The sequence below is a fragment of the Zea mays genome, chromosome 9 (assembly GCF_902167145.1).
Source record: "Zea mays cultivar B73 chromosome 9, Zm-B73-REFERENCE-NAM-5.0, whole genome shotgun sequence".
In the NCBI taxonomy this organism is placed as follows: domain Eukaryota; kingdom Viridiplantae; phylum Streptophyta; class Magnoliopsida; order Poales; family Poaceae; genus Zea; species Zea mays.
This window is the reverse complement of record NC_050104.1, coordinates 52,516,568-52,588,656: the sequence shown is the minus strand read 5'-3', so window position 1 is coordinate 52,588,656 and position 72,089 is coordinate 52,516,568. Positions and strand designations below refer to the sequence as shown.

The 72,089-nt window shown below is 44.4% G+C and overlaps 1 protein-coding gene across 2 annotated transcripts; it reads right to left on the bottom strand.

Moving 5' to 3' along the window:
* Positions 1-44,551: 44,551 nt before the first annotated feature.
* On the bottom strand, positions 44,552-53,559 carry LOC103638385 (protein SAWADEE HOMEODOMAIN HOMOLOG 2). 2 transcript variants are annotated; one of them, XM_008661318.2, is made up of 8 exons: positions 53,435-53,559; positions 53,099-53,336; positions 52,826-53,000; positions 52,595-52,658; positions 51,868-51,919; positions 45,948-46,094; positions 44,954-45,076; positions 44,552-44,830 (listed from the first exon to the last, which is right to left on the bottom strand). In XM_008661318.2, exons 2-8 carry the CDS (start codon positions 53,294-53,296, stop codon positions 44,732-44,734), a joined length of 858 nt encoding a protein of 285 aa, XP_008659540.1. In that variant the 5' UTR covers positions 53,297-53,336; positions 53,435-53,559; the 3' UTR covers positions 44,552-44,731. The 2 variants fall into 2 exon arrangements, with proteins under 2 accessions (XP_008659540.1, XP_008659541.1); XM_008661319.3 differs by lacking the exons at positions 52,595-52,658; positions 53,435-53,559 and having other exon boundaries at positions 51,868-51,875; positions 53,099-53,408.
* Between the last annotated feature and the right edge of the window lie 18,530 nt (positions 53,560-72,089).

Genomic DNA, 72,089 nt, shown 5'->3' with positions numbered 1-72,089 from the left:
ATCCGGTGGTCGCCAGGGAGCTTGCCACGGTGAAAGCCACTAATCCCGAGCGCTAGTAACCTTCTTCCTATCCGGTCGCCACTCCATCCTCACGAAATTCGACGCCACCACTGTGGGAGCCTATAAATTGCCGACCCTGCCTGCTCCACTAAGTAGTTGTGCAATCAGTGAAGCAACCTGTGCCTCAGATCATCCACCAGAACTCCCCAATTTGGGATTTCCCCCAAATCAACCCAGAACACCGAGCGGTGTGACCTCGTCGTGGCCAAAGTGTTTCAGGTCCATTCATGCCTATTGTCCTCTTGTTTCAGCACCCTTACTTGCTCCTGATACTCACTGACCCATTCAATTTAGCTAGGCGGTCCTAGATCACCGGTAACGAGTTTGAATGTCCGACGTGTCCGCTGTCACCATGGACAGAGCGTTTTCGAGCTCCGACAATGAAATTAGTTGAGGGGAAACGCTTGTTAGGGCTTGAATTAGGTCTACGCCAAAGTAGAGCACCAGTCGTTGTGTGAATCGGCCGGTGTAGGCTCGCTGGAGCTTGGCCCAGCGTTGTTCGTCGTCGTGGACTTCGGGCTGTGAAGGATTAGAAGCGAGGGGGTGTTCTTGCAAATGTTAGTGAGACATGAGAATAGTGTCGTGACTTCTTTTTCAGTTATTCAAACCGTGAGGGGCATTTCTGCAAAACCAGCAGCGCAGGCACGCACAGACGCGCTTTCGCCTGTAGATGGGCCGACTTGGGCCAGTTCCGTTCCATAACTGTTCATTGTTTTTCCTTTTCTTTTTTTGCCAGGGTTAAAGAATTTCTAGAGAACTATAGAAAAATGCTAAAAATACCAGACCAATTTTGCTAGGCTTCTAATTTCTTATAGTATTTAATAAAAATAGTTTCCTGATGTTTAGTTCAAATAGGGAATTTTGGGACATTTAAAATAGCCAAAATCCATACTTCTGGAATTTTAGAGAGTAATTTATAATCCCAAAATTCACCAAACTTTTTAAACAAGCTTTAAGTAATATTTAGAAGCCTTGGGTAAAGTTTGGTATGATTAGGACCATGTTTGGTACTTAGAACCCTAAACCCTAGTCTCCTGCCCTATGAACTTCACTATAGACTCCGAAAACCCTAATTTCTCGGAGATCCGTGAAGGAAAGTTATATTCAAGACATTAGATAATAAACTTTTATTATCTTATCATTTTCATGAGCATTACATGAGCATTCATGATTATATATGGTTATATCTAGAAAACGAGGAGGAAATAGAAGTTGAAGAAGCGAGGACTTCACCACCACCACCTGAAGAACCTCAGGCAGGAAACTGTTTTTACTTTGATATCTGCGGAACAGAGCCTGATTCACCTATCACACAAGGCAAGCCCCGGTGCATTTGCCACCTCCTTGCTATTTTAAATTCTTTCTCACTTACTTGATGCATTAGGTGATAGGAGTTGTGTGCTAAACCAGTTGCTGCATTTCCATCCTTGGATTTGATTACTTCTCTTTAATCCCCTGGTTTACAAAAAGGTTTTTCTAATGCTTAGCTTTGCTCTAGAAAAACAAAATGTTTTGTTTTGACAAAAGATGATGCTTCAAAGTGGGTGGGATGTTTTCAAAAACAAAACTTGATGGTGGATCCATCATGGCCATGATGGGTTCAACATCAGAAAAGATGTACCTCTGCCAGGTACCAAACTTTGGGTTTGAAATGATAAAGCTGAGACCGGGCGGTGACTTGCACAAGAAGAGAGTCTCGGTGTAGTGTCTATGTCTGAGTCGATTAAGGACCTTGTTGATGTAGGCTTGCTGATCGAGGACCCTTTTAACTGGTCACATGCCTCATCATGGGTAAGCTTTGCCTCGAGCAGACTAATACCAGAATAAGATAACACGTAATGGGAGTGGAGAGATGGTGAGAGTAGCGTGTACCCTTTGTGGTAAGAGGCTGGACGGTGGTGTATCTGTGCTCTCAGTTGGTGTGAACCTGATCTGGTCTTAAGAACCCCGATGATGAGTTGACATATGCAAGGGTTAAGTGCTACATATGTCGTGTGATTGGAGATCCTCAGCTGAGTATAATCGATTTGGATCACCATGACTTCGCGGACATGAAGACTTGGTCACTGCCCTACACGTAGCATTCCAGTGAATAAGAAGGGTTGAAAGAAATTGGTTAGTATAGGTCAAGTGCTTGAACTAGGGTAGAAAGAACTCTAGAACATAGGTAATGACTTAACTTGCTAATAAAACTGGACTTTTAAGGATCCATTATTAGTAAGCATTTCTGCAAACAGAGTAATTGATTATTGAAAGGCCATACCTTGATCCCCAAAGGCCAGCATATCCTTGAGAGTCTTTTATTTTGATGGGTAAGACTTGCCAAAGTACACTTCGTACTCAGGGCTTTGTCCCATGTTGTTTTAGGTGAAGAAGCAGCAAACTTTTGTTGCTTCTATTCCAAGGTGGTACCGAAAGAAGAAAATCAAGACTGACGCTGCGGGAGGAAAGGTCCTCCGTTAAGAAAAACTTTTACTGTTTATCGGGAGGGGTTTTTGCCTCCCAGGTTATGTAATATTAATACTCAACACTCTTATATTTCGTTCTGGTCTATAATAATACAACTCTTTTTTTTACTTTAATATAAGGTAAGTTATTGTAATTGCTTCCGCACTTTCGTACCTCCGATGTATTGTAATACCTGCGTGAAGGGTGAAACACTCTTGGGCAAGGTAAGGAATTCAGATACCGAACTTGTCAAGTGATCAGGTGCACCTGCAGGGTTGTCTGAGGTCCGTTGGACAAGGACAACTGTAGGTGGGCCTAATGACTTGGGAGGTTCTGTCACACGGGCCTCTAGCATTAGGACACATCCGAGACCACTACCTCATGAGTCACAATACACATCAAAAGGTTTTTCAATATCTGGTTGAGCCAACACTGGAGCAGTGGTTAACAACACCTCCAACTGCTAAAAGGCTTCATTGCATTTTGAGGACCAATCAAACTTTGTATCATTTTTCAATGAACCGGTAATAGGTTTAACAATCTTGGAGAAATCTGGAATGAACCTACGGTAATATCCAGCCAGTCCAAGGAAACTTCAAACTTGATGTACTATATTAGGCGGTTTCCACTCTAGAATATCCTTGACTTTGCTGGGATCAACCACAATCCCTTTTGTAGATAATACATGTCCAAGAAACTGGATTTCCTCCAACCAGAACGCGCATTTGCTGAACTTGACATGCAACTGGTGCTCCCTTAAGCGTGTTAGCACGATCCGTAAGTCCTTAGCATGCTCCTCTTCATTTTTTGAATAGATCAGAATATCGTCAATGAAGACCACCACAAATTTATCCAACTCGGGCATAAATACTAAGTTCATTAAGTATGTGAAGTGGGCTGGAGCATTTGTCAATCCGAAAGACATGACCAAATATTCAAATAATCCATACCACGTAGTGAACACGTTCTTAGGTATATCTTCGGGTCGAATACGGATCTGATGATAGCCTGACCTGAGATCAATCTTGGAAAATACCTGGGCTCCAGTAAGTTGATCGAATAAGATATCGATCCGGGGAAGAGGATGCTTGTTCTTGATGGTAACCTCATTAAGGGGTCTGTAGTCCACGCACATTCGAAGCGTCTGATCCTTCTTCTTGATGAAAATTGTTGGACATCCTCAAGGTGATGAACTTGGTCTAATGAATCCTTTCTCAAGCAAGTCTTGTAGTTGAGTCTTGAGTTCTGCCAATTCATTAGGTGGAATTCGGTACGATCTTCTAGAAATAGGAGCTGTATCGGGCTTTAGTTCAATCACAAATTCCACATCCCTTTCTAGAGGCAACCCAGGCAAGCCTTCAGGAAAGACATCCGGGAATTCACATACCACCGGAATATCCTGGATTTCTTGTATGATAGCTTCATAAACTCGTCCAGATGGTTTAGTTGGGACAGCTACAAAGATGAACAATTGGATCTCTTCATGGCCATGGCTTAATTTTATGGTCCTTAAGTCTATATTAATTACATCTAAGTCTTGCCCCTTTATAACAATCATATTTGTAGGAAATTCTCGTCCGGCCAATGTTACTGGTATATGGAAGGCTACTTCCTTAGTAAATATCCGGCCCCCATGTGAGTGGATAACAAATCCCTCCCTCGATTCTGTGCAAGGAATGCAATGTTTTTCCACAAAATTCTTGCTTATGAAGGTATGTGATGCACCAGAATCGAAGAGGATAACTATTGGGTGATTGGCAACAAGGAACATACCCATCATTACTGGTTCGCCCTCTGGTGTTGTAGCCACCTGGGTATAATATACCCATCCAGTTTTCTTGAAATTCTTGCCCTTTGAAGAGTCAGTCATGTTTCCCTTTCCTTGACTTGAGTTCCCAGGAGTCTGCTGAAAATTGGATTTATTTTGCTTCGGGTATGGGTAGTCCTTGATGAAATGTCCGGACTTCCCACAGTTGAAGCAACCACTGGAGGAACTGGGAAGAGCGGGGAAATGAGTATCGGGGGCAATCGACTGATTGGTAGGAGCGGGGGTAGTAGTGGGACGAATAAAGACGGGCTGCTTGAATGGATATGAAAGTGGGAGAGGCAAAGAATGATTTTGATTCAAAGGTCGAATCACCAACCTGGTTCTCATCCCAGGTCCTTGATTTGACCTTTCACCTCCAAACCCCTTTGATTTTCCATGTCCTGCATTTTTGGCTTCCACTGCTAGTGTTGTACTGACAGCCTTACTGTAGGTGAGGTCCAAGCATGTTGCCATTTTCCGCTGAAGCCTGTCACTGAGCCCCCTCATAAAACAATTCTTCTTCAAATCGATATCCATCTGGTCAATGGCATACTGAGAGAGATGGTTGGATTTGTTGAGGTACTGCATCACCGTATCTCCTCCTTGCCTCAATCGGATAAACTCTTCTAGCTTCATCTGGAGTACTCCCTATGGAACATAATGCTCTTGAAATGACAACTTGAACTCATCCCAGGTAATCTGATGTCCAATAGGCTGGATTGCGGAGAAATTTGCCAACCAGGTAGTAGCAGGCCCTCTTAGTTGTTGTGCGGCAAACAGAGGCTTTTGCGTCTCTGTGCATTGAATTAACCCAAACTTCTGTTCCATCACTCTGACCCATTCGTCGGCTTCTAATGGTTCCTCTGCTTTAATGAAGAGCGGTGGTCGAGTCTCAAAAAATTCCAAATAAGTAGTATCACGCGGTCAAAGTCGGTAGTACAGGTGGCGGGTTGGGAATATCCTCCTCACCGCGGGATGTCCCCGCACCATCATGTGCGCGAATCCGTGATGGCATCTGAGGCAAAGAAACATTTGAAAAAAATATAACATGCCAACATACACCATCATATTACATTGCTGAAATGTAATAATTATACTGATTCCTTTATACAACTTGACTTAACTACTTTTTTTACATAAGTATGATACTTAGACTATACTATTCTAATCTTCTTCATCCTTTGTTGCTCCATTTCCTGCTGCAAGATACCGTTCGTCAGCAAGGTTCATGGAAGGAGGGGGTCTAAAAGGGTCCAACTCCCCTTCATGTAAAATGTTATAGTACGCTTGAGGGTTCTCAAGGGATGCACTAAGCTCTGCCACTTGATCAAGAGCTTTTGCTTCACAGTCCCAAGCAAAAGAGCGCGAGTTGACAACCCAATCAATGGTCGTATCACGTTCCGAAATTTCGTATTGCAAGCGACTAACCTTGGCTGACAGCTCCGCTATGTGGTGGCTATCCCGCTCACGTGCCCTATTCCTGTGGCGTAGTTCTGACCGGAGTTGCTCCACCGTAGCTTCCAGGTCTCCATTTGGGTCATTACTGCCACTACTACTTCCTTCGTGCCTGGAGGCTAGCTGATGTCATGGCACACCAAGAGGTCCAGTCGATTTGGGCTGGGTAGTCTTAGTGCACACCATATCTCCATAAGAGGGGGAAGATTTATTAGTATAGTTTTAAACATGATGCATGCATAATCTAATAATTATGGAATCAACCTTCGTTGATTCCCCCACTACCTATATATATTGCACTCTATTACCCGACTTTACAAGATAAGGGGCTACCAAAAAGTGATAAGGTAAGAATGAAAGAAAATTTCAAGATAAGTGTTTGAAAATTCTTTTGAAGTACTACGTAATATCTGAGAAGATGGGCTTTGCTCCGATACCAGCTGTCACGGAACCTCCCAAGGTATTAGGCCCACCTACAGTTGTCCTTGTCCTAAGGATCTCGGACACTTCTGTAGATGCGCATAATCACTCGACAAGTTCGGTCCTCTGTATTTTCCTTACATCGCCCAAGAGCGTTTCACCCATCACGTAGATATTACATCACATCGGAGGAAAGAATAAGCGGAAGCAGATTACAATACTTAATTTACATTCATAAAATATATAGAGAGAGTATTATTACAATACTGGGTGTTAAGAGTGCATAAAGTATTATTACAAACCAGGGAGGCAAAACACCCTCCCGCACACGCGATCACGGATTCGGCTCTTCTTTTTGTACCACCTTTGAACAGAAACAGCAAAACTCCGTTGTTTCCTCACCTGCAACAACATGGGTTCAAAAACACTGAGTACGGAGTGTACTTTCGCAAGTCTTACCCGACAAAGGAAAGGACTCTCAAGGATATGCTGGCTTGTGGGATTCAAGGTAGAGCTTGATCAAGAATCAAAGACTCTGTTTGAAGAAATGCTTACTAACAGTGGATCCTTAAAAATCCAGTTTTATTATCAAGTTACGTCATTACCTGCATCTAGAGTTCTTTCTACCATAGTTCAAGCACTTGGCCTATACTAGCCGTCTTTTTATCAACCCTTCAGTTCACTGGATTGCTACGTGTAAGTCAGTGACCAAGTCTTCATGTCCGAGAAGTAACGGCGATCCGAATCGATTATTACTCAGCTGAGGATCTCCAACCGCACGACATATGTAGCACTTAACCCTTGCATATGTCAACTCGCCACCGGGTTTCTCAAGACTAGACCGGGTTCACGCCAACCGAGAGCACAGATACACCACCGTCTAGTCTCTTGCCACGGAGGGTACACGCTACTCTCGCCATCTCTCCACTCCCATTGTGTGTTGGCCTTTCTATTATTGGTCTGCCCGAGGCAAAGCTTATCCCATTGTGTGTTGGCCTTTCTGTTATTGGTCTACCCGAGGCAAAGCTTACCCATGACGAGGGATGTGACCAGTTAAAGGGTCCTCGGTCAGCAGGCCCACATCGACACGATCCTTAAGCGACTCAGACAGAGACACTACACCAAGACTTCCTTCTTGTGCAAGTCACCCATCCGGTCTCGTCTTTATCATTTACAATCCCAAAGTTTTGTACCTGGCAGAGGTACATCTTTTCCGATGTTGAACCCATCACTGCCATGATGGATTCACCATCAAGTTTTGTTTTTGAAAACATCCCATTCCATCTGAAGCATCATCTTTTGTTTAAAACAAAACATTTTATTTTCTAAAGCAAGACTAAGCATCAGAAAACTTTTTAAGTAAAACAGGTATCAAGGAATGGTATCAATTTCAAGGTAGGAAATGCAGCAATTGTGTAGCACTCAACTCCTATCACCTAATGCATCATTTCAAGTGATAAAGAATTTAAAACAACAAGGAAGGGGTAAATGCATCGGGGCTTGCCTTGTGTCGTAGGGGACTCAGGATCTGTTCCACAAATGTCAAAGTAAATTGTCCCCGACAGGTGGAATTTCAGTTGGTGGTGCAACTTCCTCTTCAACTACTACTTCTTCTTCGTTTTCTAAACATAACAATATACATACATAAATGCCCATGTGATGCTATGAACATGCAGTTATGATAGAACACATTAAGTTATATCTTGAATATAACTTTCCTTCACGGTACTCCTAAACAATGTCCAAAACATACCAAGCTTTACCCAAGGGTTAGACAATAGGGTTTTGGGGTTTTGGGATCAAACAATGTCCAAAACAAACCAAGCTTTACCCAAGGGCTTTGATTATTATATTAAGCTTACCCAAAACGTTTTATGATTTTTGGAGCTACCAATTTAATTCTAAAATTCTAAAAGACTAGATTTAGGCACTATTAATTGCTAAGTAATTCATGGTTGGGACTAAAAATCTTGGAACTATTTTTATTAAATACTAGAGGAATTTATGAGTCTAGTAAAATTGGTCTCATGATTTTATCATTTTTCTAGAATTTTCTATAAATTTCCTAAGTCTCGTAGAAAAAGAAAAAGGAAAGGAATGAATAGTAACGGGCTCAAACCAGCCCAAGCCGGCCCACGAATAGGGAAACACGCTCGCGCGCGCTGGCGGCTTTGCACAGGGGACCCCGGTTGTTCAAATAACTAGTAAAGAATGGGGAAACACGCTCGCGCTCGGCCCACTATTCATTGTCTCTCTGGCATTCTCACATAGGCCCCTGTATTTCTATTTCTTTACAGCGCCAAGTCCACGACGGTGAATGACAACGAGCATGCCTCTGGCGAACTTGTACCGGCCAAAATGCTCAACGACTAGGCTTCTTACTTGGTCGACGCCAAATTCTACCCCTGGCGACCCTAATCCCTCCATCAATTGCACAATTCTAGCTCAAAATCCCTCTGTCCATGACGACGGCGAACACCGAGGACAACCCGAGGTGTTCCCGATAATCTAGTGTGGTCTAGTTCAATTGGTTGGGCCGATAAGCATCTTTAGCATGCAAGGGTGCTGAAACGAGGGTAAGGAGGACGAGAGCGGACCTGGGGACGACGGCCCACAGCACGGTGGCTCACGGCGGCGCGGAGAACCGAATTGGGGGAAAACACAAATTGGGGCGCTACAGTGGCTAATCGGAGGCGAGGGCAGGTGCACTGGGCGTGTAACAACATAGTGGAACAGGCTGGGGCATCAATTTATAGAGGCTTTGAGCGGCAGCTCCGAATTTTGAAGGGAAGCGCTGGCGGGCGAGAAGAGGGTATGAGTCATCGTGGCGTTCTACTGTGGCATTCACTGGACAAAGGCGTACGGCTACCACTGGTTAACCCCCACAGCTCGAAGCGATGTGGTAAACCGCCTAAGGCGTGGCGCAACCGAGGGAACAGCGGTAGCCACGACGACGATCGTGCGGCCATGTCGTTGGGCAAGTGGGTACGGCGACAGGCCAGTACAGTGCCCCAAACTCATCCACGGTGAAGATATTTTCACTGTCGATCGTCATCCACACATCAGAGGGCATGAATCATGGCGGTCGGCGCGAATCCGAGCGTGGAGGCCACTGGTGGCGAGGTTCTATGCACCTGGGATCTTTCGGTTCACTGTACCATCAAGATCTTCTTCAGTCTGTCTGATAGAGCATCTTCAAGGGTGTTTTTCTTTAATTTCTATGTGAAAAGCTACCAACCAAATTACAGCAAAGTTATTCACCTATATACCAGCTCCAATTCGGCCATAGGAACCTTGGCCATTTGCTTACTCGATTAAGCTCAAATCAACTCCAAAGTTAATCAGTGTTCACTGTCAGCCCAATTTCATACTTCAGTGGTGACTGACAGCCATACTTCAAGTCCATTTATCTCCAATTTTTGTACAGCGTCAAGGCTCAGCTACTTAAGCAAACTTGTGATCCTATCATAGCTCTACAAATTTGATGTATTGACCTAGGGCAAAATCCTCAAGAATTAAGAAATACAAGGCTCCAAAATTGGCTCCATTTCACTGAAATTCAGACTTAGCCACTAAGGGGGCCTTGGGTCCTTTTGCAAATAAGTCCAAATTTCTCCATACTGCTTGGAAATCCTTCAATGTGAAAGTTACTTGGTTTTTGATGTTCTATTACTTTGATATTTGCACTTTGGTCCAAAAGTATATAGAATTTGAGCTTACCCCCCTAGGGTTCCAATTAGGGTTTTCTAGGGTTTCTTCTAGGGTTTTGGGCATACTAGGGTTTTTGTGCCACCAAAGTTCACCAAAATTGATATCTTGTGAACATTTCTAATGACTTTTGATATTTTACTCAATTTGGCTTACTACTACCCACATGCCCTAATCCTAGGGTAAGTACCCTACCCTAGGGTTAAGCACACTTCAAGTCACCACATCACAACTTGTTTTGAAATTTCACCTAGTGAATGCATTCTAGGTGTGACAAACAAAATGAAATGTTAATGCATATGATGTCATGCTCAATTTTTAGTGCCAGTAACACCAGGGGTGTTACACTTATGGTCTATCCCACAGATGTCAAAATAGAAATTGTTCTCGACATGTGGAATTTCAGCTTGCGGGGCAACTTCTTCTTCGACTACCAATTCTTCTTTTTCTATACATATCAATACATATACATGAATGCTTATGTGATGCTATGAATATGTTGTTGTAATAGAAACACACTAAGTTGTATCTTGATTACAACTTTCCTTCACGGTGCCCACTAGTCACTAGAGTTTTCTAGGTTAGTATTCTATTAGAATTAGGCACTTATATTCTAGGAGACTAGTATCTTGGGTTTGGGACCAAACAATGTCCACAGCATGCCAAACCTTACCCAAGGGTTTTAATCATCAAATTAAGCTTACCCAAAAAGTTTTATTATTTTTGGAGCTACCAAATTAATTCTACATTCTAAAAGTCTAGGTTTAGACATCTTTAAATACCAAATAAATCCATGTTTGGACTAAAAATCTTGGAACTATTTTTATTAAATACTAGATGAATTTACGGGTCTAGAAAAATTGGTCCCATAATTTTACCATTTTTCTAGAATTTCCTATAAATTTCCAAGTCTAGCAGAAAAAGGAAAAAAGAAAAGAATGAATAGTACTAGGATGATACTAGCCTGACCCGGCCCAAGACTAGGCGAAACGCATCCGCGCGCGCCCGCGCTGATGATTTTGCGTAGGGGCCCTCAGTGATTTGAATAACCGGAAAAGAATCACTGGCACTATTCCTTTGTCTCACTGACGTTTGCACTAAGGCCTCTAGACTACTATTTCTTCACAAGACCAAATCCCCGATGGTGGACGGCGGCATGCGCTCTCTGGCGAACTCGTACCGCCGGAATAAGCCACAATCTGTGCCCTAATATGGTCTACGCCTAATTCTAACCTTGGCGATCCACTGGGAGTCACTAATTCAACCTGAACACCGCCCTAGAGCTTAGTCCACGCGCAACCGCGGAGCTTGAGACAATCCAGACGTGTTCCTGATGACACAGTATAGCAACACACAAATTAGGAGCACGCTAAGCTTCTGTAACATACCAGGGCTCAAGAACGGCAGCTAGGAAGGTGGGTGGAGGGATAGGACAGTGGGTCGACGGAGGAGGTACTCACGGCGGCGCAAAGAGTGGATTTGGGGGGATTCCAAATTAGGGCGCTACGATGGACGATCGGGCGCGAGGAGTGGTTCACTTGGTTCGTAACAAGTAGACGGAACAGGCCGAGGCATCAATTTATAGAGGACGGTTGCGAGGAGGGCGAATTTGGGCGAGGAAGCGCTCGCTGTGAGAAGGGGGAAGAGTCACCGGAGGTCGCTAACGTGGCACTCACTGGCTAACTACCTACGACGGTCACTGCCGAGTCCTTACAGCTTATGACGATGTGGTGAATCGACTACGGCGTGGCGCAATCGCAATGAACGGCGATCTCCACAGCGATGATTATCCGGCCACGTCGCTGCGTAAGTGGGTACGACGACTAGGCGGTAACAGTGCCACGACTTCATCCCATGCGTGAGATCATTCACCCAACGTAGTTATCCGCACGCCACCGGACACGAATCGCAACGCCAGTGAGGATCATGGCGTGAGATCACCGGCGGCAATGCACGGAACCTGGCGATCTTCGTCAGGTCACTGTACCATGCGAATTCCTTTTAGTGCGCTTGACAGAGCAGATTAAGAAGCTCCATTCTCCATTTTTCATGTGAAGAGATACCAATCCATCTGCACCAAAGTTGTTGCTCTATAAACCAGCTTGGATTTTGTTATAAAGACCTTGATCAAATTCTCACTGAATTATACAGAATTCAGTCTCTAAAGTTCATCCGAACTCACTGTCAGTCAAACCCTAACACCTGATCCGACTGACAGCCTGACTTTTAGTCCATTTTTCTCCAATTTTTGTACAGCACCAATGCTTAGTATCTTAATCAAAATTGTACCCCTATCATGGCTTTACAAGTTTGATGTATTGACCTAGGGCAAAACCTTTATGGATTAAGAAATATAGGGCTCCAAACTTGGCCTAAGTACACTAATTTTTTAGAGTTAACCACATAGATGCCCTTGAGGCTTTTTGCAATTCAGTCCAATTTGCTTCACATCACATGAAAATCATCCAATGTAAAAGTTGTTTGCTTTTTGATGTTCTACCACTTTGATATATACACTTTGGTCCAAAAGTGTCTAGAATTTAAAATCACCATATAGGCACAAATTAGGGGTTTTAGGGTTATCTTTAGGGTTTGGGTACTCTAGGGTTTGTGTGCCACTCAAATTCATCAAACTTTGTCTTTTGTGAACATTTTCAATAGCTTTTGAGCTAATACTCAATTTGGTTTCACATTTACCCATATGCCCTAATCCCAGGGTTAAGTACCCTACCCTAGGGTTAAGAACACTTCCAGTCACCACATCATACTTGTTTTGAAGTCTTTCCTAGTCGATGCATTCTAGGTGTAACAAACATAATGACATGTCAATGCATATGATGCCATGCTCAAGTTTTAGTTCTTGTAACACCAGGGGTGTTACATCCTTCCCCCCATAAAAGAATCTCGTCCCGAGATTTAAGGTCCTATGGTAAGTAATGGAAAAAGAAACACGTCACAACTTTATTTCCTTATTTATGTTACAGAGCAGGGGGTGGTACAGGGCTTGGTCCAACTTTAAAATATGGTATACAAATCTTACAAATTACATGAAGCTAAAAACCTAGGAAATTTTTTCTTTAAGAAATCTTGAGTTTCCCAGGTAGCTTCGTCTTTAGTGTGTTGGTTCCATTGTACATTATAGAATTTGAGAGTCCTTTTTCAAGTGACTTTGTCCTTTTGATCTATAATTCGAATGGGATCTTCTGAATAAGTCAAGTCTGGTTCTAAAGTAACATCCACCACATCGAGGGTTCGATCAGGAATCCGAAGGCATTTCTTCAATTGGGATACATGGAACACATTATGCACCGCAGATAATGAGTCGGCCAGTTGAAGTCTGTACGCTACTGGTCCACATTGTTCAAGAATGGGAAATGGACCAATATATCGGGGTGCCAACTTTCCTTTTACCCCAAACCGGTTAACACCCTTCATCGGTGATATTTTCAGGTATACATAATCCTTGGCTTGAAAGACCAAAGGTCGGCGTCGTTTATCCGCATAGTTTTTCTGCCGAGCTTGGGCTTCTTTCAAGTTGTGTCTTATCCATTGAACTTTTTCCTCTGTTTCTTTAACCAAGTCAGGCCTAAAAAACCACCACTCTCTGGGTTCTGACCAATTTAATGGTGTTCGGCAGCATTGCCTGTATAGTGCTTCAAACGGTGCCATCTTAATGCTTTCTTGATAACTATTATTATAGGAAAATTCTGCCAATGATAGACAATCATCCCATTTTTGCGGGAACTACAGGACACATGTCCGTAGCATATCTTCAAGTATCTGATTTACTCTCTCAGTTTGCCCACTGGTTTGAGGATGATAAGCCGAACTGTGGAGTAATTTAGTACCCAAGTGTTGGGGGCCTCCCTCTTCCGAAGGTCCTCAAAAATGTGACTAACCATATGTTTTCAGTATGACATTGACTACTACAGGAAGCTTCGGCTTTGGGATGAAAACGTTTTACATGAGGATACAGCCCGAAGGCAACATGGATGAACGCTGAAGCTATGGCTAAAGGAGCTTCAGCTTGGCATGTTAGCGAAGATGAAAGACGAAACCGACCTAAGGGAGGACTACTTAGTCCTTGATAGTTTGCATTATGATTAAGAGTAGATGTCAGGGGCATGAATGTAATATTATCCGAGCTGCGTCTCGTGCCTATAAATAGATGAACAGTAACACCGTACTGTTCACGATGGATTGTAATCACCCTCGCGTCATTTTTCGCATCTTCACCTTCTGGCAAGTCGAAGGTATCAATGTAACTCAAATATTATTGATGTTTGATCATATTCATGAAATGAGAATATAAATAACTTACTGATTCTTAATCGATATTTATATTCTTTTGTATTTCATGTACCCTTATTTATATTTATTCACTGAGATGATGAAGGTATGCCCTTCATGACCTTCGTCTGAAGATCATTATATCCAAAAGGAGATAATGCTTCGAAGGACGAAGGTCTTTAATTGTTGACAATCGTGTTGTCTTGTCCTTGATGTATAGCATTTGAGAACAAGGAACAACACCAAGGATTTGTGCAATTCTTCCCAAAACTTGGATACAAATTGTGGTCCCCGTTCCGACACTATCGTCTTTGGAACTCCATGTAAACTGAGAATACGAGCAATATAAAGTACAACATATGCAACCACTGGATATCTTGCCTTGACGCGAAGAAAATGGGCAATCTTTGTAAGTCTATCAATTATAACCTAGATAGAATCAAATCCTTTTGTTGTCCTGGGTAATCCCACAATGAAATCCATACTAATATCTTCCCATTTCCAGGTTGGGGTGGACAAAGATTGTAATGGTCCAGCGGCCTTCATATGTATCGCTTTAACCCGTCTGCACGTGTCACACTTTGCCACATAGCGTGCAATTTCAATCTTCATTTTAGTCCACCAATAATGTTGATTTAAGTCTTGATACATCTTAGTGCTTCTAGGATGAATGGAATATCGACTAAGATGAGCTTCGTCCAGGATTTGTTGGCGGACCTCAATATCCTTTGGCACTACTATGCGATCCTTAAACCATATTACTCCTTGATTATCTTTCCTGAAACAATTTGCTTTGTCGGCCTCCATTTTCTCACGAATGTACTTCATACCCTTATCTGTTCTTTGGGCATCAATAATTCTTTGTAGAAGAACTGACTCCAGCTTCAAATTCGTCAAGGTTCCTTGTTGGATTATCCCCAGATTTAACCTTTCCATTTCTTGACATAAAGTGGTGTTAGGTGCTCTTACTGTAAGACAATGACAAAAAGTCTTGCGACTTAAAGCATCTGCCACCACATTGACTTTTCCTAGATGATAATGGATTTCCAAGTCATAATCTTTGATCATCTCAAGCCACCTTCTTTGTCTCATGTTTAGTTCTGACTGGGTGAAGATATATTTCAAACTTTTGTGATCCGTATACAAATAACATATATTCCCCAACAAATAATGATGCCAAATCTTAAGGGCATGAACCTCTGCAGCTAGTTCCAGATCATGAGTTAGATAGAGTTCTTCATGCCAGCGCAGCTGCCTTGAAGCATAGGCTATCACTCGCCCTTCTTGCATCAGGACACATCCGAGTCCACTGCTTGACGCGTCACAATACACATCAAAAGGCTTTTCAATATCCGGTTGGGCCAACACCGGTGTAGTGGTCAACAACACTTTCAGATGCTCAAAGGCTTCGTTGCATTTCAAAGACCAGTCAAACTTAGTATCATTCTTCAACAACCCCATAATGGGTTTAACAATCTTGGAGAAATCTGGAATGAATCTACAGTAATAACCAGCTAGTCCAAGGAAACTCCGAAATTGATGTACTGTAGTAGGTGAGTTCCATTCTAGAATATCCTTGACTTTGCTGGGATCGACCGCAATCCCTTTAGCAGACAATACATGTCCAAGAAACCGGATTTCCTCCAACCAGAACGCACATTTGCTAAATTTGGCATACAGCTGATGTTCCCTTAAATGTGTTAACACAATCCGCAGGTGCTTCGCATGCTCCTCTTCATTCTTGGAATAGATTAGAATGTCGTCAATGAAGACCACCACAAACTTGTCGAACTCGGGCATAAATACCGAATTCATTAAGTATGTGAAGTGGGCTGGAGCACTTGTTAATCCTAAAGACATGACCAGATATTCAAATAATCCATACCGCATGGTGAATGCGGTCTTGGGTATATACTCAGGTCGAATATGGATCTGATGATAGCCCGATCTGAGATCAATTTTAGATAATACCCGGGCTCGAGTAAGTTGATCGAATAAAATATCGATCCGAGGAAGAGGATACTTGTTCTTGATGGTAACCACATTGAGGGATCTATAGTCCACGCACATTCAAAGTGTCTGATCCTTCTTCTTGACGAAAATTGCTGGACATCCCCATGGTGATGAACTTGGTCTAATGAACCCTTTCTCCAACAAGTCTTGTAGTTGAGTCTTGAGTTCTGCCAGTTCGTTAGGTGGCATACGGTATGACCTTCTAGAAATAGGAGCCGTATCGGGCTTCAACTCTATCACAAATTTCACGTCCCTTTTCGGGGGCAATCCGGGCAAGTCTTTGGGAAATACATCCAGAAATTCACATACAACCGGAATATCCCGAATTTCTTGTACTATGGTCTCAAAAACTTGTCCAGATGCTTTGACTGGGACAACTATAGGGATGGACAATTGGACTTCTTCATGACCATAACTTAACTTAATGGTTCTTTGGTCTGTATTGAGGACGGCTTTATGCTGTGCTAACCAATTCATTCCCAGAATCACATCTATATCTTGCCCCTTTATAACAATCATGTTTGTAGGGAATTCCCGTCCGGCCAAGGTTACGGGTATGTGGAAGGCTACTTCCTTAGTAAATATTCGGCCCCCAGGTGAGTGGATAACAAATCCCTCCCTTGATTCAGTGCAATGTATGCAATATTTCTCCACAAAAGTCTTGCTTATGAAGGTATGTGATGCACCAGCGAAAAGGATAACTGCTGGGAGGTTGGCAACGAGGAACTTACCCATCATCACCGGTTCGCCTTCCGGTGTAGTAGCCACCTGGGTATAATACACTCGTCCAGTTTTCTTCAAATTTTTGCCCGTTGAAGAGTTGGTCATGTTCCCCTTTCCTTGATTTGAGTTCCCAGAAGTCTGCTGAAAGTTTGATTTGTTCTGCTTCGGGTATGGGCAGTCCTTGATGAAATGGTCGGACTTTCCACAATTGAAGCAACCATTGGAGGAACCGGGAAGGGCAGGGAAACGAGCACCAGGGGCACTCGGCTGATTGGTCTGAGCGGGGGCAGGGGTAGGGCGAATGAACACGGGTTGTCTGAAGGGATATGTGGGTGGGCAAGGAGAAGAACGGTTTGAATTGAAAGGTCGGATTACCTACCTTGTCCTCTTTTCAGGTCCCTGAGTTGATCTTTCATCCGCATATCCTTTTGGCTTTCCTTGTCCCGCATTTTGGCTTCAACTGACAGTGCTATACTGACAGCCCTGCTGTATGTGAGGTCCACACACATTGCCATCTTGCGCTGGAGTCTGTCATTTAGTCCCCTCATGAAGCAATTTGTGACACCCCAGTGTCACCTAGGGTTTCTTCCTTGAGCTAACTTAAACTATTATCACATGTGAACCAAATAGAGGCATGAACATCAAAAACTAATAATCAAGGTTAAAGTAAGTCTTTCATCTTAAGAAACTCTCCCTAATCATGTCATGAATCTTAACGTAGGAAAAACTCTCAAACCCTAATTGATCCTAAGTGAGCCATTAAGCACACAAAAAGGGAAATTGGGAAAAGGCTTGGGAAAAATACAAAATTTTGGTAAGAACTCAATGACAAAGTTTTAATACATTAAATGACCAACAAAACATAGTAGGAAGGTTTTGTCTTTTGGTTTTTCCAAAATCCTCAAAACAGCCCTTGAACCAAGGTCCTATGAGAAGTTCAGAATTCTGAATTCTGAATTCTGAATTTCAGAACCCTTTTTCAAGATCAGATGTGTTTCCTGTTTTCCAAAACTCGAAACTAAAAAGTCCAAATATCAAAGTAGTGCCAAATTTCCTTGAACATGCTCTGGAAAAATTTGAACTCAAACCAAATTCGTTTGGCACGTTTTTGGCACCGTTTGACCTCGGGACCCGGCTATCTGACACTAGCAACTTGGTGACGTTACAACTCCCTGTCCCTAGCCTAAAACCGCGCGACGTCCACACACAAACGACAAAGCACAGTCAGGGGAACAAATCCTTCACAGTGATCTTGCCCAAATTCGCGAAGATTTGCGCCCAATTGGCGTTAGAACGCGGGCAGAAGCAACGGTTCCACGTGTTCGACCGTGGCTGACACCCCCGGTTCACGCCCGTTCGCGCACCCGCGCTCCACAGTGCACGCCCGCACGCGCTTGCCGGTCCACAACCGCCCGTGCACCGCGACATGCCTATAAAGCAGCCCCCGGCTCCGGCCGTACCTCCCCGCGCGCTCTCAAGTCCCGCCCGAGCCAAAGTTCACCGGAATTCGCCCCGAGCACGCCACGCCACCGCCCGCCAAGCCATCCGAGCCTCTGCCACCATGGCCAGCTCCCTCCGGTCACTTCCAAGCCGCGCAAACCGCTCGGTTAGCTTCGCCAACAGCCCGTGAAGCTTCCCAAGCTCTCAGACCCGGCAGAACTTCACCGGAGGCCTCAGAACATCTTCGCCGGACTTCGGTCACCCGCCGCCGCGTGTGAACCGAGCTAACCAGTAAGCCATTTTCCAATTCCTTGCACCCACGTCTTCCCTAGCACTCAGTGAAGCTCTCTGACCCATTTGATTGAACTATCGCGCCGTGAGCAGGCTGGACTACTCGTCGCCGACGAGCTTCCCCGCCTGCGCACGTGGACCGGCCGACTCCGGCCATCCCCGACGGCGACCCGCAAATCGCTGTGACCCTCAGGACCTCCCCTACACCCTCGGCCACCTCACCGGAGCAGTCTCGCTGCCGGTAAGCCCCTCCGCCCCTTTCTTCCTCCGCGGCCACTGTTCCATTAGGGAAGGACCGCGGGTTCAATTTCCAGGAACCCTAGGGGGTTTTCTGAAGAGCCGTAGACTCATGTGAATAGTGCACCGGGGACCTGTCTGTAATTCACTTAAGGACTTTCGCCAGGGACCCCAGCGCAAAATGTAATTCCTTTATCCATTTCTAATTAATCTTTTTAATTTTAGCAGAGAACTTAGAAAATTTATATCTTGAGTTATATTTAACCAAACCAATTTTGCTGGATTCAAAATATTATGGACTATCAATTAAAAATACTAAACCTCATGCTTTCTGTTCTAAATTTTAGAGTTTGAAATTGATTAAGGAAAATGACCAAACCTTATTAAATTAAAGAAAAATAGTTATGCTTCTGTACTGAACTTAAGAAAATTTGTAGATGTTCAAACCCCATTTAGACACTGTTTAAAAATAGTGAGCACCCCAGTATTGAAAATTTAAGTAAGATTATCTATTAAAAGCCATTTTTGCCCAAAACTTAGGAAAATCAAAAAGGCATTAGAAAATAATGAACAGAGAATGCAATTATTTTTCCTAGTCTACTTGAATAACAGAGAACATAGGAAAAATAAAGGGACCCCTAGTCCAGAACAGATTCAAAGTGAAATGTTTTATTAAGCACTAACCAAAGTGATTTATTTCAGGGCTCCAAATCTTTGAAACCAGTAGGCAAAATACTATGACCCCCATAAAAGACCGGTAGCTTATAGGGAGGAGAAGAGGTTTTGTGCACTGACCAAGGCAAGAGCAGGCTCGGATGAATGACCACACGCGCCAGAACTTGGGCAGAATGAACGCGCACACGTGTTCGACCCTGGTCGGTACGCCGGCGTTCGCCCAACCCGCGCGCACTCGCCCCAGCGTTCGGTCAAGTCCACCGCGCGCCCTCGCCCTCGGTCGTGCCTGCTCGCGCCTATAAAGCCTTCCCAGGCGCGCCTCACCTCACCCCATGCTCACCTTCGCCGGCCAGACGCCCCTCCTTAGCTTCGGCGAGCTCTCTTCCGCCCGCCATTGCCACCCGAGCCTCGGCCACCGTGGCCAGTCCACTCCAGTCGCTTCCAAGCCGCGCCAGCCGCTCGGATAGCTTCGCCCAGAGCTTGTGAAGCTTCCCAAGCTCTCGGACCCGGCAGAACTTCACCGGAGAGCCAAGATCGTCCTCGTCGGTCTTCGGTCGCCCGCCTGCGCCCGTAGACCGAGCAATCCGGTGAGCCGTTCTTCAATTCCTCGCTCATACACCTTCCTTGATCCCTAGTGAAGCTCTCTGACCCATTGGATTGGTCAATTGTGCCCTGGATAGGCCGGACTCCTCGCCGCCGACGAGCTCCCTCGCTTGCGCTCGTGGACCGACCGACGCCGACCATCCCCGACGACGACCCGCACATCGCTGTGACCTTCAGGACCTCCCCTACACCCTCGGCCACCTCACCGGAGCATTCTCGCCGCCGGTAAGCCCCTCCGCCCTTTCCTCCGCCATGGGTACTGTTTGATTTGGGGTAAGGACCTCGGGTTAGGATTAGAAGAATCTAGGGGGTTTTCTGAACTGTCAGCGACTCACTTGAATAGTAGCCCAAGGACTAGTGTGTAAGGAAACTTGAAAACACCCGCCAGGGACCCCGTTGCAAAGTAGTTTTCTATTTAATCATTTCTGTTTAATCTTTTTAATAAATAGAGAACTTAGGAAATTCATAACTTGAGAAATACTTAACCAAAAATTATCAAACCAATTTTGATGGATTGTAAATATTATGGACTACCAACTAAAAATACTGAACCCCATGCTTTATATTCTAAATTTTAGAGTTTAGAATTAAATACAAAAAACTGACCAAACCTTGTTTAATTAAAGAAAATTAGTTACGCTTCTGTGCTGAACCTAAGAAAATTTGTAGATGTTTAAACCCCATTTAAGCACTGTTTAAAAATAGTGAGAACCCCAGTATTGAAAATTTAAGTAGGGATATCTATTAAAAGTCATTTCTGCCCAGAACTTAGGAAAATCAGAAAGGCATTAGGAATTAATGAACAGTAAGTGCAATTATTTTTCCTAGCCTACTTAAGTAACAAAGAACCTAAGAAAAATAAAAAGACCACTAGTCTAGAACAAGATTAAAGTGGAATGTTTTATTTATAATTATTCCAACTAGAAAACAATTATTGGAGTTATAAAACCAGACCCAAATTTGTTAATAAAATTCCAGTGGACTAGTAACCACCAAAACCCCACTGCAAAAATAATAAACACCCGAGCCCATCATTTTAAGTAAGGGTAAACAAATAAAACTTGATAATGAGTCATATTTCAAATAAATCATGAGTAACCCAAAATAATGCAATAATGGGCAAATAAAATTTTGAAAGATCAATAATGAGATAGGCCACCAGAAAAAATGCAAACCCTTTTGAAAAATAATGCAAAATAATACATATTGCCAATACTTCATGAGAAAGGCCATTTCATCCAAATAATTCCTACCACCCCTCCCTTGAGAAAAAGATGCCAAACTTCAGAATGATTGCTCTTGCACAAAGAAGAAGCTAGGAAAAATCAGAAATATGTTGTTTGATATCTTTCAAATATAGTGGTAGTAGAAAGCACCCCTTTGGCTAGAAACTTTAGAAAATCATAGTAAAATAACTAATAAGTATTAATGGCTAGAACTTTGTGCAACGTCATGTTATAACATCTAAATGCCAGCAAAAATAAGTTTTAGAAAAATTACCTACTGTTAAATGGTAGTTGTAGTTCAAACCACCCCTTCTGCCCTAGCATTTTATAATTTTGTCCAGAGAGAACTATTCATTTTTTAAGTCCCAAATTTTAGGATAGAGAATTATACACCAGTAATAAGCCACTGTAATTTTTGCAGAATTTTTGGAAATTTATTAAGACAACTTGTAGTTCAAACCCACCTTAAAAACGTGAAAGAAATAAAGGGAAAGGAAGGAAAGATAAACCTCGCCCAATAAGTTCAACTTGAAATCTTGGCAAATTCTCACTAAGGCTTTAAAAAGAATTCAGTGGAACACCAAAATGAACTTACCACTTTGTTTAACTGAGTGTGATCTAAAATACTAAGTATGCCACCAAAAATCTTTTGTAACAAGATTTAACTCTATCTAATTTAAGTGGATCTTTCGCCATCAAAGTTTAATTGCTAAAGCACATATCATATCATGCATGTATCTCACTCATTGCATTCATTAGATTGTAATCTCGCTGACGGAGAGTACGTGCTCATCCCCGGGCAAGGAACTGTCCAAGAGGAAGACCAGGAGCAAGCTTCCGAGGCTGCCATCGAGGATCTCCCCGCAGCCCCAGCTATTGAAGGCAAGCCCCGGTTTTATGCATAATCGTATTATTATATGCTACTTTACTACACTTAATGCGTGTAGGATTGTAATGTGCACTTAAGTGTAGGAGTTGCTTGAAACCTCTAGTTGCATGAACTTAGGATTCATTTTTGAGATGGATACTAGTATGCTAGGTCGAGTAGCTGCCTTGCTAATCAGGATCTCGGTAGAAGTCGAGTGATTTTTCTAGCACTCGCGCGAGGTCAGGAATTGATTGTATTCATCTTGATAACGGGATCTATGTTAGTCTATGGACTTGGATCCAGGGAGGATGCCTTGTCCATGAGACGAGAAAAAGGAATTAAGGATTAATGTGTTGATACCTGAGTCAAGCTTTTGAACGTACTAAGCACATGTCGGGAAATATGGTAACCGGTAAACCTAGTACTTGAGTGAAGCTGGGCGCGGACTTATCCCTCACGCGACCTGAGACTGGTTCTCCCATGCTAGCTATGGTGGGTACGAGTGCGGTCACTGCACGGCGGCAGCCGGGGTCAGTGAAGCATTGTATGCCAAGGCGGTGAGGCCTGGACGCGAACGGGGAATCAATGGGGACGGTTGACATGTGTGGGGTCGGAGTACCCTGACATGTCGTGTGTTTAGGTTTACCTTGCAAGGATAAAACTCGATTCGAATCGTCTGCTTCTCGCAGCTAATGAGACTGCTTGACCCCTTGTACTACATCGAGTAAGAAGTGAAATGAGGTTACATGAGACAATTTGTTGATTGTACTAAAATGCTTGCTACCATGTATGCTTAGAAGGAGCAAACTTAGTAAAGCTAATGATGCTAGAAATGGAAAAGCTAAAATTTGATTTTAGAAACAGCTAGTGCTTTTGGCAAACCAAACCCCTCAGCCAAACAGCTGCATGGTCTCGAGGTAGAGGAGTAGTTTCCACACACCGGGTAAGTCTAGCTGAGTATTAGTATACTCAGCCTTGCTTGTGGCATAATTTTTGCAGGTACGCTTCAGGATATGGTTGATGGTGTGACTTGGCCTACCACCCTGCCACCGGGTTGGACGGTCGAGTGGGATGCTGCTCCGGCACGAGAGGAGCACGAGGAGTAGTGGGCTAGGCCTTGCCCATTTCCTCGCTATCGACGACATCGATTATCCGCTGCATCTTATTTTATGAACTCTTATCAACAACTTGAAAAACTCTGATTTATGTAATAATTCAATACTTTAATTTGAGGTTTCCTGCTTTATTGTATTTCTCCTGTGACTCACCTTCGAGTGAGATTGTGGAATTTGATCCTGGTTAAGTGGCTTTATCAGACTAGATCTGAGGGACTGACGGGTTATTCCGATTTAAGTGTGTTGCAGCCCTTGAGGCGTGACTTAGGCACTTAAGCTAGAATAATTCGGGCGGTTCTGCCACATGCACTACCCGTGTCAACGAGGACATTGTGAACAAGGAACTCTTTGATAACACATGATATGACCATGGCGTCATTATGAGGGTAATCCTTGAGCTGAAGGTCTTCTTGAGAAAATGTGATTGGTACATGAGACTATTTGGACTTGATGGAGGGTCCTTGCACTCCAACATTTTGTACCCTACTTTGTGCTTCCTTCTTATGCTTCTTATTGGCTGGTTCGAAACTTGAACCGCCTGTGATTGGGAGCACTAGCTTCGTAGCCGAAGGTGACGCAGCTTGATCACCTTGCGAAGCCATTATCGTGGTCGTGGAAGTGAGTTAACCGGAGGTGGCCGCCATTGTTGTTCACTTGTTCTCAAATGTTGTGAATCAAGAACAAGGCAACACAATTATTAAGCATTAAGGACCTTCATCCTTCGAAGCATTATCTCCTTTCGGATATAACGATCTTCAGGCGAAGGTCATGAAGGACACGCCTTCATCATTCATGAAAATAAGAGTTTATAGATACAATATATGTTATTCATTCATATATTTACTTCATGATAAACATATAAACATTAACGGAATTTATATTATATTGATACCTTCAGCTTGTTTGAAGGTGTTGACAAGGGAGCAATTACAATCCAGCGTGAACAGTACGGGGTACTATTCACCTTTTTATAGGTAGAGGACGCAGCCCGAGTAAAAATACATTTATGACCTTAACATGTACATATAATCGTAACATAAATCATCAGAAATTAACTAGTCATTTCCTCTTCGACTCGGCATCACGTTTGACCTTCATCGCCACCTTAAGCCGAAGTTGTCATCCTTCGACTGTAGCTTCGGCATTCGACGTTCTCGCTTACAGACAATGTCTTCATCTTGAGGATCTTAGGCGGAGAAGAAGAACCCCAACATCGCTTACAAGCAATATCTTTGACTTCAGGACCTTCGGCGGAGAAGAAGACCCCCAACAACAGCCTACTTCAGGAGGATCACGTTCTTCCAAAGAGCATGTACGAGGCACAGAAACTCCTTCGTGCACTCAAGATGACGTATGAGCAGATACATGCTTGACCGAAGGGCTGTGTGCTATTTAGGAAAGAATATGCGGAGGCAAAGTACTATTCGAAGTGTAAATCGTCTAGGTTCGTGAAGGTTGACTCTGGTGATGGACAGAAGAGGCAGCTCGACATCCCCATGACAATCCTATGCCACCTTCCATTCATACCGAGGATCCAGCATCTATACATGCCCAAGGAATCCGCGAAACAGATGACATGGCACAAAAATGGCAAACGATACAATCCTGACAAGATGGTACACGCATCTAATGGTGAAGCATGGAAACACTTTGATGCCATTCACCGTGAGAAAGCTGAAGGGGCTCGTAATGTACGTGTTGCGCTGGCCACAGATGGGTTCAATCCCTATGGAATGAGGGCTACACCGTACACATGTTGGTCCGTGTTTGTTATCCAAATCAAGCTCCCCCTGATGTATGCTTTCAAAGGCAGAACATATTCGTGTCGTTGATAATTCCTGGACACCCAGGGAATAAAATGGGCGTGTACATGGAGCCTTTGATTGATGAATTGGTACGTGCTTGGGAGGAAGGGGTATGGATGTATGACCGAGCTATAAAGACAAACATCAAAATGCATGTTTGGTACCAGTACTCCATGCATGACTTACCAGAGTATGGGCTATTCTGCGCCTGGTGTGTTCATGGTAAGTTTCCATGCCTAGTTTGCAAGGCAGCTCTTGTGGCAAAACCGCCCGAATTATTCCAATTTAAGTGCCCAAGTCACTCCTTAGAGGCAGCAACACACTTAAATCGGAATAACCCGTCAGTCCCTCAGATCTAGTCTGATAAAGCCACTTACCAAGGATCGAGTACCACTAGCTCACTCGAAGGTGAGGCACAGAGAAAATACAATAATCATGAAACCACAAATTAAGGTATTGGAGTTATTAAATAAATCAGAGTTTTAATAAAAGAGATCAAGTTCATAATTAAAATGCAGCGGATAATCAAGTTCATAATTAAAATGCATGGCCTAGCCCACTACTCCTCCTGGTCCTCTCCTGTCGACGCAGCATCCATCTCAACCGTCCAACCCGGTGGCAGGGTGGAAGGCCAAGTCACACCGCCAACCATATCCTGTAGCGTATCTGAAAAAATATGCCACAAGCAAGGCTGAGTATACTAATACTCAACTAGACTTACCCGGTGTGAGGAGTCTACTCCTCTACCTCTAGACCATGCAGCTGTTTGGCTGAGGGGTTTGGTTTTCCAAAAGCACTAGCTAAGTCTAAAAATAATTTTAGCTTTTCTGGTTCTAGCATAATTAATTTAGCTAAGTTTGCTCCCTTCTAAGCATACATGGGAATAACCATTTAATACAATCAACATGTTATCTCAAGTACAACCTCATTTCACTTTTTACTCAATGTAGTACAAGGGGTCAAGCAGTCTCATTAGCTGCGAGAAGCAGACAATTCGAATCGAGTTTTAACCTTGCAAGGTAAACCTAAACACACGACATGTAGGGGCACTCTGTCCCCACACACGTCAACCGTCCCCATCAATTCCCTGGCAACAGAACAGGGCTCACGACCTTGGCATACAATGCTCCAATTGTCACTGGCTGCCGTCGTGCAACGGACGCACTTGTACCCACCATAGCTAGCATGGGAGAACCCATCTCAGGTCCAGTGAAGAGTAAAGTCTGCGGGCAGGTTCACTAAGGTACTAGGTTTACCGGTTACCATATTTCCCGACATGTGTTTAGTACTTTGAAACGCTTGACTCAGGTATCCACACATTAATCCTTAATTCCATTTCCGTCTCATAGACAAGGCATTCACCCTGGATCCAAGTCCATAGACCATCATAGACCTCGTTATCAAGATGAATACAATCAATGCCTGACCTGGCGCGATGCTAGAAAAATCACTCGACTTCTACCGAGATCCTGAATTAGCAAAGCAGCTACTCGACGTAGCATACTAGTATCCATCTCAAAAAGGAATCCTGAGTTCATGCAACTAAGGGTTTCAAGCAACTCCTACACTTAGGTGCACATTACAAACCTACAAACATTAAGTGTAGTAAAGTATCATATATAATGGTTATGCATAAAACTGGGGCTTGCCTTCAAAAGCTAGGGCTACGGGGAGATCCTCGGTGGCAGGCTCTTGAGCTGGCTCCTAGGCTTCCTCTTGAGCAGCTCCTTGCTCGGGGATGAGCACGTACTCTCCGTCAGCGAGGATGCAGTCTAAATGAATGCAATTAATAAGAGATATGTATGCCATGGTATGTAAATTAATAATTGAAATGTGAGGTGAAGTACTCAAGTTAGCAGGGCAGGTCTTAGTTCCATTATTTAAGGTTCCTGGGGTATACTTGGCAATTAGAAGCAGGTGTGGTCAATCTCGAAAGTTGGATTAAGGTTGTACTCAACAATCCTTCTATGTCTTAGTGATGATTAAATAAGGTTCTTGGCTAAAGCATTTATGGTTAAGATTTATCACTTCTATTAATCCTCTCTTTCTCCTTGCCTACTTATGCATTTTAGAGTAGGTTTGAACTACAACATAGTTTCAAAAATTTACAAAAAATCTGTAAAATTACAGTGGCTTCTCACTAGTTTGCATAACTCATTCTCAAAAGTTGTGTCTTAAAATGATAATGGTTTTCCCTGTGCAAAAATATTAAAACTTAGGGCAAAGGGGGTACTTTGAACTACAACTCCCTTCTAACAGTGGATTTTTCCCTAAGGTTTATTTTTGCTGGCATCTAGGGGTAATAATAAGACTTTGTACCAAATTTTAGCCAATGGAACTTACTGGTCATTTTATTGTGATTTTCTAAAGTTTTAGGGCCTAGTGGTGCTTTCTACTACTACTGTATTTGAAAAATGTCAAACAACAGATTTCCTAATTTTTCTATCTTCTTCTTTGTGCAAGAGCAATCATTATAGAAGTTAGCTAATTTTGCTCAAAGGGAAGGGGTGGTACAATTTCTTGGAATATATGGTCTTTTTCATGGGGTAGGGGGTGAGGTGTATTACATCATATTTTTATCTTAGTTTCGTATTTTTCTCTGGTAGTTTATATCATAAGTATTTAGGTAAAATTGGGTTGCTCACTGTTTCACCTTTTTAATCTTTCTTTTGATTTATTGGAAGTATGGGTCAAATTTAAGTTCTAATTGCTCAACTCACTTACTGTGATAGTTTGGGGTGTTTATCATTTTTGCAGTAGTATACTAGTAGTTAGAGGTCTACTGAATGTTTCTTGCCATTATTGCATGTGCCCAATTATTTTTAACAATGGCTTTGGTTGATTTCTTAATGTCTAAATAAAATTAAAATCTTAGATTACACTAGACTATGGTTCCATATATTTTTCCTTGGTTCTATATAACTTAGGCAAACTAGGAAAAATATGGTCATTCTCTGGTTTGTATTTTCTATCACCTTTTTCATTTTTCTAAGGTTTAGGCAGAAATAGCCTTTAATGGATATCTCTAGTTTATTCTTGTATACTAGGGTGTTCATTTTTTTTAAACAGTGTATATGCTTGGTAAGTACTTCTACAAATTTTCTCCAGTCTAGTATAGAAGTATTTATATTTTTCTCTGTATTAATAAGGTTTGTGTAGTTTCCTAATTTAATTTCAAACTCTAAAAATTAGTACAGAAAACATGGGGTTCACTATTTTTGTTTGACAGTTCTTATTTCATAAGATCTAGCAAAATTTGTTTGACCAAATTTGGGTGAATAGTTTTTAGGTTATACATTTATCAAGTTTCTAGCAATTTAATTAACTTAATATTCGAAAGGGAAAAAAGAAAATGCATCTTGCACTCGGGTCCTTGGCGTGTACTTCCTATTTTCCTTACAAACTAGTCCTCGGGTCACTATACAAATGAGTCACTTACAATGCGAAAAACCCCTTAGGGTAACCCTAAATCTAACCCACGGTCCTTCCCCTATTGGAACAGTACCTGCGGCGGAGAAAAGGTCAGTGGGGCTTACCGGCGACGAGATAGCTTTGGCGAATTGGTCGATGACGTAGGGGAGGTCACGGCGGTCACATCGGTGTGTGGGTCGACATAGGGGATGGCCGGAGTTGGTCGGTCTCCGCGCGCAGGCAGGGGAGCTCGTCGGTGGTGAGGGTTCCGGCCTAACCACGACAGGATAGCTCAATCCATTGAGTCGAGGAGCTTCACGGGAGGTTAGGTAAGTCGTAGGCACAAGGAATTGAAAAATGGTTCACCTGGTGGCCCGGTCCACGTGCGGTGGCGGGTGGCCGAAGTCCGGCGAGGTTGCGCTCGCTTCTCCGGTGAGGCAATGTCTCGGCTCAAGCTTGGGAAAGCTTCACATCCTCTCGGGGAAGCCGTCCAGGGGCTAGGGCGAGGCTGGGGGTCGACGGGAAAGGCTGGCCATGGCGACCGTGCTCGGGTAGTGATGGCAGGCAGTGGCGCTTGCTTTCCACGGTGAACTCCGGTGATCACTGGCTCGGGCGGGGCTTTTGGTGCACAAGTGCATACGACTAAAGCCTCTGGGGCACTTATAAGCGAGGGCGAGACGCAGGCTCGCGGAGCAAAGGCGACCACGCACGGGGCGGGCGCTGCCGCGGCCAATCCAGGCTCGGCCGGTCAGGCAAGCAATCAAACACGTGGCATTGCTCGGTCTTGTCGTTTTCAAATGCTAATTGGCTCACGATCTCCTCATAACTCTCCCAAATCCCTGCACATGATTTCTTTTTTGTCATTTACTCTTTGTTTCTCTTACAACACTTGAGTAGATTGGATCCCGGATTTGCGAGATACGAGGGGGCGAAGTTGGGTTTGTCGCTCGGCTGAAATCCGAGACCAAGGTCAAGTCAAATCGTATCAAACGGTTTTGTTTGATTTCAAGCTTTGCCAGAGTATGTTCAAGGTAATTTGACGCCACTTTAATATTTGGGTTTTGTGGATTTGAGTTTTGGAAAATAGAGAACACGACTGAACTTTATGAAGAGGTAAAAATCCAGTTTCTGAATTTTCTGAATTTCCCATTGAGATTTTTGCTTGAGGGGTCTTTTTAGGAATTTTTCTAAACTCCATTGATCAAGCTTTCTTACTACATCTTGTAGTTTATTTAGTGTACTTTAACTTTGTTATTTGGTTCTCATCATGATTTTATGTTTTTCATAATCTTTTTACAAATTTTCCCCTTTGCACTTAAATGGCTTACTTAGGGTTATTTTAGGTTTTGTGCATTTTTCTCACTTTGAGGTGCATGACATGTGTTAAGGTATGATCCTTGGGATAAAAAAGACTTAATTAAAACTTTGCTCCTAAATTTTGGTGTCTTTTGCTTAGTTGATTCACATGTGATAATGATCTTGATGTTAGTACTAAGAAGTAACCCTAGGTAACACCTGGGTGTTACATCTCTTAGGTTCATTTGGTTAAAGAAGGGTGGTAAATATTCATTGTCCGATAAACATTGACAATTTCTCCCTCCTGACCAACCATTCCGCCTAGACATCAAGAAACTTACGAAAGGTGTCGTAGTGACAGACCGCCCACCTGCAACGATGACTAGTGTCGAAATTTGTCAAGAGATAGATGGGCTCGTGGCCAATCTAGAAGATGGTTTGTGGGATATGGTGAGCAGCATATGTGGACAGATAAGTCGGGCTTGACTCGGCTCCTCTATCATGACGACCTACTCCTTCCACACAACATTGACGTGATGCACACTGAAAAGAATGTTGCCGAGGCACTTTGGGCAACAATTATGGACATTCCTGATAAGTCAAAGGATAATGTAAAGGCAAGAGTGGATCTGGCAGCATTATGTGATAGACCAAACCAAGAGATGAAGCTGCCTAGTGGTGGAAAGACATGGAGAAGGACTAAGTCCGATTTCGTCCTAAGCAGGGCCCAAATGAAGGAAGTACTTCAGTGGATCAAGATGTTGATGTTCCCTGATGGGTATGCAGCTAACCTGAGTAGGGGGTGAACTTATCTACTCTGTGAGTCTTAGGGATGAAGACTCATAACTTCCACATATAGATTGAACGGATTCTTCCTGTGATGGTTCGAGGCTATGTCCCTGAGCATGTCTGGCTAGCTTACATAGTTGAGCTATTTCTTACACCAGCTTTGTGCAGAAGAGTTATCTCGGACTATGATTGCAGACTTGGAAAGATTGACACCCGTGTTACTATGTAAGCTTGAGAAGATATTTCCACCCGGCTTCTTCAATCGAATGCGGCATTTGATTCTTCATCTCCCCTATGAGGCACGAATGGGGGGCCCATGCAGGGACGTTGGTGATATCCAATCGAGAGATGTCTAAATACTATTCGAAAGAAATGTAGAAATAAATGCAAAATCGAGGCTTTCGTTGCATAGGCATACATTCTAGAGGAGGTGTCAAACTTCACAACAACATACTATGGTGACAAGCTGCCGAACGTGCATTATCCACCCCCTCGTTACAACGATGGCGACAATGAATCGAACCTCAGCATATTTCAAGGCTAACTCAGAAGCGCAAGTGGTTCAACCACTAAGACCCTGACACATGAAGAGTGGCGCCATATCATGTTGTATGTATTGACCAACCTTGAAGAGGTGACGCCATATATGGAACAATTTCTTCATGAATTCTGGCATCGATCAAGGGACCTAACTCCGCAGGAATATGATACCCTTCTTAGAAAGGGTGCGGGAAATGGATTGCTCGATTTCATTTCCAAGTTCAAATTTCAGGTACATGCTTAGTTTGTCAAAGAGATCCGTCTATGAACTCAATTTAGCGTCTTTTAACTTGTGAATACTTGCAGGGCCAAAGAGATCCGTCTATGTGTGCCGAGTTGAGACAAGTAGCCAATGGATTTGCTTATAGGGTCAAAAATATTCTGGGTATGACGTCAATGGATACCATTTTTGCACAACAAGCTATGACCAAATTCGGCCCAATCGAAAAACAATGTGTTCTGGAGTCTTAACGCTTGGCCTTGATGAGGTCGATTATTTTGGACGAATCAAAAAAATATATGAACTCAATTTTCATGGTTCCAAACATGTTACTCTAATGATATTCAAATGTCATTGGTTTGACCCTCAAGTGACGAGACAGACATATTCTAATCTTGGGATAATCGAAATTCGACAAGATTCCACCTTACTAGGAGATGATGTCTATATCGTGGTCCAACAGGCCACGCAAGTGTATTATCTCACATATGCGTGCCAAACGAAAGGACATCCTAAGGGTTGGGATGTTGTGTATAAAGCATCGCCGCATGGTAAATTACCTATTCCAAATGATGAAGGTTATAACTTAGACCCGGACACATATGAAGGAGAGTTCTTCAAAGAAGATGGGCTAGAAGGGCGATTTGAGATAGACTTAACCGAAGCTATCGGAATGGAAGTAGATATTGAAATGGTTGTTGATGAGGAGGATGATGAGGTGCAAAATGAGAATGACTTAGTAATACTTGAAGGCAATGACATTAATAACGAACTTGCATCTTCAGATGGTGTTGATTATAATATGGTTGATAGTGATGATGAGAGTTATGATCCGGCTAACCCCGACACATATGAAGATTATTTTTAATCGACGTAATGTTATATTTTTTATTTCGCACCTGTTTCTAAATACATATTTTTTATATGTGCTTATTTGTTTACTCTTAATTGCAGGTTGTTGGACAAAGATGGTGGCCGGTGGGATGAGGATGAGGACGGGGAGGACGAGCACCCGCAGGACGGTGGAGGAGGTACAGCAGGACGATGGTGTCTAGCAGCAGGTGGAGCAGTAGGCCGTTGTCGATGCAGTGCAGCAGGATGACGATGATGCTTAGCAGGACGCCTTAGGTTCTGGCGCCTTAGGTTCGAGGAACGTCTACCTGCGAGGTCCCGCGAGTCTCCCTCAGCGTCCCATACTTTGAGACAAGCGACCGCTGATTCGACTGGATGGGGAGAGGCATGTAACTTTATGTTCTCCCTGCTTGTTCATATTATGTGTTCAAATTCATAATATAAACTAATAAATTTTATTTATCACTTGGACAGGTCTTGGAAGGTTGTGGAGAGTGCAGGGGGTCACAACCGCAACCCCAATGTCATCCTCAGTCTTTTGTGCAAGGAATACTTCCCTGGACTAGTTGAGTACGCCGGAGTGACGGGCCTAGCCTACACCTTCGACCACTACGCTGTCACCCCTGATGCAGTAGACCGGAACGACAGGGAATTCAACAACAAGGCGGAGCGGGTGAAGCAAGAACTGTGGGTAAGTCTTACTATAATGTAAAATATGTCGCATTCGTTGCACATTCTTAAAATAATGTATGGATACATCGTCTTTGTATGCTGGATTTCTTCAGATGCGAGGCCGGATACAAGGCTAGGGCGGATGTGGTGGCCACCATGAGATGTAACAAGCTCGTCATGGACATGCACTACAAGGCACAAATCCAGGCCACCGTAAGCTACCAAGGCTCCGTCCTTGGGGAGAAGGTGACCAGGCAGGAAGCTCAAACCATGTTGTTGACCAGGGACCAGTACTTGCAGGTAAATACAACACTTTAATATCTGTGATAAAATTTTTCCTTAATTTTATCTTCTAATATGCAATGTACATGTTTTACTTTGTAGATGATTCCTTATTGGTGCGCCACACATCCTCAGTGCTAGGAGCAGATGGTGGATAGGTGGTGCTCACCTGAGTAGAACGAGACGCACAACGCTAGCCGGGAATGACGTCTGATGATGCATGGTCCCTCCCACCACCTAGGCAAAGTTGCAGCCTCGACAAATATACAGAAGCATGGATACGCCCTCTTTTTATTTAGGTATATAATACTGGATAAGATATTATTTCTAACTATCTCGTTGGTTTTCTTGTAGTCGGCGTCACATGGTGGCCAGCCTTGCTCTATCTTCTCGGCTTATTTTTATCCTCAGAAGCCTTAATAGAAACAGGAGTCGGCACTTTTGAAGACTTTAGAACAACGTCTATAATGCTGGTCATTCTCCTTACTTTCCTAGGAGTTGTCGCTGCAGCAGTTGTTGACTTAGACAACCCCGTCATTGCTGGGGGACTTCTATAGCGATAGGTATACTTCAGGTAAACCAGGCCACCTTCACTGGAACCAGTAGCGGTCTCCTTTGGCTTCTCCCAATCATTAACAAGGGGCTATACCTTAAAAGCAATATGCTCCTGAACCAAATCTCTAGTGCCAATATAGATACATACTGTGTTGAAAGCCATCAAACATGCTTGGGCTTCGTTACCACCTGCGATCGAAGGTGGCCTGATGCCGAAACGTGATCATATAAGGCGCTAAATTATACCCTTCACATCCTCCCTTTTGTCACACCCGGATTTAAGGGATAAAGTTGGGTGCATCTCATATATGCGCCAAAGAAGACAACACATATAATAACAGAGTGTATAGAGATAAATGCCACAATATCATAAAAGTATTTATTACATAGCAGAAGTCTTACAAAATAAAAGATAAATATAAAGTGAACTAAAGTCCATCCTTGGCGCCATAAAGTCGACTGGGAAACGCCACCTAGATCAAGTCGAACTCCACGTTGTGCGGCTCCTCCTGGACAACTTGTTCTTCTCCTGTGGGGGGCTTATATATCGCAAGTGTGAGCTCACAAAAGATCATAGCTCAACAAGTCGTGGGGAATAATGTGCATGAACTCACCAAAGGTGGGAGTTCATGTGATGTGTAAGGCTGATCAATAATAGGGGTTAAAGTTGAGCATTGCTTTTAATAAGTTGGTCAAATTTTATTAGCAGTTACTAAATGTAAGTAAATACCAAATCTTAATAATAATAGAACAAAATTAATAAATAATCTCATACAATGCAAATGACAAATTGAATTTAGTTCCATAATTTAATCATGCGAGAGTCCTAGCTGCTAATGACCGCGAGCACGGCTAGTATACCAGTTTTACACTCTTCAGAGGTTGTACCTTGTACTCTCAAGTCATGTTACCCATCGTTCACGGGGTTGTACGGGCTCCATACACCTGTACCAAGGAAGCGAGGCAGGGTAACACTACGAGGCATTTACCTAGTTTCACTAGCTTCAGAAAACCCGCTACGGTTTCTAGGAAGAGCAATGCAGGAATCCCCCGTCTGACCGCCATCGCAGCAATCAACCCGGGAACCTCCCTACACGCCTACTCCCCTACTGCCCTTACCCCTATCGGGTAAGGTAGTCCTCCACTAGCTTTCCTAGTTACTCAGCCAAGCACCCATGTGGTAGCACGTGTTTCTCAAGTTAAGCTCCATGTTCCAATTAAAAATAATGATCTTGACATGAACATGAATAAAATAACAGAATAATTGGAACATGGACATAATGTAATATTAATCCCAAAACCATATAGTGCAATAGCAAAATTACCCAAATGATTCAGGGGTGAACAAGGTAAAAAGATAACCAGTATAGGGTGACCTATTGGGTCCCATCAAAATTAAACCTATGCATGAATAAATAATTATAAAGAACATTTTTGGGTAATAAAAGTGGTCAAGGGCACAACTTGCCTTCAATGAGCTCCTGCTCAGCAACTTCTACCTGTTGAACACCAGGATCCTCAGCCACTGGCTCCTCTACTCGCCACAATACAAACAAGCATAGTATAAAGAAGAAATTAACATCACACCAAACATGTAAACAAAATACATATTAATAATATACATATTAAAATAAGATCATAATAACAAGAATCAATAATTTTGGAGTTATGGATTTTAAGTTATGAATTTTCAAAGGTTCTATGTGCTAGGTACAAGAGTAATTAGGGGATTAATTTTAATATAGTTTTCATGTCAAAACAGAGACACTATGTGATAAACCATATTATTAAAAAATTATAGGAATTACAATGGATCAATTTGGACTTAATATGAATTTTCTAGGAATTTAACAAGTTTCTGCAATTAATTTTGTATTGAAAATCATTTTCTAAATGAATTTCTCGGTTTTATTAAGTGTCTGGTCTGCGCGCCAAATAAACAGAAACCCGGTGATTCTTGTCGCCGACGAGCAATTGCCGATGGCGCAGTCGATTCAACGCCGCGTTCGGTCATAGGCAAGCTTCTACAGCGTCTAACGATGTCCTTGAACCCCTTCCCGAAGCTCAGGTGACGTCAACGGCACAAGGTGCCGACGACGGATCTCTCACTTTCCGTGGGCTTGGCACTGGCGGCGACGGTTTGTTCTAGGGGATTAAGCTCGCAAGAGAGGGTAGTAGGGAAAGAACGCCCATTTATCTCTCGGGGTCCCAGTTCGGAGAGAGGAGAAAGGTCGCCCACGACCCGCGCGGCGACTTCTGCGCCCGTCGTTGCGAAGGAGACGGAAGTGCGCTGACGTGCGGGACCCAGCAGTGAGCACGGCACGAGCGTGGGGTTTAGTCACCGACAGGTGGGCTCCACCCAGCAGTGAGCCAGTGAAGGCATAACGTGGGTGCGAGTATGCGGCCGACCAGGCGGACCCACAGGGCAGTGCCTGCGTGCGGAGTGGGCTGCGCGGGAGGGATTCTCCTAGTTGGCCGAAAGGTGAGGTCTAGGCCCAGGTAAGCTTTCCTTTTTCTTTTGTATTTTCTTTTCTTTTCTCTTCTCTTCTCTTTCAAATTTAAATTTCAAATTTGAATTCATAATTGTTGTGAGATTCATACTTAGGTTAAATTACTAAATTCAAATACCAATATGAACCTAATTTAATTAATTTATATATTTATTTTATCTTATATGTGTAGTATTTTCTTCTCTTTTCTCAATTCTTGAATTTCCTTTAGGACTTAAATTCCAATTTGGGTATTAACATATTTATTTTTACATTATTATTATTATTATTTATATTTTCGCAAAATGCACATAAAATAAAAACTCAGCATGATGCACATATTGTTTTTGGGTGTCATTAATTAAGTAATGACTTTTGAAGTGTTGGCTCACATGTTATAATAAACATAGGCAAAAACATGTATGTAAATCAACTATGTTTTCATCTTACATTTTTTTGGGTATTACACCTTTCACTCATATCATTTTAACATAAAACCACTGTTTCATCCATGAGCCCGACCGTTTTTTTCGAAACGTTGGCACAGGACACCTCGCATCAGACCGATACACGAAGCTATTGTAACACCCCAGGTGTTCGACACGTGCTAAATAACAATTTCAAACCTAAGCAACTAATTTAGTGAGCATAATCGACTCTAAGGCACGTCCATTTCGTCTATCTCATTGATATCAAAGATTTCGCGTGATTCGAATTATTTCGTCACACTAAAAAATATATGTCCGAGTCCTGCTCGACTTCATCGCAAAATAAATTGGAAACTCAACCTCGCCTCACAACTGTTGTCCCAAACTGATTTAATAGAATCAGACGACATAAGTTATCCCGGTAACATAAACTGAGTAAATAATGTGAGTCGAGTCCGAACTAAACACCTCCTAGAGGTGAACAACTCAAGTATGCACTCCAGTTGTTGTTTCCAGCATCGAATAATGCGGCAGAGTATGAAGCACTGGTCCACGGGCTGAGCATTGTCGCGTCACTCGGCATCAAGAAATTGATGGTATATGGTGACTCGCTGGTGGTCATAAGCCAGATAAACAAGGACTGGGACTGCTCGACTGATTGAATGGGCAAGTACTGTGCAGCCGTGCGAAAGCTGGAAGACAAATTCAAGGGATTGGAGTTCCATCACGTGGAAAGAGACTGCAACGCAGCAGCAGATGTGTTGTCGAAGCTGGGATCCAGTCAGGCCCAGGCTCCACCTGGAATTTTCGTCCAAGAAATATCACAGCCGAGCATCCTCTCGGATCAGGTGGAATAGTGCAACGCCTTGAGCCAACCAGAGGCAGACCCCAACGACTGGAGAGAGCCTATCATCAGGTACATAAAAAATGAAGAAGAGCCGGATAACAAGGCTGCGACAAAACACATCGTGAGACGGTCGGCCCACTACACCATTATAGGGGGCTTACTGTACAGAAAAGGTGCAGGAGGAGTCCTCATGAAGTGCATTCACTCAGCTACTGGGAAATAATTGTTAGATGAAATCCATGCCGGACAGTGTGGGGTACATGCGGCATCAAGGACTCTGGTCGGGAAGGCTTTTAGATCCTGTTTTTACTGGCCAACTGCAAAGAGCGATGCTGCCGAGTTAGTCCAGAAGTGTGAAGCGTGCCAATTCCTATCAAAGCAACAATACTTGCCCACGCAGCAGCTGTAGACCATTCCTGTAACGTGGCCATTTGCATGCTGGGGACTGGACATGATCGGACCTTTCAAGAAAGCTCAATGAGGCTATACTCATATACTGGTTTCCATTGTTAAATTCACAAAATGGGTAGAGTACAAGCCAATTGCCTCTTTGACCCCAGCCAAAGCAGTGGAGTTTATTCAATACATAATATTCACGTTTAGGATACTGAATAACATCATCACTGACCTGGGATCCAACTTCACTAGCTCTAAATTCTTCTATTTCTGTGAGCAAAGGAGTATCCAGATTAAGTACACATTAGTGGCACACCCAAGAGCCAATGGCCAGGTGGAAAGAGCCAACGGAATGATACTGGAAGCACTCAGAAAGAAGGTATTCGATAAAAGTGAAAAGCTTGCAGGAAAATGGATCGGAGAACCGCCATACGTGGTCTGGAGCCTGCGAACTCAACCCAGTCGAGCTCTGCATGGAAATACCCCGTTTTGCATGGTTTATGGGTCAGAGGCAGTGTTGCCTACCGATCGGGGCGCCGAGGTTGATTTTCGAAAACATAGCCGAAGCAGAAGCAACCAGGCTAGAAGACATTGATGTGCTGGAGGAAAAACGATTGAACACAATAATTCGGTCGGCCAGGTATCAATAGACCTTGAGGCGCTACCATGACAAAGTTGTGTGGCACCGATCCTTTGCAGTGGGAGACTTGATCCTTCACCGAATTCTAACGGGGGAGGGAAGACACAAGCTGTCACCACCATGGGAAGGACCGTTCATCGTATCAGAGGTCACACGACCGAGATTATATCGGCTTACTCAAATGGACGGCACAAAAGTGGGGAACTCGTGGAACATAGAACACCTCAGAAAGTTCTACCCTTAGCAAGGCCTCAAAAAACTCTTGAAGGAATATTGTACTCTGTAATATGAAGACTTCATAAAGCTTTCGTTTTCCAAAGACATTCAGATTCTAGACTTACAGCTGACTTTGATTGGGCTTGACTTAAAATCGGCATGCTTACTTGACTTAGGGTGACCACTATACCCTGCTAACGGAGCAATCAGCTTAAGTCGGCGACAACTTAAGTTGGTGTGACATGCTCATGCTTACTTGACTTAGGATGACCGCTATACCCTGCTAACTGAGCAATTGGCTTAAGTCGGCGACGACTTAAGTCGGTGCAACATGCTCACGCTTACTTGACTTAGGGTGACCACTATACCCTGCTAACGGAGCAATCGGCTTAAGTCGGCGGTGACTTAAGTCGGTGCAACATGCTCACACTTACTTGACTTAGGGTGACCAGTATACCCTGCTAACGGAGCAATCGGCTTAAGTCAGCAACGGCTTAAGTCGGTGCGACATGCTCACGCTTACTTAACTTAGGGTGATCACTATGCCCTACCAACGGAGCGATCGACTTACGTTGGAAATGCCTTTAGTCAGCGCGGCATACTTGCATTCACATGATTTAGGGTGACCATTGTACCCTAGTAGCATAATGACCAGCTAAAATTAAGAACACCTCGAAAAAAGAAAACATCTCGCTTGCAAGTGCCAGGGGTGTTTCCCAGCACCCTGTTCACGGAATGATCAAGTTCTAACATAACTATCGCGTGCATACAGAATTCATATTACATCTTTTCTCTAAAGTGATGCTAACTCGATAAATAAAGTGTTTTACAGGAAATCACTACGTCGAAACATCTTTGCAGACAATATCTTTCGTAGGAGCAATAGAAGAGGAGGGACGGCTTGCAGCATCAGGCGCGGCCTTGACATCAGCAACAATATCATCGGGCACCACGACACCGGGTCTCCTCATCAGGATCTGTCTAGCGTGAATGGCTTTGTACATAGCCCTGTCGCGCTGAGCCTTCAAGACGACACAGTTGTTCTCTAGAGTCTTGACAACAAGTTGAGCAGCCTCCAGCTACTGCGTGACAAGTTTCTTGGAGGCACGCAGTTCCATGATGGCGGAGTCTTTGGCGAACAATAATTGTCCAAGTCGCAAAACTTCATCCTGAGATGCATGTAGCTCGTGGTGGTGATGGTCTAGGTCAGACATGGTGAAGCGGTGGCTCCTCTCCAGGATGGTCAAGGAGTTACTAGCGTCACGGTATAGCCTGTCCAGATTGTCGCGAGAAGCGACAAGTGCTCGTTTTTCTTCCTACAAGCAGAGAACAACATTCAGCATTAAAACAATAATAGCAAGGCAGGGTCAGCCAAGGAAGTTTACCTCATGTGCCATCCTCTCAGAATCAAGCTGAGCATTCAGAGAAGAATTCAGGGAACGTGCACTATCTAGAAAGGCAGAAGTCTGGGCTAATTCGGTCTGACTCTAAGTGTACTTCTCCTCAAAATCAGAGAACCGCCGAGCCATATCTGATAAAGCAGCTGAAAGAGAACGCGCGATTAAAGATAAGCGAAGCAATTAAAGCAACTAGAGAAACTGTGAGTTCACTAACCAGCATTCGACGCATTCAAATCATCTATCTGTTTCTGGAGCAGCAGAGGGTTCCACTGCATCAAAGATAAAGCTTGATCGGGAACAGCAGCGCCGCAAGATCTTAATTGGGCGGGTACACCATCAACAAAATCATGTGGTCATAGATAGATAAGCAAAAAAGATAACTCGCCAGTATGAACAATAAAGAGCAAAGGGTTGACTCACCTGAAGATTGGAAAGGAATAGTGGATGACCCAACGCAGGAAGGGCTGGTGCATGGCTTAACGAGGGAAGATCAGCACGAACAGTTTCAAGAGCACGACTCGGGGTAACTTCGGTTCCACCAGCAGGCAGCAGGCCCCTGGCGTCTGGCTCGCTGACCTCTAAAGCAACTTGACCAGTGAAAGCCGTAGAAACATGTGTCACTGCCACCTCCTCGGACCGGACTGAGGGCGATCCAATGTGGACGTCCATGGAAGCAGTAGAGAGAGAGCATGCTCCAACACCCTCGGGGGCTGGATTACCACCAACACCACCCTCGGGGCTGGGCTGCTGCCGGTGACACCCTCGGGCGTTGGGTCACCACCAGCGCCACCCTCGGGGGCTGGACCTTCTGCAGTAGCCACCTCTAAGGCTGAAGGCCCCTCAACCACCTCCATAGGAGTTGGATGACTCGGATCAGCGTTTTTGCATGGAAGACTGCCCTCCAAGGTCGACGATGCACGAGACACCACCTGGGTTACCTCTTGCCCAGCAGAGTCAGGCAGCGAAAGTCCACCATCTGGGACCTTAGAACAGATGGTTGGAATGTCAGCCTCAGGAGGCTCTGATAAAATGTCTTCAGGAACGATCTTTTCTAGTGCCTGATCAAAGTCTGATATCGAAAGTCCCTGAAGGCTGACGAGTGCCGACAGGGCTTGGGAGGGAATATCGCTACCCCCGTCGCTACCTCTATAGTGACAGCTGTTCTTGCGGATCAGCGGAATCTCCTCTTCTTCTTCCTCTTCATCCTCATCAAATGTGCCGCCAGCAGCCTGCGCATCATCACAACCTTCGGCATTAACCTCAGGAATAGCGTCCACCAGGACATCACCAAGGATCGGCACAGAAGGACCAGCATCCTGATCCAGGCACGACAGTCGCCGAAGTCGCCTCTTTTTCTTCTTCTCCTCGATAGGTGCAGCCGGGCGGTTCACATGGCGTGAACGCTTTGGTCGGGCACCTTCGGGTTTCCGGATCTCCACATCTTCGTCAAACTCTTGTCAAGTCGTGATGGATATTGGCTCGGTACGGGTAGAGTCGGATGATTCCCCGGCCAGCAGGCTAAGCACGACGTCCATCTCAGCATCATCGGTGCTAACTGGCATTTCAATGTGAGTTTGCCTCTCAGCCTCGAGAAGATTCCGAAGTGGGGCAATCGAGGTATCAATATCCTCGGGGGAGGGTCGCACTCTATGGCCCGGGCTACCATAACAAGCAGGAGGGTTGGAGACAAATGCAGAGAATAGCCTATCTAGAGGTAGGTTCCACACAGAGTAAGATAAAGGAGCACCAGCATTTGAGACCCTACCCCTCAGAATCATATCCAGTCGGCTCAGCAAATCCTCATTGGGAATCTGTCTGTTTGCGACCCAGGTGGAATCATTGATGCTGGTATATACATAAGCGGGATAGATTCTGTCCTTCAAGGGTTGAATGTTCTTGAAGACAAAGTCAGCAACCACGACCTCAGCAGTCAGACCCCTATCCTTCAACAAGCAGATTTCAGGAAGTAGCGTTTTGGCCTCGGTTATCTCTGAAAAGGTGGGAGACTCTACCTAATTGGGCGTACGAACGTCTGGTTGCCTCCCTGACCGAGGGGGAGGGATTTGCCGTGATTCTCCACGATGAACCACTGAAGACACCATCCCTTAATGTTGTCCTTGAGAGGGATATCGAGATATTCTACTTTCCTCCCCCGGCGAAGCTCTAAACTTGCGCCGCCGACAAGCTGATGCTGCCCTCTAGCCATCCCAGGCCGACAATGATAGAGATACCTCCAGAGTCCGAAATGGGGGAGAATTCCAAGAAAAGCCTCGCACAGATGTACGAAAATGGCAACTTGCATAATAGAGTTAGTGTTCAAGTGTGTCAGATTTAATTCGTAAAAATCAAGGAGGACTCGGGGCATGCTTGAGTTTGCCGTCAGCGCGGTGAGGCAAACCACGACCCCTCCTCCCTCTACCCATGGTTGGTTAGATAAGGAGAAAGCGAAGAAGAAGAAAGCAATAGATGATTGAAGGATGAGTGAAGAGAACAACGGTGCAAGTAGGCTATTTATAGAGGCCGGGGGTGACCATTCACTTCCTACCACGCTCGCCGAATAGTCGCAAGTATTCATTAAGCAATTCAAGCCACCTGAAAATGAGTTAGGCAACAGGCGCCGCTTCGCATAACACGACACCGTTTGGACCAAGGTCAACTGCTCAGGCAATATGATTATACCCCACGGTCACATCAAGTTACTGCTCCAGGACAGTGTGCTAAACGCTCTGCGTACCAAGACACCCCTTGGGCACACCCATTGGGTGTGTTGCCAAGAATTTTCAAAAGATTTTCTGAAGAAGTCATATCCACACAGTATACGCAATGAATGTACTACGACAAAAGGAAGAGATCGGCTAAGATGGGAGGAAGTCCAAATATAGCTACTGAACTGCAAGTCCAATCAGCAAAGGCATTGAAGCACAGAGCAGGGTGATGTCCAGCCGAGAGCCATCTGCCTCCACCAGCCAGACGTCCGTTCTGTCACCGATCAAATTAATTTTAGACCTAACAAGGCATGGACATATAACGTTGTTTGAATTCGCAAGAACATAAGAGAAAGACAAAATGCTGATTTCTAAAGCATACGATAATGATGGAATGTTGATTTCTAAAGCATAAGATGAAGACCTTTGAATGGATTATTTTCAAAAATCCACTCAAAGCTCGGGAGCTACACCCATTAAGTGCACCCTTGGTGCACCCAATAAATTTTTAGTCCCAGAATGACCAAATGCTGATTTCTAAAGTATAAGATGATGATAGAATGTTGATTTCTAAAGTATAAGATGAAGACCTTTGAATGGATTATTTTCAAAAATCCACTCAAAGCTCGGGGGCTACACCCCCAATAAGTTTTTAGTCCCAGGTTGGCGAAATGCTGATTTCTAAAGCATAAGATGAGGATCTTTTAATGGATTATTTTCAAAAATCCACTCAAAGCTCGGGGGCTACACCCATTGGGTGCACCTTTGGTGCACCCAATAAGTTTTTAGTCCTATGATGGCGAAATGCTAATTTCTAAAGAATAAGATGAGGACCTTTGAATGGATTATTTTCAAAATCCACTCAAAGCTCAGGGGCTACACCCAATGGGTGCACCAAAGGTCCTTATCGGCAGAATGGAAGCCGTGCCACATAATGAACCCATGAGCCGGACCTAGAATCTTTGGGCTGATTATTTCAAAATCAACTCAAAGATTGGGGGCTTGTGGGGGACAGATATCCCCCGGGTCCACTAGAAGGCAGGAAGGCCTTGCGCGGGGCCTTGGGCCAGTTACCTCGCAAGGCCATCCCTTCGTGGGCCGGGTCAGAACTATTGGCAGGGTGGGCCGACACGAGAAAGAAGCAGACTCAAGCCCAGGCAACCTGTTAGACTCGTGCGCTATCTGTAGCGCCCACCCGACTTTCCCGCGTACGGTGCCCTTGAATATCGGGGCGGATTAGGGATAAGTCGGCAAGATTGTAGGGAGATCAGTTCAGTCGATTCACTATTATTTAGGATGCACATAATCCTCACGCACGCATGTAGTGCCCCACGGTCGAGTATATGAAGGCCTAGGGGGTACCCATCATTTCCATCAACCATCTACCTATCTTATTAGTTTTTCTCCGTTCCGGAGATTTCACTTGTAACCCACCACATAAAGATCCACACCAGTAAGTAGAATATTACGTCTCTCCAAGCGGCCCGAACCTGCAGAAAATTGTCTATCATCTCTCGTGCGTCCAACATGAACCATTGATCTACAGTTGACAGCACCGTCCAACCCAAAAGCACTGTGAGGGGTAACCCCGGGTGTGCGGTCGGACTCTAAACACCGACAATAACCACCTTAAATTCAAAGACCAACTTATCATCTCCAAATTGTGTATTATCACAATTAATATTAGTTTGCATTATGTAGCAATGCTCATGACTCATGAGCCACCAACATATATATACTGTAACACAGAACATACAAAATCTTCTAGAAAGGTATTATATTGAACACTTCAATAAATTGATGGTGTACTTAAGCTATTTTCGTTCCTTTTGGCAGCTCATACGAAGTTTGAGGTTTGTAGTCATATTCTACGTATCGACGGCGCAACTTCTTCAAGGAAACGATGTCCTACAAAATTAAATGAAACTCTAGTATCAAGCAAAGAACAATATAAGGGCTTTAAGTCTGTAGTCCAACTTATATAAGTATTGCATTGGTTAGTGAATATGGATAACATTAGAAGTAGAGTACCTCAGAATTATCATGCACATAAAGAACAAGGATTTTGCAATCACATTCTTCTCCTGAATTATGTGTTTTCCTTTCAATAGCATGCACTTCAGCATCAAAATAGAGACCACTCTGTTCACTTACCTGAACAGTTTAGAACACAAGTATATATTCATCAGGGGCAACACTACCATGGTAGGAGATAGAATTACTGAACAATAAAATATGAAGACAAATGAATTATTTCTATGTTGTTGAACCTTTAACAATGTTACATAAACAAAACCAATAGTAAAAAGGATTGCCTTATTCAAATCAGTTATATATGATGGACAGTATTTTTCTAGAAGTTCCTTTTTAGTTGTGAATTATTTGTTTTATATGTTTGTTTTAAAAACTGTTTAGAGCTTGCTGACATTAAAATTAAACGAAGCCCAAGAATATAAATTCTTAGCCTCTACAGAATTCAATTCTAGTACAGGCACTGTATGAACAATGAAACCCAGCCCTCAATCAGAAGTATTAAAAAATGTTAACTCATATCAGTGTCGCACTAGCTTATCAATTTCCCACAGTATGTTCATCTCTTCACTCTTCTGTTCCTTCAATGACACCTCCACTCAATTATTACATCTTCCATAGTCAACCTTTAATGTATAGTTGTTTTCTAATAAATATATAGAAAAAATACGAACAACTATAACAATTATACTAGTTTTATTAAAAGCATCATAAGATATGCCTTAATAGTGCATATATTATCCAGTGTTGTATATTCTAATTGGTTTTCTATAACCTCAGATAAAAGTTAGTTACATAAGTTTGATTTAGCATAAAGTACAAAACTAAACCTATTAACTGTTTTAATGGAGGGAGTATAGTCTAAAATGTTATAGTGTATAAAAGAATCCACTAACTTTGAAAATCACTTTTGATATAGGCATATAAAGTGTATACTATTGAATGCACAGTGAGATAGTGCAAACTAACTACCGTCGATCTCAAAACTACCTACCTTGTAACAAAGAACAGGGTCCCAAATATGAACATCTGCACATTCTGTGGCCTTGTATGGCACTGAGCGTTGCCGCAAAGTACATGTACGAACATCGATCCATTCAGCTTCCTCAACTCCAAATCCAGGAAAGCGAACCAATACTTGCTGATTCACAACGCAAGCAAAAAATAGCACACATAGTAAGAAGAACATAAAATGACAGTAGAAACTACATAAACAGGGATAAGGATAATAATTCTGCGATCTCTAGGGAACTCTACAAGAATTTTTAAACTTATAAAAATTGCATATGATGTTACAATTTGAAAGCATGTAGGCCAATGAATATTTATGTTCAAGTTTATGAATACAAAGTAAGAGCGTCAGAGTTATCTTGAGACGGCTAATTTGAATTATTTTAGATCTTCATAACGCAAACATTATTTGATGCTACGTGTAGAAGCATTACATGGAAAGGTGGTAGTGCAGAATGGATTTCATGAGGATGAGAGCTGCATGCCCTATAACCAGCCTTAATCATAGCCACAAGATAAACAAAGTGCGCTAGCACATAGATTCAGTGATGTCAAGCGCCTTGAGTTTCTGCCTTGTATAACTTCTCTAGAATATATAGTTTTGCAGTGCCACTTAAGGTTGATCCTTTGTTTGCTTTTCTTTGCTTTTCTCTAGAATATCTTTTGAGGCCTTCACTACTATAGATTTAATTTGTTCATCACTGTCGATTCGTGGCTATAACCGATAATGATATTGGGTTCATATCACACATGCGTTTCTAGCCACGAACCCACCACTATATATACAATTCCCACTTTAATTTCTTGGCTCACTCTTTGGCGCCAAAATACTTTTTACATGGTAGGGGATGGTTATCTATAGAAGCAGATAATTGTTAGCAACCTAGTATTCTATAATAGGGAAGTAAAGTAATGCAACATGACGACCGACTTGTAGAAACTAGAGCATCAACTAGCAATGCAATGCAAATAAATTCATTTTTTGTCAAACATATACACATCCCTACATAAATCCATAATAATAAACCACATCTTCAAATCTTCTTTATATCCTCTGCCTTGCTGGCTGAGTGTTAGACATATATGTTAGCCATATCTTTAGGCCAATCACTTTGACCTTCTTGTAATGGCCTTCCTATAATCATGTAGATTGGCCCTCCTGTAATCACGGCAAGCCCATGCATGTGTCCGGCAATAGCATGGACATGTATATATGTATGAGTACTTGTTCAATTGAAATTATTGTATCATTACCTAAATTTCTCACACTATCATGGTATTAATTGGCCATCACTTCTAACATCCTAGCTTCCACTAAACCATATCCTACTTGTCACTACTGCCTCCCCTTCGCGACATTTGTAACATTCCTACATCGTCCTTCATCTTCCCTCTGTCAATGTCCCTATTTGACAATGAGCATTGCGTTGAGGAGGAAGCGTGCCGTGCCGACGTAGAGACACATCATCTTGTCGAGGAGGCAACACACCGCATCGCCATGAGAAGGTGGCTTGAGCCTCGCCCTTGCACAGACCATGACCATCCTTTATCAACAATCCATCGACATCTAGAACATCAAGGTCCTCATGCTAACCACTTTTGACTTTGGTTATACAAACTACACTCGTTGGCGGGGCCTCTTCCTCATCGTACTTTCCAAGTGCCCTTGACGACCATGTCCTCTCTGATATGGTCTATGCTGACGATGTCAAGTGGTATCACATGGACACCATAGTCAAGCACTGGGTATTCTCCATGCTCACCACCCAACACCCTGGGTTCCTAATATGGAGCAACTCTATATCTATCATGGCAAGCATGGTGTTGCTTGTCATGGATGACCAATTTGTCAGTAACAAGGAGACTCGCATCATGATCCTTGATGTTGAATTCGTCACCTTCTAGGGCTATCTCTCCATCTTTGACTATTTTCATCGTCTCAAGAAAATGGATGGAAATAACAATAAGCTCGAAGAGAAAATTCTCGATGACAAGCTAGTGCTCGCCACCCTATGTGGCCACATTGAGAAGTTTGCCTACATGATCGTTATCATCAAGTTCACCAAGACCTCCCTCAACTTCGCTACTATCTTCAACAACCTTTGCCTAGAGATCAAGATGCAATCTAAAGGTAACCCAATGTACACCACTCTTGTGGATGGCTCTACCCCCTTGTAGTGCCCTACTATTACACCCCCATGGCATGTTGTCTATTGCTAGGATGGTGACCAAGGCTCATCTAGTGCCCCCATAGTGGGATAGCTATGTCCCCTCTTCCCACCGACTTCATCGCCTAATGCTCTTTTTTCTCTTCTGGTTGGCTGTATTTCTAGCTCCACTTGGCATTGCGGCTATGAATATAATAATATCATCATTTCTCATGGGATTCCATGTAATAAAATTGATACTTCACCCATTTGTCATACATGTCAGTTAGGGTATCATGTAAGCCATCCTTTTCCTAGTTCCACATCACGACCTGTCAAAAACTTTGATTTACTATATTATGATATTTCAAAACCCTCCCATTGCTAGTGAGTCAGGGTACAAATATTATCTTGTTATTCTTAATGATTTCTCTCATTTTGATGGATGTTCTCTCTTCGTTTCAAGTCTAAAACATTTTCTACCATGCCACAATTTTTTGCTTATGTTGTCATGTGGTTTACATGCACTACCAAATCTATCCAATGTGACAATGGTTGTGAGTTCGATAATGCCACATCCCAATACTTCTTTGTCACTAATGGTGTAGTTCTTCATATGTCATACCGATACACTTATTCCTAAAATGGTAAGGTTGAGTATCTCATTTGGTCCACTAGTAATATTATGTGTTCATTGCTTTTTTAGGCCAGCCTTAACCATATTTTGGGGTCAAAGCTCTTTACACCGTGACCTATTCCAAAACGCTATCATCTAGCACACCCCACCATGCCCTTTATGGCACCCGACCAGACTACTCGCACTTATGTATCTTTTCATCATTATGTTGCATAAACTCGGCCCTTGCTCCACCTTATGTGTCTTTCTTGGATATCTGACCACAAAGGTTGCAAGTGCCTGGATCTCATGTCCATCCACATTATTATTCCTTGTCATCACATCTTCGATGAAACACGCTTCCCCTACTTGGTGGTTGCGACACCTCCTTCTAACTTTGATTTCCTTTTAGTGGAAGATTATGTTATTTCACCAATTGATTTGTAAGCTTTGCCTACATGTACTATAAACAATGTTATAGGTCCTATTATTGTTCTCTCTGCTAGTTCACCACCATGGATCATTGCCATCATGGGCATGGCCCCTTACCCACCCATAGTGCTAACCATCTGCGAGGATATGCTACCTAGATTGACTCTTCATCTATGGTCACTACCAGCAACCCCCGACCACATCTCTATCGATCACCTCTATGCCACTAGTTGTTGTTAGCAACTCACTCGTGGCATGATCTTCACTCGACCATCTTCCTTTGACACTATCCTAGTTGTTCTACCTATTTATTAATGACCACACCATGTTCTTCTATTTTATACTTCATGCTTAACCTCAATGCCACGATGCTCTCTCCAACTTCAAAGACATGTCCTAGTGCTCTCGCTGATCCGAATTGACGAAATGCTACAATTAAGAAGTTTACTACTCTACAACACAATTACACTTGGGATTTGGGTTCCTTGTCCTCCTGGCACTAATGTTGTCATGGGAAAGTGGGTTTATCATCACAAGTTCACTCCTAATATGGCTCTCTTGATTCGTACAAGGCCCTTTAGGGGTTTACTCAATGCCACGATATTGAGGATATGAGACGTTTAGCCTAGTGATTAAGCTAATTACTATCAAAATAGTTCTTAGTATTGATTATCTCATATGTGGTTTGTTCATCAATTACACGTGAAAAACTATGGAACTTTGTAGAATATATTTATTGTGAGCAACCATATAGATTTGTTAACTCTGCTCATCCTGGTTATGTTTGTTTCTAGAAAAGGTCTCTCTATGGCCTAAAGTTCGCTCCCCATGTGTCGTGTAGTTGGTTCGCCTCTTAGATTCTCTCCATGAGTACATGATCTGACACTTCACTCTGTCTATCACCATATATATCATTGACACAACATACCTACTACTCTATGTCATTGACATTATGCTCACCCCTTCATTTGATTCTTAACATTGTTGCATTATCCTTGCCCTAGCTTAGGAGTTATTGATGAAGGATCTCGACCCTTAGCATGATTTCCTAGGTGTTTTTGTTGACCGTCATGCTTATGAACTCTTCCTATCCTAGTGATAGTATATGCTTGACATCCTTGCTTGTGCTAGTAGGTCTGGCTGCAAACCTTGCACTAGATGTGCCAATACTCATGCTAAAGTTTTTGGTGATGGTGCCCTAGTTTATGATGTCACCAACTAACATGCTCTTGTTAGAACTCTAAAGTACCTAACTTTCACCAGGCCCAATATTGCATATGTTGTCCAGCAGACGTGCCTTCATATGCAAATCCACATGAGCCTCATCTTATCCTGATCAAGTGGATCCTTTGGTAACTTCATGGTACCCTCAATTTTGGACTTCAACACCACTTATCCTCAACATCTACCATTGTGTCCTATTGTGATGTTGATTGGGCTAATTGTTCTGATACTCACAACTCCACCTTAGGCTATGTAGTGTTCTTTGGTGCTATCTGGTCTCTTGGTCCTCTAAGCGTTAGTTCACAATCTTCCATTGTAGCATGTAACTTTAATATCATGTTGATGCTAATGTTTTCGTAGAGTTTCCTTGGTTGCGCAAGTTGCATGCTGAGCTTCATTATCCCATGAGAAGACACCAGATGTTTATTATGATATTATTTGTTCAGTTTACCTCTCGAGCAATCCAGTTTAGCATCAACAATAAAAAACATTGAGATTGACATTCACTATGTTTGCGACTGTTGTTAGTAATGTTCATGTTCTTCATGTCCCTACCACGCTGTAATAAGTTGATGTCTTCACCAAGGGTTTCTTAACATCTATATTGATTGAGTTTCACTCTGATTTGAACATGTGTGGTTGACAGACTTGCAACTATGGGAGGTATTAGACATATATGTTGGCTATATCTTTAGACCAATCACTTTGACCTTCTCGTAATAGCCTTCCTATAATCACATAGCCTTGCCTTCCTATAACCATGGTCAGCCCATGCATGTGAATGTGTTAGCTATATCTTTAGACCAGTCACTTTGACCTTCTTGTAATAGCCTTCCTGTAATCATGTAGCCTTGCCTTCCAATAACCAAGGTCAGCCCATGTATGTGAATGGTAAACTGGCCAATATTATATGTATGGCTAGGTCAGTATGTATGCTTGTTTGTTGAATGAAAATTATCATGTGATTACCCAAATTTCCCAAGCTATCACTAAGATTTGTTGGTGTGTCACATAATTTCATTATACTTCAATATCTACCACCTCAAGAAATTTCGAATATATAAAGTACACGTGGGCACTAACCAAGACCACCTAGCTAGAGGAGTCCATGACATGACCTAGAGTGTAATATTAGTGCCAAAGCAACCTATCGCAAACTAACTGCATTTAGCCTCTGCATAGTGTCCTCCCTGTACATACATGAGAAAAGAATCATATGTACTGTCCCCTCCATTTCAAACTATAAGTTTTTTTGGTTTTTCTAGATATATTATTTTTGCTTAATATGTGTAGATATAGTTTATAATTAAGTGGTATGCAAAAAAAATATGTATCTAAAAAACTATCTATCAAAGAAAACTAAAAATGTCTTATAATTTAGAATAAAGGGAGCAGATTGCTATGACTAACAAATGCTGAGTGCACAAATAACTAACGGCTACCTTTACTTTCTATTAACATCATGAAAATTTTGTTGTCCTTACCAAATCGCCTGATTCACAAAACTTTTCAGTCAAGAATTCTTCGACAAGGTACCTGCAATATATAATTAACAGTGTGAATATGAAGAATAAAACTTCAAAATGCATAGAAAAACTTTATATCCATACAAACGGCAGGTTTCAATTAACGACTAATAAGGGTAGAAAAGCAATTTAAATAAATGATCAAGTTTTTCAGGCAAGCACTTCATAGTGTTATCCGATCTCTTCTCTCTTACATTAATTTAACATCTTTTTCTTATGATATAGTTTCCTCCAAACCACTGGAAAAATCTGCTGGACCTAGACGCTGCCATTTGGATTTTATTTTGACTCATGTGTCAAAACAGCGACGCGATAAGCTAATATAGGGACAATCTCTCTAGCTTGGCACATGAATACAATATAAAAAAACACTATCTCGAGTAACAATTTGTTATTTATTTTTTTAACGGACTTTGTTAGTAAGTGCATATTTAAATTGTATTATCTCCGTTCTCGAATATTTATCGCCCGCTAGTTCATTCGCGACAAATAAAAAAAATGGACTGAGTAAGATATAAGGACTCAAAAAGTTTATGTAAGAATCTGTCCAGAATTTAGATGAGAGCAATAACGTGTGTATATAAAACCACGTCCCCTATCACTTTTCTGAAAATTGAAAAACTTGTATGTAATATGTTGCAATCAAAAAGCAAAATAAGAAGACCAGGCGCAAGAGTCTCCATACCAAGAGCCATCTCTAGCTGACTTAGCTTCAAACTTGGTGTGATATACATCGATATAATTATTCCCTGATTTTCAAATAACACTGATATATAAAAATGAGGAAAAAAACAGTAGCAATGTCCTAATAGAATAGAAGTGCTTGGCAGTAACGAGAGGAGGCATGTAAACATGGGCGACAAATTACAAATAAGCAATATCAGTGATCATAGCCACAGGTAACATCGTCTATCACCTGAGGAAGATCCTGCGTGCGTAGTCGCCTTCTTTGGCTTCAGCTTGCTGATGGATGAGCCTCCTCTAGCTCTAGCTTGCTGATGGTTGGCCCAAAACTCCCATGGAGCATGTGCTTCCCTGGCTGCTACCTTGGCAGAAGTCTTGTTACGGTTGTTATAAAACCAGTTGAGCACCTGGATGCATGCATGTCCAGATCGGAATGAAACCGCAGGTTCATGGGAGAGGGAATTTGAAATTGATATGTGGAACGGAACATCGTCGATGCACATACCTGCTTTGGCTTGACGGGAACCATGCCAGCACGGCGCCGGAAGCAGCTAAATTTCAGAGCGAGCTCATCCATGAGGATGTGATCCAGCCTGCGATTGGTGACCGGGAACAGGCGCTCCTCCATCTCTTTCACTTCGGCCGGCAAGAATCGGAACGGTCCCTCCATCATCCCGCTGCTGCTTGATTGCCGCCGATCCATCCTTCTCCAAATGACCTGCTATGACGGCTGCTGCTCCGTCCTTCAAGTGGTGGTATAGATTGAGGTTCAAGTAAACCATGGATGGATAGATCGGGGATGAGAAAGAAAGGGAAAGAGAGAAGGCTGGAGGGACGTTACCTGCAGTGCGAGCCCGCTGCGTGTTCTACGTGCTGCGTGCACTGTTGCCAGTTGCCGGCCGTCCGTCCTCTATATAAGCCAGTGGTTTCTCTCTCATATCTGACGTGTTAGCCAGGCCACGCCACAAGGACAGTGTCAGATGGGGTCCACTTCTGTTAAAGAAATGCTGGTTAATTTGCTGAAGGCTAGTACTAATGTATTGTCACATATTAAATGGGTATCACAAATGATTTTTTTATATTAATTACAGTTAATGATGGAAGAAAAACAACTCAAACTAAAATAAGCCATATTAATGACCCCACGTACGATTCATAGTTCCACTTAGGCACTTACCTTAAAATAAAAAAAAATCTTGGAATAACAATACTAATTATACAGTCAGAGAAAAGCCTATCATGCCTATCATCAAACGGCATTACATAGATTCTGAGTTCTTACATTTTAAGAGACGTTCCAGATAGGATAATGATGAGAGATATCACAAGAATAATTTCCGAGCATTCAAGTGTCAAAACTCGTGAACTTGACTATTACTTGAACAATCTAAAAATTGTTCACCGTTGAGATTAGCACCTAGCATGTGTAGGGTATGTTGAGATCCTTTTTATTCTCACTAGTATGCTAGGTGGCTATGTCTCATGCCTTGAGTCATTCACTATTTTGATTCATTAATTATGTGCTAAAATCTAAATCAAGATAAGTGATATTCAGAAAGATCGAGATGGATTTGCATTTGTCACCACATCACTGTATTGAGACTGCTTCCATTTGCACTTTTGGATGAACTTTGAGCAGTGTAGTGGAAGGTCGAAACCGTACCGTTGTCTTTAGCTTTTGATTGCATTTGTGTATAGACTACACCCGATTGAAAAGTTAGAAAATAACAATGCTTACAACCTCTCGCACTCACATGCTTTGCAATCAAAATTGTAATCCGCTACAAAATCCGATAATACTTGAAAAACTTCATTTGACATCAATTTCAAATATGTTTCTAGCAATGTTGAGAGTTTCCTCACCTGGTTTAGCTTTGACTAGCACTTGGTTGATTTTCTGCTTACTTATGTCCAGTTCTGTTTTTTAGTTGTAGAATTCTCTTTTGACTGCTTAAAACCGAATCAAATGCTTACACTTTACATATCTTATGCATATGATCAGTTTGAGCGTCTACTAGCTCGTGCATTTATTGTTGTACACATCGCACATAACCACTCAGAGCATTTTTACACTCTGACTAGTATACTCCTGAAGCTCATGCCTTCTCTGCATTTTCTGCATTTTTTGCAACTCTGCATTTTCTCAAGGTGAGATCTCTTGTCGAGGGAGAGTTTATATTTCTACCCTTTTGTGTGGTTTGATGAGTTCATTTGTCAACAAGGGGAAGAAATTCTGGATTGATGGGGGTCTTGATTGTTGAGGGAGATATTCTGGATTTTTAGATTCTTATGGTCCTATCAAGGGGGGTCCTATCAAAGTTTGGGGAAAATCGGCAAGGGGGAGAAATTCTGGATTGATGGGGGTCTTGATTGTTGAGGGAGAGATTCTGGATTTTTAGATTCTTATGGTCCTATGAAGGGGGGTCCTATCAAAGTTTGGGGAAAATCGGCAAGGGGGAGAAATTTTGAGCCTTTTGAGCTGTTGCTAGTTGTGTTGAGCCATTTGCCTCTTTCTGGAAGAACTAGCTTTGATTTCAGCACTCTTCCTGATTTTGTGCTCCTATTTGGTTGTTGATATTTGGCTAGTGGTGTTGAGCCCTTCTTTTGCCTCTTCTTGAGGACTAGCTTCTCTTGATTGGTCATGTTGAGTCCTTGCCCAATTCTTTGGGGACCAAGCTTTGCTCGCTCTAAATGATCTATTTTTTGCTTTTATCTGGCTTTTGGTCATATGAATGAGCTCTCCTTTCTCTTTCTACTGATTTTTAGAGTCCATATGATGGTGGTGTTGACAATGCACTCATCAAGGGAGAGATTGCGAACACAAGGTTGACTTGTCCCTTGTGGTTCAAGTTGATGATGAGTGATTGTCAACATGGGTAGTACTTTGGTGCAGTCGGTGAACTAAACAAAGTATGAGATTATGTGTTGTACAACCATGTCTGTCAGCTTGTGGTGTGCAGGTGTGGAGCACATGGACGATGGTCGACGACGAAGGTGAAGGTCATGCAGGTTCGTGCCAATGGATCGATAGTGGTAAATGATGAGCATTAGGACTTGATTGAGGGACTGGAGATGTCAGGTGATTAGCTGTGGTGGCTGACATATGTTACACGCACCAGCGCGAGGATGTGGTAGAGCGGATTGTGTCACCGGCGTGATCGAGAACTGGTGGGACACGTGTCCTGAACATGGGGCGCATATGGAGTACACTACTCATGACGGTTTCGTGGTTGAGCCTCAAAACCACCCAGTGTTAAGGATGTTAGGTTTCATCGAGTTTGGGACTTAAAACTCGATGGTGTGGTTCTAGCGAAAATTGGAGGCAGCTCGTGGCGTCATCGCGAATGGTGCGTCGAGGCGAAGCAACTTCATGTGGAGTGCGTGGTCGTTAGATGCATATTTCAGGAATTGGTCCATTCCACCCCTGGTTAAATGGATGAGCTCTATGTATCTAGAGGTAGTTTAGACTAATAAAATAACCCCTATAGATATGTGGGAGAGCTATTGTGTGCAATTATCTCTTTGGATATCTCATTTGGCTCTTGTTTAGAAAACCCTAGTTTACTTCTCTAGGTTACAGTAGTTTAGCTCGAGACCGGTAGATGTTTTGAACTCCATGTCTATGTTTTTGTAATCTTCATATCATCATTCGAAGGAAAGGGTGGCTACATCCATCCATAGAGTTTGTTCAAATCTTGTGCTCGGTTTTTATGTGATGCAGTTTTTTATTTGATTTTGCTTTGTCTTCTTCCCTCCTCTTCTCTTTGATTTGTGGAACAACCATCAAGTTCTTGTTGTGACTTGTGTTGTGGGTTGCCTTGGGGTGAAGATCACTCTCTAGACCACTAGGAACAAGTGGTTAGAGTAGTTCATGGTCGTGATCCAAGTTCATCCTGTTTCTAGTTCGTTTGAGAAAAACCCCATTAAAACCTCATTTTTCTTAGGATTTTGAATCTGCGCATGGATTTTTGAGTTGTTCACGATCATACTTTACAAATATTCTTGTTTTCCTCTGTGCTTGCTTTCTATGAGATTTGGGAGGATTATGTGCATATTTTGAGGTGCGACACTGCCACCCGTCTGTGTGGCACTGCCATGGCCCGGGCGCGCTCTCTTCTTGGTCACAGATCGATCTTATTGTTACCAACATTGAAGATTCAAAGTTGTTGAGGTTATATTATGTCTTGTTCTGGTTGTTTGTGGCTTTGCGCCCAACATTGTACAACTATCTTATTTTTTCTCTATCTTCAAATATAAGAGATTTAAGTTTATTCTAAATCAATGTAAAATTTGACCAAAATTAAAAAAAGGAGTATTAATATCTACCGATCAAAGATATAAATTTTAAGAATATATTTCATAATGTATATATGGTACTAATTAAATGGGCAGGTATAACGGGAGCCCTGGGCTTCGAATATTAAAAAGAGCCCGGGTCGGTAACAGGGTCTAGTCCGCTGAACCAAACGTGCGTGGGTATGATGGAGACGAGACAGAGAACATGCAGGACCGACGGCGCCGTGACTCGGTTCGTTAACGGCAAGGCGGTAAACATATGGTAGTGGGCGGAATTATAGGGATTAGATTCCACATGCAAACGTGCGTACTCTGAAACGTGAGCGCGGAATTTATGGATCTTGCATGGAGCATAATGGCGGTAGGTAAAGATAATATCGAATAAGATGTTAAAAGATATGGCATAAAACAGTTACGCTATAGATGTTGCGTATATAGTATATATCGTTTGGCATAAAACATTAAGTCATTGTGCGTAAATAGTGTGTTAGGGATATTTGTATTACATGTACATTGCTACATTATCGGTACGGGTTCAGAAATTATGGGAATACCCTGGAAACGTGGATGCGGTTACTTGTTTAGTATAGCATCCGTGATTTCCTTTCATTCGAAAAAAATACACCCAGACTGCAGAACTAGTTGGCGGTGGAGATGGCCGGCTCTGGACAATCGCCGGCGATGGTAGGAGATGGTGGTCGGATTCGTCCAGACACTGAGGGAGTAGTTGATGGTAACTTAATGGTTACACCACCTCCTGCTCTACTGAGGCCTGTAATCGACGAGATAAGCATAGGGGAGGAAGGAGAACAACGGATTCGACCTCCGATGTCCAATATTAGCTCCAGGGAGATCGATACGTCTCAAATACCGCATTCACATGTAAGTCCAATTGTTGTATTTGATTCTTGATTGATTAGATTGTTATGATCATAATCCATGGTACAAACAACATTGTCAATGAATTGCAGCAAAAAACATTGATCCGAATATAGTGCCAACAGTAGGGATGACTTTCAAGGATATTGATGATGCATATAAATTTTATAAAAGGTATGTGTCAGTACCCTAAATCAGGGGTACCCTCTTCTACAGTATGAAGACGCCGCACCCATGCGATGTCTCCAGGCCACGCGGAGGACGGTGCCTGGCCCCACCGCATGGGCAGGCCAAAGGGCACCACGTGGCAAGAAAAAGCAACACATCCCAGTATGTATCGTGGGGTCCAGACCTCCACAGAAGGACACCGGACCCCTATACGTATAAGTCCGGAGCCTCCGAGTAAGTTCCGAACCTCAGCAAGGTCCCGGAAGGAGGAGGATCCTGGCATGAGTAGGGGTCCCGTGCTGACACGTGTCCAGGCCTTGCCCTTCACTTCCCGCTCAGGCGGAGACCCGCTGCTTATGGCCCATCACATAAGCCATCGGGTCGAGCCTGACATAAAACCGTGCAGCCCCTGCATTTATTGAGGAGAGGACGCACCGCCTGCCACTGCGCTGACGGGAGACGTGCCCTCTCAGCATTTAATGCGTCCCGTCCCATCCGCTGGCAGGCGGCGTCAAGGTCATCCAGCAGGCGGCGCGCCTGTTGGGTCTGCTGGCGAACAGTGCGCCCGTGCCAAGCAGTGCACTGTGTTATTCCTTCTACAAGAAGCTTCCCCTGCACGCCGAAGATACACAGATCTCGGACGACAGGACACGAGGGGTTGCTCCAGCAGCAAATATTTATAGTCCCAAGTGTTATATTCTCTATGCCCCTAGGCCCACATGTCGGGGCTCAGTACCTTTGTGCATGCCCCCCTTTCAGCTATAAAAGGGGAGGCATGCGACGTTACAAGGGGAGACCCAAGCTCAGATCTAGGCTTAGACTCACAATACATTACACAGTGGAGTAGGGTGTTACGCCCCGGCGGCCCGAACCACTCTAAACCCTCGTGTGCTCTCGTGTGTTCATCCACCAACCTCGTAACAAGCAAGACGCTTAGGCCCCTCCTCATTTTAGGAATTAGAGCGTGCAATCCGTCACCCGGCTGGAGAGATTTACCCTCCGACATTTTGCGCGCCAGGTAGGGGCCTAGGCTTGAAGTTTTTGCTTGTTCCCTCGCTCAGCATGATGGTGCGAATCATCGAGCACCGCGCCGAAACTTCGGAAGATTTGACGATGGAGCAAGAAGTTGCGTCCTCTGTGCCGCGGGTACCCGACCGCCCTGAGTCTGGGGCTACTGCGGTACACGCCATGCAATAGCACACGCCTATGCAAGTGTCCCGGACTTCATCGAGGGCAACACCTACAGCATTATCTGCCGCCAGGGAGTTGCTACGCCACCCCCTAGCTCCACAGCTTCACCAGGGGCCATGAAGCAGTGGCGTGACGACGTTGATCGGCTACTCGGTATGGCACATTCTACCTCGACCAGATCTAGGCCCCGGTCATCCCGGCACCAACACGAAGCCACGGCATCTGTGCGCTCGCCTTCCGTAAGGGGTGCACATACTGATGACCTCCGGGCAGAGCTCAACCACAGGCGTATGGGAGAGGACGCCCGGATCTCCCTGGAAAGGGCGCGCGAGCGCCGCCAAAACATTGAGGGTCGCAACCTCGATCAAGACTTTGCTGCGGCAACGCCGCAGACACCAATGGGCACCCGGTCCCAAACGGGTGTCCCCTTGGCCGGCGTGGGCTGCGCCACCCTCGCGGACCATCTTCGTGTGGCATCATGGCCGCCCAAGTTCCGGCCGCACCTGCTAGAAAAATACGATGGGACATCAAACCTGTCGGAGTTCCTGCAGGTGTACGTCACCGCCATCACGGCAGCAGGTGGAAACACCGCTGTGATGGCAACGTATTTTCATGTCGCCTTGTCTGGACCTGCCTGGACTTGGCTCATGAACCTCGCCCTAGGATCCATCTACACCTGGGAAGAGCTCTGCGCACGGTTAGTCGCAAACTTCGCCAGCGCTTACCAACAACACGGTGTGGAGGCCCACCTCCATGCGGTGAGGCAGGAGCCCGGGGAGACTCTCCGGAAGTTCATCTCACGCTTCACCAAGGTGCGAGGTACTATACCTTGTATCTCTGATGCCTCCATCATCACGGCCTTCCGACAGGGGGTGCGTGACAATAAAATGCTGGAGAAGTTGGCCACACATGATGTGGAAACTATCCCCACGCTCTTTGCTCTAGCTGACAAGTGCACTAGAGCCGCCGAGGGTCATGCATGGCACTCGGCCCCACAAACCGGGGCTGCCCAGCCGGGCGGCTCGAGTGCCGCCGCCCGGGACAAGAAGAAGAAAAAGAAGAAGGATCGCGACTACCAGAAGTCGTGATCCACCGCTCTGGTCGTTGCAGCTACGACCGGGGGCCGGCGCGACCACAACAAACGCCCACGGCCGCAAAGGGGTAGTGGCGGCTCGTGCCCTGTACACCCCAACGGTCGCCACAGCGCCGCGGAGTGCCGCGAGATCATTGATCTCGCGAAACGCATCAGCGAGCGGCGTGAGCAGTTTTCCAAGGATGGCTCCCCACCTCATCGTCGCCCTGGCAAGGAAAAGGTCGACGACGGCGAGGTAGCCGCGGCTGAGCGGGACCTCGGATACCAGTCACCCGAGGGGGACCTAAAGGACGTCTTCGCTAGAGACTCCCACTCCGATGGCGACTAGACGAACCACCGGCGGGACCCCATGTCCCCCGGCCTACGGAGCTGAAGCCTGCCTTCCTCCGGAAACCATTCTGGGTCCCCCACGGGTCCAGACTTCTGACAGGTTTATCCAGGAGTGACCAAGGCCAAGGACGGGGGCTCCTTCATCAAACGTAGATGGAAACCCGGGGTCGGGACCTAGTCTTACGGAAGTACCAAACCAAATCAGGGCTCTGCAACACTCCCCAGCTGGGAAGGACCCTTCAAGGTAACGGGAATACTCCGACCCAAGGGCGACTGTCTAGCTACGACTGAAGGAGTACCTCCCCCGGTGCTGGAACATCTCTGTAAGTTCTATCTATAAAGCAGGTCTGAGGGGTCGAGTTGTTTCCCTTTTGTAACTAGGTAGCGCATACGTGTACGCCAACCCGGTGGGGTCTGTCCCCATAAACCCGGCATGTTGGTCCGCACACATGCATGATAAGTTATAAAGGAAAACTACCCTCTCAGATGCGCCTCTATGATAGTATTGTCCTACTGCTCCATGGTCTTACCTTGCAGTCTTCTAGATGTTATTTTACCTAACCCACCCAAGCAGTTCTCGTTCCATCAAACATAATGACATCCGAATTGGACAGCCAGGCTTGCAGGTTAGGACCTCTTCGCGAAAGCAGGAGGGCCCGACCGCCCGATAGCCTGGGGGCGGTTCTAAAGAATGGGAAACCGTTCCATGGGGTGGTCCGGAGCCTGTGTGGCCGCTTAGCCTGGTCCCGTACCTAAAAGCCTGCACACTCCACCGCTCTGTGATGGGTACCCTAGTACTTAGAACTATAGGTCATGTGGGTCCGACGACCTGGGGTCTGGAACTAGAGAAGAGACACTTATCTCCTGGAGTGGCCCGAAGCCGTGTAGCCGCTCAGCCTGGTCCCGTACCGTGGGCCTGCATGCTCCGCCACTCTGTGGCTGGTGTCCTATTACCTAGAACCAACATCCAGGGAGTCCGGACGCACAACTTGGCTCCCCAGACTAGACCCTGTAAGTCCCGAGCACGTATCAAAGGATGGCTAGTGTCAGATGATGGGTCCTACGGGTGTATTACTAATGCTCCTTGGCTAAAAGTTGTGTACAGATCCAGGTCTCGGAGAGGCTCCCTCCCGAGAATTGTTGACAACTCTTTCAGAACACGCTGGTATCCAACCTCGACACATCAAGCCTGCATCCCAGGCGGGGGGGCAGGTACCAGGGGGACTCAACACTGCAACATCTCTCACAGCAGGAACAGGTGATACACAGATAAGTGTTAAATATTGCTTAGTAGACAATATTTATTACTTTACAAAAACAGGGGAAGGCCTGGGGGCCGGTTCTAAAGAATGGATGCCCGTTCCATAGGGTGGTCCGGAGCCTGTGTGGCCGGTTAGCCTGGTTCTGTACCCAAAATCCTGCACACTCCACCACTCCGTGACGGGTGTCCTAGTATTTAAAACTATAGTCATGTGCATCCAACAACCTGGAGGTTTGGCTCTGAAGAATGGGCACTTGTCTCCTGGGGGGTCCGAAAACCGTGTAGCTGCTCAGCCTGGTCCCGTACCGTGAGCCTGCATACTCCACCGCCCTGCGGCAGGTGTCTTAGTACTTGAAGCCACCACCCAGGGGGTTCAAACACACAACTTGGCTTCCCAGCCTAAAATCCTGCGTACATATGTTATTACATTCTGCTCTCAAGCAAATGTCATTACATTCCCTTACAAGCGGGACCCTAGCTCCATTTCTGCAGGAATGGACTACGCTGCACCAACAGGAGTCACGTTGGAAGCTGGCTCCGGACAGCCCCACCAACAGCGGCGACCACCTCTGCATCGACGGATCACCGGCGACAACGACCTCCGCTCCAAGCGGCTCGCCAGCAGCAGCGATCACCTCAGGGTGAGCGCTACTGCGAATATGTCCTCGCCCCCGTCCTCCTACGGGGGGTGACAGTGAGGCCATTAAAGCCAAAGAGTCGGGGACTCAGCAGCAGGTGGCTGTGATGGTCCCGACAGCGGAGGCAACCACCTCTGCAAGGGACAGCCTCACCAGCGGCTGTGACCACCTCAGCACCGACGACAACGGCCACCTCCGCACCGGTGGACAGCTGCTGCCTCGGCGCGCGTGAAGAGGTCCTCGCTCCCGTCCTCCCACGGACTGAGGACAAGACCATCCAAGAACGTCGTCGCCACCCCTGTTGTGTACGGCGTCTTGTACGGCCCCCCAGTACGGCCAGTGGCGCGGGAGAAGTCGTGGATGTGGCGGACCCGCGCACGGCGCGACCGTCACCCGTGCGGTGGACGGACAACCACGCCCCGACCAAGCGGCAGGAGGCAGCGTCGGAGGCGGCCCCAGGGCCATCCGAGCCAAGGAGCCAGGCATGCGGCAGCTGACAGCGCTTGCAGCCGGCCAGCCCCGCGTAGCCGAAGTTCGCCTTCTCCTCAAGGTCGGTGAACGCCTTCTCCTCCGAATGCTAGAGGAAGAAGCGGGTCACCGGCCCATGCGGAAGGCAGGACCCTGACTCGGCTCGCCTCCCACCCCAGCAAGGATGATGAACATCCTTGAAGCTGAGGGCAGGAGGGAGGCCGCAGCCCGGCTTGCTTCTCCCCACCACAAGGCTGGTAGTCATCCTTCTGGATGACCACTGGCGGGGGACTGCAGCCGGGCTGCATGATGAAAATCCTTGAAGCCGAGCAATGGTGGAAGAACACCAACCTCCTCGAGCAGGTACCAGGGGGACTCAACACCGCAACATCTCACAGAGCAGGAACAGGCGATACACAGATAAGTGTTAAATACTGCTTAGTAGATAATATTTATTACTTTACAAAAACAGGCGAAGGCCTGGGAGCCAGTTCTAAAGAATGGATGCCCGTTCTAAAGAATGGATGCCCGTTCCATAGGGTGGTCGGGAGCCTGTGTGGCTAGTTAGCCTGGTTCCGTACCCAAAATCCTGCACACTCCACCACTCCGTGACGGGTGTCCTAGTATTTAAAACTATAGTCTTGTGCGTCCAACAACCTGGAGGTCCGGCTCTGAAGAACGGGCACTTGTCACCTTGGGGGTCCGGAAACCGTGTAGCCGCTCAGCCTGGTCCCGTACCGTGAGCCTGCATACTCCACCGCCCTGCGGCAGGTGTCTTAGTACTTGAAGCCACCACCCAGGGGGTCCGAACACACAACTTGGCTTCCTAGGCTAAAATCCTGCATACATATGTTATTACATTCTGCTCTCAAGCAAATGTCATTACATTCCCTTACAAGAGGGACCCTAGCTCCATTCTGCAGGAATGGACTACGCTGCACCAGCAGGAGTCGCGCTGGAAGCTGGCTCCGGACAGACCCACCAACGGCGGCGACCACCTCTGCATCGACGGATCGCCGGCGACAGCGACCACCTCTGCACCAGCAGCGACAACGACCTCTGCTCCGAGCGGCTCGCCAGCAGCAGCGATCACCTCAGGGTGAGCGCTACTGCGAATATGTCCTTGCCCCCGTCCTTCTACGGGGGGTGACAGCGAGGCCATTAAAGCCAAAGAGTCGGGGACTCAGCAGCAGGTGGCTGTGATGGTCCCGACAGCGGAGGCAACCACCTCTGCAAGGAGCAGCCTCACCAGCGGCTGTGACCACCTCAGCACCGACGACAGCGGCCACCTCCGCACCGGTGGACGGTGGCTGCCTCGGCGCGCGTGAAGAGGTCCTCGCTCCCGTCCTCCCAAGGAGTGAGGACAAGACCATCCAAGAACGCCGCCGCCACCCCCGTGGCGTACGGCGTCTTGTACGGCCCCCAGTACGGCCAGTGGCGCGGGAGAAGCCGTGGATGTGGCGGACCCGTGCACGGCGCGACCATCACCCGTGCGGTGGACGGACAGCCACGCCCCGACCAAGCGGCAGGAGGCAGCATCGGAGGCGGCCTCAGGGCCATCCGAGCCAGGGAGCCAGGCACGCGGTAGCTGACAGCACTTGTAGCCGGCCAGCCCTGCGTAGCCGAAGTTCGCCTTCTCCTCAAGGTCGGTGAACGCCTTCTCCCACGAATGCTGGAGGAAGAAGCGGGTCCCCGGCCCATGCAGAAGGTAGGACCCTGACTCGGCTCGCCTCCCACCCCAGCAAGGATGATGAACATCCTTGAAGCTAAGGGCAGGAGGGAGGCCGCAGCCCGGCTTGCTTCTCCCCACCACAAGGCTGGTAGTCATCCTTCTGGATGACCACTGGCGGGGGACTGCAGCCGGGCTGCATGATGAAAATCCTTGAAGCTGAGCAATGGTGGAAGAGCACCAACCTCCTCGAGGTTGCGCTCCTCTAAACAGCAACAAGAAGAAGTCAAGACTGTCGGCACCACCACGAGCGCGAGCTCTCCGGCGGTGAGGTCGCCGGAGGGGGCGGCCCTGACGCAGACCTCTCCAGAAAACACCGGCGCACCCCATCTGGAGGCCCGGAAGGCGGAAGGGCGCGATGAAGGCGAGAGGAGCAAAGCATGGTTACTGCCCGGGAGATCGATCCTTTTTTATAGGCAGATCTCCCCACTCGCACCCTGAAGCGTCACGTGCAAAATCTCCCCCGACGTACTCCAAGGTTCCTACCCTATGACACGGGGGCCAGGCCCCACGTGTCAGACTGACTGACCCGAAGCATGAGGAAGGCGAACCACCGCACAGGGAGCGTGCAACTGCCCCACAGTTATGCGCCCCTTCATTCTCGGTGCAACCAGTGGTCAGGAAGGTGAACCACCGCACAAAGGAGCATGCAACTGCCCCGTGTTTAAACGCTCCCTCATCTTCGCCGAAACCAGCGTCGAAAAGTCGAACCGCCACGCGGGAAGCGTACAATTGCACCGTGGTTATGCGCCCCTCAGCTTCGCTGCAACCGGCGGTCCAACATGGGGGCCCAGGCCCACATGTCATGCAACCGGCGCGCCGGTCACTAGGTGCGGAAAAGTCGCACCGCCACTCGCGCTAATGCCACGACTCCTCGGGGCCGTCGCGGAAAACTGAAAAGATAAGTTTTCAGAACCAGTGCGGCGACTCGAGGCACCCCGTGCATGGCCCAGTAGTGCGCGCTAAGTGCGAGAGTCACGGGCCGGTCAACCGTGAAAACAGGCATGGCCATCGGCGTAACCATAGGCGGGCCGGCAGCAACTGCATCAACAGGCGCACAAGAGCAGCAGGCCAACCGCCAATTAGACTCTGGCCCCACCAACAGGATTGTATCCTCTCCTGAGGTGGGCCCGGGGGCCACTGTCGGTACCCTAAATCAGGGGTACCCTCTTCTACAGCATGAAGACGCTGCACCCATGCGACGTCTCCAGGACACGCGGAGGACGGTGCCTGGCCCCACCGCATGGGCAGGCCAAAGGGCGCCACGTGGCAAGAAAAAGCAACACATCCCAGTATGTATCGTGGGGTCCGGACCTCCATAGAAGGACACCAGACCCCTATACGTATAAGTCCGGAGCCTCCGAGTAAGGTCCGAACCTCAGCAAGGTCCCGGAACGAGGAGGACCCTTGCGTGAGTAGGGGTCCGGTGCTGACATGTGTCCAGGCCTTGCCTTTCACTTCCCGCTCAGGCGGAGACCCGCTGCTTGTGGACCATGACATAAGTCATCGAGCCGAGCCTGACGTAAAGTCGTGCAGCCCCTGCATTTATTGAGTAGAGGATGCGCCGCCTGCCACTGCGCTGACGGGCGACGTGCCCTCTTAGCATTTAATGTGTCCCGTCCCATCCGCTGGCAGGCGGCGTCAAGGTAATCCAGCAGGCGGCGCGCCTGCTGGGTCTGCTGGCGAACAGTGCGCCTGTGCCAAGCAGCGCACTGTGTTATTCCTTCTACAAGAAGATTCCCCTGCACGCCGAAGATACACAGATCTCGGACGACAAGACACGAGGGGATTGCCCCGGCAGCAAATATTTATTGTCCCAAGTGTTATATTCTTTATGCCCCTGGGCCCACATGTCGGGGCTCAGTACCTTTGTGCATGCCCCCCTTTCAGCTATAAAAGGGGAGGCATGCGACGTTACAAGGGGAGACCCAAGCTCAGATCCAGGCTCAGACTCACAATACATTACACAGTGGAGTAGGGTGTTATGCCCCGGCGGCCCGAACCACTCTAAACCCTCGTGTGCTCTCGTGTGTTCATCCACCAACCTCGTAACAAGCAAGACGCTTAGGCCCCTCCTCATTTCAGGAATTAGGGCGGGTGCAATCCGCCACCCGGCCGGAGAGATTTACCCTCCGACAGTATGCATATGAAGTTGGATTTCCATTGAAGAAATACAGGGAGAAGACATTCAGTAAGTGGATAAATTGTTCACGTGAAGGTAAAAGTACACCAAAACCAAATGATACACCTTGGATGAGGAATAGGAATTCTGGTCGTACGCAATGTAAGGCTGGAATCAAATTTAAAAAATATATGATGATGAAAAAAAATGTGGTAGCTGCAAAGATTGAACTGGTGAATTTGGAGCATAACCATGAGTTCATAACTGACGAAGCAGAGAAACAACATCTACGTTGCAACAAAAGTCAGGATGCGGAATTCATAAATTTTGTTGATGCAATGCATGATAGCCGAGTGCCCCAGCATTGCATAGTTGATTTTATACCAGACATGCATGATGGGCCAGAGAACGTACCGGTAACTGCTCAAGATCTGAAAAACATGTAAGGAATATTTTGTGTTCACTATGTATGTATTGAGTGCCATAGATATTACTATAGTAAATGTTTGGATGGTCATTTTTTGTACAACAATTGTAGGAGGGCAGCAAGGAGACGAGAAAACTGCGCAAATGATGTAGCCAAACTTCTGTCTTTCTTTACGGAATGCAAGAAACATAATCCATAATTTTTTTGTAATTTTTAGCTAGACAAGGATGGGAAAATAGTGAGTATTTTTTGGTCACACGCAAGTATGCAGGGGGAATATGCAGATTATGGTGAAGTTGTGACCTTTGATACAACACACAAGACCATGGCCAATATATATGATAAATCATTGGGCATGTTTATTGGAGCTAACAGCCATCTGCAATGTACAGTGTTTGGATTTGTGTTGTTGGGAGATGAAACAGTTCAGACTTTTGAATGGGCTTTCAATTCATTCAAAACATGTATGGGATGCGAGGGACCGAGAGTTATGCTAACAGGTATGTGGTATGTGAATTTGTTATGCTAACACGTAAAACAATTTATTGTGATAGTCAAATAATGGTTTGTGGGCAACTGCAGATCAAGATCCTGCAATGCAAATTGCTCTGAGAATTGTATTTCCAAAAACAATTCACAGACTGTGTTTATGGCATGTTCAGAACCGATTTATGTCATTCTTAAATGAATTATATGCAAGGTTTGCTGATAAGGATTTTAAAACAAAATTCCAATCTATTATACATCATCCTTTAACTCCTCGTGAGTTTGAATGTGCCTAGGAAATGATGCTAGAAGAATACAATCTGCATGAAGATATGACTCTACGCAAGTTATATGAAATAAGGAAAGAATGGATACCAGCATTTTTTAAAAATAACTTCTGTGGGGTAATGGTGTCTACACAACACAGTGAGAGCATGAACAGATTAGTGAAGAAATCACATGTAGATGCAAACACACCTCTGCATGAGTTTGCTAAACAAATGATGAAAATGTTGCATAGCAGGAAAATGAAAGAATCAAAGGAGGCATTGATGAGCAAGGTATATCGTGTTTGTTATCAATAATCAATGGCATACATGTTTATGTAATTACGTTATTTAATTATGATATTAACGTCTTATAGGGACCAAGGACAACCGATACGTTGTATAGGTTCGAAGTGAGAGTCTCTAGGGCATACACCAGAGCTGTTATGAATAGATTTGAGGAATTAATGAAATACGCCACTGCATACAGAATATTGAAGGACACATACGGTTGTGATAAAGATTGGATCGTACAACATACAAAAAGATCTAATAAAATTGTGTGGGGACAACTTCAATTCAAGATAACAACGGACATAGAAACTGGAGAGTATACATGCGAGTGCAAACAGTGGGAACATACAGGTTTGAACATCTTGTCTTGATTATACTAATAAAAGTGCATATTTGATATGTTTTTTATTGTTATACAAAATAATATATATCATTAACAATATAATGATTATTCTTCATGATTTCAGGTCTATTATGTGTTCATCTTTTAAGAGCCTTCATGCATCTACAAGTTGAAAAGATACCTTCAAAGTATATATTGCAAAGGTACACTGTCTCATCAAGACAAGATGTACCGTTCGAAAGAATTGATAAGAGCTTCAGGGGAAAGGATGGAGTTACTAAATCATACAGACAGAAAATGTTGCTAACGAAAACAATGAAAGTTGTTCGCTAGGTGTGTATTTCAAAAGCAGGGTACGACAAGGCAATGGATGTGTTGGATGAGCTTGATGGTGTTATATGCCGATTGGAGCCAGACATTGGATGTAATGAGTCATGTGATGTTAGTGATGATGAGGAAAACTAGGTAATAAAATTCAATTTTTGTAATGTTAAACTATTTGGAACATATGAGTATGTATGGTCATATATTTTTTGTAACAGGAAGGAGAAATAAATAATAATAAGGCTGGGGAGGGAATGGATGAAGATGACAATTCAATTACATGCCACAAAATAGTATGTACAAGATAAATATATAATCTTGCATGAAGTAGTGTATGTAATGATTATATGAAATCATTGTACTAAAAAATATTTTATAATGTAGGATGATCATAATATTATGACTGGATGTGGACCTGCGTTAAAATTATTAACAGCCGGTAACCAGGTAAATATTCAAAATTTGGTGTTCATTTGTATATAATGCAATGGATGTTTATGCTACATTTAAATGATGATTGATTTGGGTTATGCTATATAGGTGGACAACATGAAAATACAACATGTGGTGTGTGATACAAGTTCTCCGTTACACGTATCACACGACCAAATGGAACAGATGGGTGCATCCTCAGAAGCTAAGAAGGTTAGCATTGATAACTAATTTTTCTGAGTGGTACATATATACTTTTTATTTATATGTGTATACTAATTAATATCGAATTTGTATTATACAAAGGTTGAATTTTAATGTGGATGTTATAAATCTGAGTATGCCGGATCGTGCAAGACCAAAAGGACGGACAATAAAAAATACGAAAGAAAGGATTATGAAACTAGGTGCCAAAGGAGAAAAAAAGAAGAATAGGAGATGCCAATTGTGTGGAATTGCAGATGGACATAACAGCAGGACGTGTCTGTCTGTGGAAGAGAACAGGGCAAGACTAGCAAGACTGGCTAATCGAAAGAGAGGACGACCGGCCGGATCAAGACTCAATACTAAAACAACTGCTCCACAATGGAATGAAACCTCGACTGCTAAAAAACATCGTATTGATGAAGAAGTAGACAATGAATCAATCGCTGAACATATGGGTTTGGGTGAAGAATTAGATGTGTGAAAATAGAGAGGTTGACGTATTAAATATTTGTAATAACACAATGACATATGTTTGTTTGAGGTAATAAATATTTTGCATGAATGGGTTATATAATGCTTTGATATAACGGATTGTGCCAGATCAATATGTAAGTGAAATTTAAAATGATTATTACTTATTATGATATGAACATCATAATAAGTAGACTGTATTGACATAAATATGTTGTATAGGTAGCAGTCATTAGTTCCAAAGTTATACAATGATGATTTAGAAAAAATGAACATAAATGTATCTAATATATGAAACTATAATATGTTGCATAAAACTTGAACATTACGGAAAATATGAAACTAGATATATGCCAACAATTGGTCTGGAACGATTAACAATCTGACAAACTAGACATGAATGGCATAGACACTTGGAACCGTTAACATAACTAAACATTCAGTTACCACATCGGTTTTACACACTTGACATAAGACTGATATGAAGTAGCATAAACACTGGACACAGTAAACATAAGTGCCATGGGAAGTAGCATACAAGTGTGCAACACTTGCCATAAGTGCCTTCGGAAGTAACATAAACAGTTTGGGGATCCCATACGGAATCTTGTTCAGTTATGATATCTAAGTCTTGGCTTTTAAACAACATCGTTTCCTTGGAACATACTTGAAAGGCAGCAGTTCTGCGGGGAAGGGGTAAACCCTGTTGTTGCGATGAAAGGTCAGGTAATGCAGAACAAACGCATGTTGGTCCAATGGTTCATCCTGTAATAGTCATAATAGTTGAATTAATGATAAGAAGTTGTATGAAAAAGTAATTTATGCAGTAACAAAAAAGGAATTTAGTAACGTACCGGTACAACAAATTCTAAGATGTTGCCATCATCAAAGTCGTAGCATCGGAAGAAGTTAGCGACAAAAAAAACCACAATCATTGGAGCCTGGTAACATGGTTGGACAGTTGGGAAGAAGCCCAATCTTGTAGTTGCCAAACTTTGGTAAACTAGAATCTGGCCGAGCTTCGTGTAACGCAATGCTAAGTCTTTTCATGATTAATCTGAACCAAGGTATTTTCGTTCCATTTATCAACACTTGATCATTGTGCATTTGTTTCTAGGTAGTGCCACCAAGCGATGGCCCATAAGGATTTGAATCTAAAATGTCTGTTCGACGAAGCTGGAAGTTGATTGCATAAAGGGTCTAGTGACTACGGCGTAGCATAGGAACCATGATCTGTTAACATATATGTATAGGATATGAATTAACAATGATATGGCTATGGAAAAATAAAGATATAGTAACAAAAAATATATAATGTGGACAAAAATAAAGTGATTGGTATCAAAAATAAAACCTATAACAAAATGAACATTAAAATATTTTTACAAATAATACTGCTTGGGGCTCACCAGTTTAATTTGGTTTAGAACTTCATCTGGAGGAAGGATCGGGACTATTAAATCTTTAAGAACTGATGTTGAGAAGGGATGCGGATTTGTACTGTGTTGTTCGAGCTCCTCGATATTCAAAACAGTATGCACAAAAAATATATTGATTAGTAATATATATTTATACACTAAGTATCGGGGACCATAATTAGGGGTACCCTCAAGACGCCTAATTCTCAGCTGGTAACCCCCATCAGCATAAAGCTGCAAAGGCCTGATGGGTACGATTAAGTCAGGGATCAGTCCACACGAGTGACTCGATCACGCTGCGCCCGAGCCTAGCCTCGGCCAAGGGCAGCCGACCTCGAGAGACTTCTGTCTCGCCCGAGGCCCCCCTTTTTAACGGCGGACACACATCCGGCTCGCCCGAGGCCCTGGCTTCGCTTAGAAGCAACCCTGACTAAATCGCCGTGCCGACTAACTAAGTTGCAGGAGCATTTAACGCAAAGGTGGCCTGACACCTTTATCCTGACACGCGCCCCCCGGCAGAGCCGAAGTGACCGGCATCACTCACCGCTTTACTGACCAGTCTGACAGAAGGACAGCGCCGCCTGCGCCACTCCGACTGTAGTGCCACTCGACAGAGTGAGTCTGACAGGCAGTCAGGCCTTGCCAAAGGCGCC

What these genes read in the sequence shown, in the direction of transcription:
- LOC103638385 (XM_008661318.2), bottom strand. Translation starts at nt 53,296, where the DNA reads ATGGATCGGCGGCAATCAAGCAGCAGCGGGATGATGGAGGGACCGTTC. An exon ending in GCACGCAGGATCTTCCTCAG is followed by an intron (nt 52,659 to 52,825) that starts GTGATAGACGAT and finishes TTTGAAAATCAG; the next exon opens with GGAATAATTATATCGATGTA. An exon ending in ACCCTGTTCTTTGTTACAAG is followed by an intron (nt 45,077 to 45,947) that starts GTAGGTAGTTTT and finishes TAAACTGTTCAG; the next exon opens with GTAAGTGAACAGAGTGGTCT.